Below are 72,089 nucleotides of genomic sequence, written 5' to 3' on the forward strand. Positions count from 1 at the left end.
TTCATGTGTGTATATACATGTACATGTGTAAGTACATACATTCATACATATATGTAGTGTGTATATACAATGTATATATATGTGTGTGTATACATATATATATATATATATCGCATCTTTGGTTCTCCTTAAAAATCAGTTTTCTGAGTTCAAAGGTAAATAGTATCAACAATTTTGACAGCAGTTAAGAGTAGTATATGACAGAAAATGTAATGAAGACCTTCATTGGTTTAAAGTAAAAATAAAAAAAATATATAATATACAAAAAATATAATATACAAAATATAACGTGGAAAATGCAGTAGGAATATTTCCTCAGTCTTCAAACATATTACCACACAGAAACTCTTAAGGGATCAATAACCAGAGTGTTTATGCATGCCATATGGAAATATTTCCTCTGCAGTGTGCCTGCATTGCTATTTAAGTGGAGAATAAATGTTATGTTAGCAATATTTTTATATAGCCTAGAATTTTTTTATTTTTTTCTCCATTGCATCTGGATGGCAAATAAAAGATAAAATTCAGCTAGAGAAAAAGTTATTTATATAATCTTACACAATGATATGATTTTAAATGAAACTTTTACAATTTTACTCTTGAAAGAATAAGCAGCTTTTGCTTTTTCAAAAATAATAAGTTCAGCACATAGGTAAATATGTGCTCCAACAACAAGAAAAAATATTTTATGGACTGTTATTCTATAACTTTAAGCCAATGCTGGACATAACAATGCATTTTATACACTAAAATGATAATTCAAATAGGAAAATTCAGTAACTTTGGAATTTCTAAAGCTATTGTGCTTGGATGTCTATCCAGAGGATTTTCATAATGCACCAATTTCTTTTTATGACTTTTATCTACCAAATAAGAGTAAAGATGAAAATCATCTTAACACTGTTAACTTTTCACATTATAAAGCACTACATATTATAAAGCATTCTTCTCAATCATAGAATAATTGAAAAACAGGAAATTATAGAAAGAATATTAAAATTGTACACATCCACTCACCCAGTGTTAACCATTCTTAACATTTGCCATATTTGCCTACACATGGCTTGGATATGCACTGCTCTATTTATCATGCATTATAGATACACAGTTTTACTTTGCAGCACAGCATCACTCTGTATGTATTCCAAGCCACATAACATTGTTGTTTTTTCCCATCAGTGGCACTGTAAGGAGATTCTCATGTTTACTCAGACATAAATCCCATAGTCTACTACATGGTATCCACAGCTTGTTTCCTTTCCTGACTCTAGCAGCCCTTTCGTGCTGTCTGTGACTATCACTTCTCTTAGGTAATGTTGTTGCATACTGTGCTGTAATCACACAACAAATCCTGCTCCCTCCTCCATGGGACCCTATCAGAACTGATTTCTTTGAAACTTTTGAGAAGCTTCCTTCTATACTCTAGGTAGTAGGGAAGAAAAGACCTTTATCTAAATCCCTAAAATTATGTTTTCCTTGGTGTATCATTAAACTTCTGAGGTCTGGATTTTAATGTTATGCAGATTTTTTTTTAATAGAAAAAAGGTTTTAATTATGGTTGCAACTTCTTCCCTCCATGAAATGAGAGAGTAGGGCAGGAGTTACATCTAATTGACAATTCTGTGTAGTGAGAATGGCTTGTCCTCTCACACCCTAAAAACTTTGTGACTTTCCCAAATTTATGACTTTCTGGTGCAGAAGTATACCTTTGTCAGTTCTTTACCTCCAGGGTCTAATATCATGTTTGGCATATAATACACCTTGAAAATGTGTTTTATTTGTGTGTATGTGTGTGCGTTGGGGTTGGTTAGCATTTGTGTATACATATTTGTATGTGTGTGTGTATTATTTTATTATCGATGATTGGTGGTTATTTTTTTCCTGAATAAATGTTGGTTATATTGGTTAAAAATGTAGAGAGAAATATATATCTTGTTTTAGTAAAAAGAAGCATTGACTCTTGCTAGATGTAGCACTAAATCTTTCTCCAGGTAATTTCCATATATATTAAGACACCAAGGCATTCATATTATGGAGAGAAACGGGGTTCCTATTGTTTATCTGAAGATAGAGCTATAGTACAGTGCAGGTGCAAAGCTATGCCATGATAAGAAATGTTACATAATAAGAATGTACAGCTCCTGCTCAGAGTGAATTACCATTAGTAAAATCCCTAAAGATGTTTTCAGTGATGTTGTCCCATTCATCTTCTTTGAGAGTTTAGGAAAGGGGACATTTATCGAAACCTTAGAATTTGGCCAATTTATTTCTTGGAAGATAGAATAACTACTCTTAGGAGAACTCTGTTTTACTGAAATTTCTACTTCTCCTTAATTTACTTGACTTCTTTTCTATTGAATAAATTACACTTCACAGAGATCTTGGAAATTCTTTTAATGACTTTGGGATATACAGCTGGGCTCCAACTCATTAAATAGTTCTGTCAACTTCTACCAAATAACTGTGTCTAGTCCTTGCCCAATGAGTGTTGGAAAGTTCTAGAACTACCATCCTTTTTGGGGGGTACAAGTGATATATGCTTGTTTCATCCTCAGAGCAACACCAACCAGGGATTTCCCATATTATGCCAAACCCAGCCACCAATTATTTAAAAGCAAAAAAAAAAAAAAAAAAAAAAAAAAAAAAAAAATCAAGCAATTTTCCCTAAACAGCAGACACTGGTCAACTTATTATCTACCACATTTTGAAATTTCCTAAAAGCTATCATGTAAGCATAGATACATATGTTAATGTTAGCCATGATAAATTACATAAAAGATATAATTCACATTTACAAAATATACAGCTTTCCATTAATAAATATGTATTAGATTTCTTCTATATATTTATAAGATGTCAAGTATTAATATTTCTAAGTTAAATATCACCAAAAAGAGTGTCCTAGTTAATCTTTTATGATTGTAAAAATTAAAGGCAGAAAAGATAAAAAAATGTAATAATACTAAAATTTGTCTCAAAACACACTTTAACTTTTACTCAAGTGAGTCTTGATTACTGATTTCATACTTAATAAGGATGAACAACTTTCACTTAAGCTGTTCAGTTATGTAGTGGCTACCCCTGAATCATTGGACATCCTTCTGATTTCTCATCAAGTCATCCTTTTCAATGGGAAATTGATTTTTGCCCCCTGTTATCATCCTTGAGTTATCTTGTAGGTGAACCTGAAACTCAGCTTTTTGAAGTCAATCCTGTCAAGGTTAGTGTTTTGTAAGCATTAAAGAATATATGAGCACATATTGTCATCTAACTAATAAATAGAGCATCAATGGAGAATCCTTAACTCTAGGAAACAACTGGATACAGGAAGGTCAAAAAAAGGAAGAAGTGGTCTTGCTTTGATTCTGGGCTAATGAATGAATTGGCATTAGAAAATTCTCTACTTGTATGCACCATGCCAGGATCCCTGAGATAGCAACAGTCTATACCCCCAAATGGAATGCAACACACATTTCTGTCTGCCCATATTTTGGGGGCCCCCAATCTGATGGTTGCCAAGCCAACTTCTCAGGAAACAAAAAGACAAACAAGGCAATAGCTGTCCCTGAGAGATAAAGGACGGACAGCTAATAAGCACCCTAAAGCTAATTCAAGAGTCACAGTTCAAAGATCTAATTCTTACAGATGTTTTTAACCTGATAATCTAAATTTGGAAAGAAAGTGACAATGTGAAATTTTACCTTTCTCTCTCAACCAGGCACCTCTATTCGAAATCTAGGAGGGTTGACTTTGATTAACTTTTGCTTGGGTCTGCCAGTTTTCCCAGGATCCTGTCTGCAGGCTCTGGAGTGAGTGCAATGTCCCAGCAGGTATTATCCTGGTTATGAGAAACTGTAAAGTAAGAAAAATAATTTTCCCTGTCCCCTTTATGGTGAGTGCTTGGCTGAGCTCCCTTTTTGTCTAGGACACCTTGTAAATGGATAAACCTATCTAGGTTAAACGTTCTCCACTGTGGCCACTGTAATTCAAGATTATCTTTGGTAAGATTAACCTGCTCGTTCAGGCTTTAAACGAAATTTTATTCACCTGAGGCATCGCACTGGCGCCAGTCCTGCTTAAATCCGACTAGGTCCTTCCCCCGGAACTAGCCTGGTTTCTGGTTTCTGATTTCCGGGCCGGAACCGGTCCGATCCTGGTTCTGTCCGGTTTTTAAGTCAGACCCGGGCTGGCTCTTACACTGGGTCCGATTTTTAAGGGGGACTCAATTTTTCTTGTGCCAGTTTTTGGGCCCAGTCTGGAAAAAGAAATGGTAAAAAAAAGGTCTCAAACTCCTAAGGCAAAACTGTGAAGGATCCATAAGGACTTAGCTACCCTGTCTTGAGGCAGCGAGAAAGCGGCGAGCTCCAGGGGCCCAACAGGTACGTACAGTTGGTTGTTGGATGTTCCCGGGAGCTGACGGGCCTTGTTAGGTTCCTTCTCAAGGTTACTCACAGAACTGTTGAATGATAAACTGAGGCATATTAAAATTTTTAAGTTTATTTGTGCAAAAATTGGGCAGCTTCCAATATAGCAGGTAGGAAGGAGCTCTGAGGAACTTTGCGAAATGAAAAACTTTTATAGGCAGAAGGGAGCAGGAACAAGGAGGTTACGTTAGGCACAAACAAACAAATAAACAAAAACAGCAAAAAAACCCCCAGATTGGTTATTGCAATTACTTTCCTTTGGGGGAATGGCAGGCATCTAGGAGGCAGATTATTTAAATAACACTATTTAGGTGAATCCTGATTGGTTTTAAGTTTGCTTTTCTGGGAAAGCCAGAACTGTAATTAAGTTAGGTCTCAGTTTGATGGAGTGGGACTTAGCATAAGCTGCCCCGTTTGGAGCCTGTTGTCTGGTTTTTAACACCTATATGGCTTATATACAATGTCATGCTTAAAAGAGAGTTCTTATTACAACGTGTTAGAATGTTAGTGCCTTTTTTGTATGTTTCTGACCGTAATTAGTATATTTTTTTCTTTTAAATAAGTGTATTGTTTTGTGAGAATATGAAAAAGATCCACCTATATTTTTCTGTAAGACTAGTAGAATTTTCTCTGCATCCTGTATTGATGTATCTGTCTTTTCGCTATCTGTTTGGAATACATATTTTTCAGATTTCCTATTTAACTGGTTCATCTCTGAATATTCTATTGGATTCATCTATTTGTATATTATAGTGTTTCTCAAATTGTGTTTTTTTTTTTTTTATTAGAGAAGATGTCGCCTTAGCCAACATGATTAGAAATAGTATTTTCTCGATAATAATTTAAGAAGTGCCTGGGTGACTCGGTTGAGCATCGGTCACACTCTTGATTTCAGCTCAGGTCATGATCCCAGGGTCACGGGATCTAGCTAGATGACAGGCTCTGTGCTGAGCATGGAGCTGCTTAATATTCTCCTTCTCTCTCCATACTGCCCCATTCCCCTATTCACACTCTCTCTAAAAACAAAACAAAAAACCAAAAAACAACAACCAAAAAACTGGTTACATCAATCATAAAAAATATACAGAATCCTAATTATTTTAATTTAAAAGATATGAATGCACATTTATTTGCAGTCTGTTGAATGAGATCTTAGGCTTTTTCTTTGACTATGGTTTTATTAATTTTGTGTCATTGGTTTTGCATTAATGATGCTTATATCTTTCTTTGAAATAGGGCATAACCTTTTCTCATCCACAGAGTTGAAAAGATTTTTTTCTAGCAATTTACATTTATTATGTTTTTCTAAAACATTTAGTTTTCATGGCAATACTTTTCTTTTTGAACACACATTTCATGGGTTTACATAATATGTAATTAAACTAGGTAATTATTTAGCATCAATAGGCATAAACAGTTCTGAGTTTTTAGTTTTAAATACAAGTCATTGGCTGTGCCTTTAGTATTCAGACAGCATCAGATGGTATGTTTGGTGGTGAAAGAATTCCTTAAATGGGTAGATTATTTAAGAAAGGATATTTGTACTTGTGTTACAATCGTCTGGGACTCTTGTTATAATAAAATGGCATATTTCCATGCTGTAGTCCTGACCTAGAAAATCAGAATTTTTAATGTTTGACCCACAGGAAAATTTCAGACTTAACATGAATTCTAGGTGATTCTTCTGCATTATTCTTTATTTATACCAAGCTAATTTATGTAATCTTTTTATATTTTAATATTCTGCAGGGCTCCTCCCTCAATTTTCTTTTCTTGATGTTTTTGGCTAGTTCTGTATATTTGTTTTAACAGATCAAAGTTAAAATTTTACTTTCAAATTATTTTGTTTCTAGTCATAACTGCTTTAATAGATTAATTTGGAGACAATTAACATCTTTACAATGTAGAATTTTAGTTTCCACAAACAAGTAATGAGTTTCTATTTATTTAAGGCTTTTAAGTATGAGTCATTAGGGTTTTAAAGTTTTCTTTGTATAAACCCTACACAATTCTTGTTAAGTTTCTTCCTAAATGTTTTATCTTCTTTTGTTATCCCTATTGGAAACAAGATCTATTTATCCATTAAATATTCTAATTCACTTTGGTTTATATATTGAAACCTTTCACTTTTATATTTTGATTTTGTTATCCATCTCCTGATTTATATTTTGTCCCATTGTAATATATGTTTCAGTGTGTTGTGTTGTGTTTTCCAAATATTTAGTCATATCTACTACAAAGAATAATTGTTTTGGTTTTTCCTTCTCACTATGTTTCTTTCTTAAAAAAATTTTTTTTAATGTCTATTTATTTTTGAGAGCGAGAGAGAGAGAGAGAGACAGAGACAGAGACAGAACATGAGCAGGGGAGGAACAGAGAGAGTGGGAGGCACAGAATCCGAAGCACGCTCCAGGCTCTGAGCTGTCAGCACAGAGCCCGACGCGGGGCTCGAACTCGCGAACCATGAGGTCATGACCTGAACCTAAGTGGGACGCTTAACTGAGCCACCCAGGCACCCCTCACTATGTTTATTTCTTGTTTCTCATTTTAACTGACTTCTAGAATGGTACTCTGCTGTTCTGCAATATGGAACTAGGTCGCCACAGGGACCTTGTTTACTCCTCCTGTCTCTGGCACATGGCTATGACTCTTATCAGTCCCAATTAATCATGCTGGGATCTTACAGAGCTGCACCATTTTCTTCTTGAATATTCTTCCCTGAAGTATGGAAGGTTATATCCTCCCTCAATTGCTTCACAGAGCTTCATGTTTAGCAGACATTTTTCTTAGTTTGTGTTTTGAGTTTGGAGTGGTTTATCTTATTTAATTGAAGATGCTGTATTTTTTATTTTTGTTGAGTTTTGTATAGAGTATAATTACTTTTATCTACTTAATTGTCACAGGAAATATTCTCCATAAATTTTTTAAAGATATATGAAAAATATATTGTTTGGATTTTAATTTTTTTCTTTTAACATAAATTTACACAGTCAAATATGTAGAATTTTTCTTGGTTTATCAATGTCACAGAAGGTTGCAGAATGTAGTTAATTGCTAAAGCTGGACATGGAAACAGGAATTCGTCATGCTAGTCTCACTGCTTTTTGTGTTTATAAATTTTCAAAATAAAAAAATGTAGTTCTCTACTTTGAGATCTGTCAGATCTTTACCAAACATTTTCTCCTCTTATTTTATTTTCAGTTAATTCTTTCATTAATTTGAATTAATCTTATTGTATATTGTTATGTGAGTATATATTTTCCCCCTCAAAGAAGTTTACCAATAATCTCAGCATTATATATTGAATAAACTTCACACACTCTCTGTCATTTTCCCCCAACAGATTTATGATGCTACTTTCATTGTTGTCTAACATCATCATGAAGGTCTGTTCCTGGAAATTTAATTTCATTCCATTTACCTATTTTTCTTTCAATTCTTACATAATCTATTTATAGCTTTTGCAGTTTTAATTATTTTTCATAACAAATTTCCCTCCTTTTCTTTTTATAAGTTTTCTTTAATCTTTTAATCCATTCACACTTCTTGATAAACTTTGGAACCATTTTGTCAGTTCTAAAAACAACCACTTTGGGATATGATTAAATAGCATTAAACCTACTTAATATTTTGAGAAAACTCTTAAAAGTCTTCTCTTCTCAGCTAGATGCAAGGTGTGGTTTTCCAGTTACTCCAGTCTTGGTTTTAGATGCTTAGTGAAATTTTATAGCTTTTTTTTCCATATATGTCCAGCATATTTCTTCTTAAATTTACTTTTTATGTATTTTTATACTTTTTATTAGCATTGCAAATTATAGATAAGATAGATATAGGTATAGATATAGATATATTTATAATTACAATTTCTACTTCTTGGTTTTTCTTGGATTATACAGCACCAATGACTTTTTTTTAAATGTTTATTCATTTATTGAGACAGAGTGGGGGGGAGCATTAGCAGGGGAAGGGCAGAGAGAGAGACGGAGAGAGAAAGAATCCCAAGCAGGCTCTGTGCTGCGAGTGTAGAGCCTGATGCAGGGCTTGAACTCATGAACCCTGGGATCATGAGCTGAGCCAAAATCAAGAGTCAGATGCTTAACTGACTGAGCCACCCAGGTGCCCCACACCCAATGATTTTTGTAAGCTTCTTTAGTGTATAGCTCTCTATTGATTCTTTTATCAATTTTCCTTTTGTTTCTAGAAGATTATTTTTTATTTCTTGCATTTACTGGAAGGATAGTCATTTTCAAGGAATAATTGACTTTTAATTTCTTCTTGATATTATTCATTGGGGAAGGGTCCCAGAATAGAATTATATTACAATGATGATACTGGGTAAACTTTTGCTACCTGTTTTAATGGACGTTTCTCTAGTGTTCTGCTGTTAATTATGAGGCTGTAGGTTGATTTCATGTTAACAAAATAATTTTAAACTTTTGCTTGCTAAGATGTTTGTTTATTGTTTTGAAATTTAAATATTTCAACTCTGTCTCATGTCAAAATGTATCTTATTTATAATTTCTTACTTTCTCATCAATTTATATTTATTTTATCATTCTTAATTTTATATCTTTATATTTACCCTTTATCTTGATTAGACTTATTAGAAATCTGACTATTAATGCTCTTTTAACAGAAAAAAAATCTGGTTGTTAGATTCACTATTCTGCTTTTTTTTTTTTTAAGTTTATTTATTTATTTTGAGAGAAGGAGAGAGAGAGAGAGAACGTACACAAGTGGGGGAGAGACAGAGAGAGAGGGAAAGAGAATCCTAAGCAGGCTCTGCACTGGCAGCACAGAGCCCAATGCAGGGCTCCATCTCACAAACTGTGAGATTGTGACCTGAGCCAAAACCAAGAGTCAGATGCTTAACCGACTGAGACACCCAGGTGCCCCTCTGTTACTCATGTTTAATTTAGTAATATTTGCATTTATCTTTCTTATTTCCTTTTGTATTCCTTACACTTTTTTATGATCCTCTTTCCAACTTTTTGAGTTGAGCATTTTGATATTTGCTTTCATTTTCATTTACTTTTAGTATGATTTTGGCCACAAACTAAACACTTTGATAGTTAGCTTATCGGTTACCAAGAATTAGCCAAGAATTAAAGATAACCTGTCAAGTATTAATTTATTTAAGAAATCTTTATTTGGACTCTAATATAAGATTTTTCTCTTGAATATTATCATTAACATACATCTAGTATTGAGTTCTCTGTCCAACTACTAGAGGACACTCTGTCCTTCCATACCTATAGTTAGAAAGACTAATTATTGCTGTGATAACACTGTATATTGATCAACTGCAGACTGGTATGATTTTTCAGCACAGAAATTTTTTTTCGCCATTCAGGGATTAGAAAGTCAGCCATGCAGCTTTGCTTCAGGCTCTAGGTCAAGATCTGCCCTGCTTATAACTGTACACTATCACTTTTACTCAAATTCAGCTGGTCAAAGCAGGTTATATGGCAAGCCCAAATGGGGTGGATAATTATTCTCTCTCCACAGGAAAATGATGGCAAGAGCAGGGAATGAAGAAAGAATTGTGAGACAGTAATATAGTTGACCTCAAGCATTATGATGGAACAAATGCTTTACTTTCCTGATCTATTTTTAAACAGCAGAGGTAAAGACCAAGAAGGCTAAGCTTAGAGGTTAGCAAAGAATCCAGTGAGGCACCTGCTTATTATAGAATTAAGGACTACAGTAATTCTTACTATAATGTGGTTTAGTAGGGAAAGAGAGTTAATAAGGAATTCATTCCAGAACCCTAGCTAAAGTACCCAGACTAAATGTTAGTTTATAAACTCAGGTGTGGAAGAAATATCACATTTCTTTATTTCCTTATATTAAACTGTGTTAGACTCAGTCCCTATGCTACTTTGGGATTTACATCACAATCATAGTCTATGTTTTCCTTATCTCCTCACTGAAGATTATAAGAAACTTGGGAAATTTATGTGGTTCCCAGAAAGTATTGCAAGGGTCTTTACCAAGCCATCAGAATTACTCCAGATAGTCTTATTATTCCACAAGGAAAGAGTCAGAAGGAAAATACAACAAAAGGTTAACAATAGTTACATGTAGGGTGGGGGTGCACAGATGGAAGATGAGATTGGAGGGAGGGAGGGGACATATTTTTCTTTTCTATGTATTTCTTTTCTATGTTTATGTGTAGTTTTTTAAAATCATTTTTCTATTCTCAATATTTTTCAAGTAAAAAACAAAGATAAATATTGCACTACTTTCATAACATTGTTATGAAGATTAACTAAATAATACACGTAAAGGGTTTAGCACAGTGTCTGCCTCATAATAAACTCCTTAACCCACTGTGTGGGATTTTCCTACTGTTAACATGGTTATATCAGACACTGTATTTCCTAGAGTATCCTTCCTTGTGTTCTACCAGATTAGAATTGTCTAAAAGTGAAGTTGCATGATATTTGAGAGGCAGAAGTGAAGCAACAACTATGCTCTGAAGATCATTGTGGGTTAGAGATTAGGAGGGATTGATGTACTTGGGTGGACAGGATCCATTTTGTCCTTGCTCATGCCTATTCCATGTCTAGAATCTCTTCAACTCTCCACCACCCTCCTAATGCAGAGCAGTGAGACTCACTACAGCATGCTTGATTATGAACTCACAGAGGTAGTGGCCATAGAAAGGGAATCAGTTAGGAAAGAATGGGACACTGAAAATTGAGTTAAGGATTTATAACAGATTCCAATGAAATGAGTTGCCTTGAACCCAAAAAGACTCTTAAGCTTTCTTCTCTAGAAAAAGTAGCCATTCCTCCCTAGTCTGAAGTGTTTATTTTTCCTTTCCTTGGAAAACTAAAATGGCCTGTTATAGTTGTCTTGTAGGAGATTGTTGATCCTTTTAAATATCTACCTCTACCACCTGTCATTGCTTCTAGACCTATGATGGTGCTCAAGTTCTGGCAGGCTCCTGGGGGTCAGACACAAAATGTGAACAATGAGGAGGTGCCATAAATACCAAAAGACTTGCTAGATTCTGCCAATTTACATCAACAAAACTTGAGGAATATGTGTGAAAATGGAAGGAATGTTCTATTTAATTTGGCATAAGTTGATATGAGTGCACTAAGCAGAGATTCTGGATTCAGTGTGTTAGCTTGAGTATCTGGGAGTGACTTTACGAGTTTGTTTTGTTTATTGACTGATGTCTGGACCCAAAATTGGACTATACTGCAGTGTACCTAAAATACCAGAATTTCCTTGGAATAATGTAGAAGAAGGTATCAGAAGGCCCAGAGAGATCAGAGTGCTACAGTGGATTTATAGAAGATATGCTCACCAACTTCTTAAATGTGTCTCTTGGGAAGGTCAGGTGGACCTCCATTCTCCAAGATTTTGAGAAATATATAGATGAAGGAAGCACTGACATCCTGGATATCCCTTGGCATTTTGTATGTAACTATTGATCTGGCTCATGCTACTTTCTCTACACCTGTTAGGAAAGGACGGTAGAAGTTTACTTTCAGTTGTCAAGGACATTAAATATTTTCACTGTCCTACCTCAGGACTATTTCAATTATTTAGCCCTCTGTCATAATCTAGTGCACAGGGACCTTGATTGTTTCTCTATTCAACCATATATTACTTTGGTCCACTGAATTGATGATATTTTGTTTGAACCTGGTAGGCAGGAAGTAGCAACTATTCTATATATCTTGGTAAGACAAATATGTGACAGTAAAGTGGGAAATAAATCTCATAGGAATCCAGGGACCTTCAGCCTTATTGAAGTTTTTAGAGGTCCAGTGGTTTAGGGCATGTCAAAATATCCCATTAAAGATAAAGGACAGATGTTGCATCTAGCCCTTGGTACCACTAAGAAAGAGGTACAATGCATACAATGTTTATTAATTTTTAAATTTGCCATTATATCAATAGAATTTCTTCATATTCCTGAAGAGTATGATAGAAATGCTACATTATATAGATGTACTACAATTACTTAATGACTTGTGCTATGAATTACTTATGCTGTTTTTGCCTATTATAAAAATAATTGAATGCAAATATAAGTATTAAATTCAAATCAGTTGTCATCTTTCAGAATCAGTTTTCACTAGGCCAGGTAACCCCTACATAAATTCTCAGATTGTCATATGTTTCATTTCCCTTCTTGCCTTTTGCTTTTCTAAGTTTGGTAGGACATTCTAATTCTAAATCTTAGGGAGATTTTTCATCTGTTATTGCTAAAAGTAAAAATGCTAATAATATTTTATTTCAAAAGTATATTCTAAAAAATATACAGAATTTTTATTGATGTCAATAATTTGATATGGAACATTGTGCAATGTGACTTAATTATCATTCCAGATCAAAGTCAAATAAAGCATGAAACACTTTTATACTTTATCATCTTTGTGTATCTTTTATGTATTCAGGATAGTGGGATAATAAGCGTTCCTAAATTAGTGATAGAATAAATGCTTTGGTTTATTATAGCAACATTATCAAGTAATACTAGAGCTTAATTACCCATTTCCTAAAATCATTGTATTTTCTGCTGATAGCTGCTTGGCATAGAGCAAAAAATTCTTCCTGTCTTTGAAAAGAAATCAAAGGATTCACATCAGGCATCTAAAACTTGAGAACCTGCAGTGAGAGAATCATATAAACTTAATAAGAAAATATCCTCTGACAAGTAGGATTTCACCCACACAATTGAATGATCATGACAAGCTGTGATCAATAATATCAAATGTCCCTGGGACTGTTTCTTATCCATTGTTATATTTCTGAAAAATGATTTATAGTTCTGAATACAGTGACTTCAAAGCAGATTTGAGGGTCTTGATGAAGAAACAGGAGATGGACTTACTTATATCTCTAGGGCATTAATACCTAAATATAATCCATATAGAATTTTGCATTAGTGTGGACATCAATGTGTATTTAATTAGAAGATACTAGATAGATGATAAATATAGATTTTCTGTAATTGTTATTCACTTAACGCATGCTACAAATTTATAGTGGAAAAGAATAGAAGAAAAAAACCTTAGAATCTGAAATATGCTAGTTTTGTAAACTATGTACCTTCAGTGTTAATGTTAAAAAAAATCATTGGCATAAGGTAAACTAACATCACTACCTGTAAAAAATATTAAACTACAGTAATATTAATGGTAACTATTAGCTCTATAAGTAGAGAAGAGTAGGGAAAATACACTCAAAATATGTAGTATCATAATAAAATACATTAAGGCACATCAAGATTTCAGTCACCAAGATATTGGTTTCACATGGAGTCATAATTAACTCATATTTGTCTCTTCTGTACAGAAGTTCATAAACAAGAGGAGTTTTCATTCACAACTCCTCTTCTGCCAAATTCCAAATGAAATGAAACCAAAGCAAGCACACTACAAAATTTGATTCAAAGGAAACCTCAGACACTGAAGCCATTAAGCACACATTTCCTAAGTAAAAAATGAGTTGTCTGCATGCTGTCTTGACACGGTCTGCAAAGTCTCCCTGAATAAAATAGCAGCTCAGCAGATTGTCAGAGAGCTCCTGAGATAAACAAAAACCAAATCAAACTCCCCTCTTCCTGTCTTTCCACCATTTCAGCTTCATCTTGACAGAAGAAAAATGCTTCTCCACTTTCAAAGAAAGATCCTCAAATATCGCCACACAGCATATGGGCATTGCCTTTGATTTGGAATAGGTTTTCAAAACCTGGGAAGTAATGCACTGACTGTATGCAAAAGATGCCTGACTAATGAATCATTTAGGAGTTTAAGAATTAATTACTTTTATTAGATTTATTAACCCCTGGCAATTAAAATTCAAATTTCAGAAAAGACTTCAGGGTAATTGTAGTTGTTAAGAATAAAGAGTCTGGAATTGAACAGTTGGGTTTAAATACTATGCATACTTGGCTTCTCTGGGTCTCATTTTCTTTATCTTCAGTGGGAATAATGATAATCTTTACCTCACATAATTGTCTTGAGTTAAATTAGTTAATATTTTTTTTAGAACAACATTTCATGTCATGTAGTGAATTTTATGTGTGCTACCTTCAACATGGTGATTATTATAATATTACTATTATAGTTTTGCTTTTTTAAAAATTCCTGGGTATTTTCAGTAACCTGTATCTCCTGCCACTGTATAGCTATCTGAGGATCATTAGCTATGTTCTATCATTAACATAGTTTATAAACCTCTTTCTAGATTTCTAGGCCTATGATAAACAATGTGTATATTCACAGAGATGAGATGGGATGGAAAGTGAGCAGCAGTTGGTGCCCCTAGCTTTTAGAAAGTCCTAGAAATAAAAACTCTGTGCTTCTGTTTTTTTTAATATGAAATTTATTGTCAAATTGGTTTCCATACAACACCCAGTGCTCATCCCAACAGGTGCCCTCCTCAATGCCCATCACCCACCCTCCCCTCCCTCCCACCCCGCAATGTGCTTCTGTTTTGTAAGACTATTTACTTACAGGAAAAACTGTGAAGTTGGAAGATTGTTTCAGATTTTCTTCTGTGGTGGCTGCTCCTTGCTATCCCCCTGAAACCAAGGTTTGAAAGATGCTCCTGTCTTCTTAGAGCCTGTTATGGTAGGTTCAGCGTCTTGACATCAGGGTCCTGCGTCTTGACACATGCTCTGCATCTTTCTCTTGTTCTTCAATTCATTTGCTACTGTATCATCCCCAGTGGAACAAGTGCCCAAGTACCATGTCTCTCAGAATGTTGCCTTCTCTTAGAGAATGCTGGATTATAATGTGTTCATGCAAAAAATGAATCCTAACTGGAACATTAGCTGATATTTTACCATTCCCAAATATTGACTCAAACTCTCTCCTTCTGTTCCTTTAACACATAAATCACACATATTCACTAATTTTTTAAAATACTCATTTTGCATGAATTAGAAGACCCATCATGGTTCATATGTAATTTTTTTAATGTTTATTTATTTTTGAGAGAGAGAGAGAGAGAGAGAGAGAGAGAGAGAGAACACGAGAGGGGGAGGGACAGAGAAAGAGGAATACAAAGAATCCATGAAGCAGACTCCACCCTCTGTGCTGACGCGGGGCTTGGACTCATGTACCATATCACGACCTGAGCTGAAGTCAGACCCTTAACTGGCTGAACCACCCAGGCGCCCCTTGTCATGGTTCATATGTAGAAGATAATGCTTTATCATATGCCCTTTGCATAAATATCTGAGGTCAGCTTAGATGTTACGTGGATTATTTTATTACTTGTTGAACCTATAAGTTTATTGTCTGTTGCAGGAATGGGAGAGGCATGGCCCATTCTTACATATTTTAAGATGAAGTTGTCTTAACTGGATCAGCATTTCCCAATTCATGATTGGTGGTCCTTGAGAAGACCAATGATAAAAAGAGGATATTGTTGCCAAATTGAGAAACACAGCCTACTCCCCAGTACTTTGAGAGATTCATAATGCACATTATCATATTAAAGGTCATGAGAATTTCCATGGAAAAGAAGAATATATAATTTTACTTTAATCTACGCTTCCATTGTACTTTGTAGAGTATCCACTAACATATTATGGAACAAGTGTTCCTTGGAATATCCTTTGGAAAAGACTGTTTCAGATGAGAAGTAGTGGAGTATATTCAGATGAGTTAAATGATTGTATTTAAAGAAGAACTTGCTATAAGTGAAAAACAGACATGAAACTAGAGTTATGCTTACTTTACAAATTGTTTAAAAATATTTGAGCTAACCATTTATCAGACTTTCCTTCTTCTAATTTGCACTCTTGACTCTATAAGTAGGCAGATTTTGATTTTAATAAGTGATAAGTGAGAGTGAATTAAGATCCACACACCAAGAGAATGGCAAATGGCTCATGGCATAGCCTCTATGTCACTAACTGCATGAAGTGAGAAAATTAGGTTGTCTTATTCCGTGGATTGTACAGTAGCTCATGCTGTGCTGGGAATTAGGCTAAATTAAATCTAGATCACAAAAAGCTTTATATGCTATTAGCAAAACTGTAGTTATCAATCCTTTCTCTAATGAGAAGTCAGAATAATGGAAACTGAACTGGACTAATGTATCTCCAATTCTTAGTGCTATTGGTGAACACAGAAGCAGACAGTCTACAATGACTATTTTTATTGTTTAGCAACTCTGCCAATTGTGCATTATGGTGGGAAAAAATGGGCTTCTATTAAATGCTTTAGCTCCCCGTTAGAGGCTGGAAGGATGTTAATTTACCTTCTTTTTTATGCAGGGTCACAATTACTCTGAATCTGAATCAAGTAGAAATAAGTTGTCCCCACATACCAATACCTACTGGAAAACTCCTCATGCTTCCCGTCATTCCCCTCCCAGAATATTTAAGGGCACCACATGCTTAAATGGAATAACCTAATCATACCAACTGAACATGTTTTTACATTTCCCCAAGTAATCATTTCCTAGTGTTTCCAAGTCTCCTAATGTCAGAAGTGCCAGGTAGAATTGTGCCTCTAATGTCTTCTCTAATTTGCTCACCTTGGAATGCTCATCTTTCTCACTGTTAGTCTAAATGACTAATTTGTAGCAAATTAGTCTGGTGTTAAGATTCATCCCAGACCCCCACGAGTTGAAGTCATATTTTCTTTTCTTGCTCCTGAATATATTCTCAGGGCATAAGAGAGAGACTAGAAAATAGAAATGTATTGGTTGAGGGGCTTTCAACTAAACCTCACTCATTTTCTTTTTTCTGTTTGCTATCTTTGTTAAAAAGTGAGCATTTGAATATTGAAACTTTGAGAAATTTATGGTGAGGTTAAAAAGAGGGATGTAGTGCACCTGATGGGTGTAGTGAGTGTGTAGGAACAGGGAGGCCAATGAAGAGGAAATTTCCTCAGTTATAAATGTGCTTTGAGGAGCTTTTCCAGCATATGACAAATATCTGATTGAAGTTGATAGTTAAAACAAACAAAAATAGCAGTGAGTTAGGATAAACTGGGAAGAGAATCCTTGTCTACATATTGTGGGGAAAAAAACAGATAGTAAAATAAAACAGACACAAGTGGATACAAGAATAAAGTAAGTACAAATGACAAATGAGAATGGAATAGATGTAGCAATGAGGAGTACCAATAGGGAAGGTTGAAAATATACTCAAATTTTTTGGACATTAAAAATGTTTAAAAGGTATTTGTGAGTTGGTAGTTTTTAGAGTTTTGAGGAACACCATTTCATTTGAAGTTTAAAAGTAATTGAGATGAAGGATATATCCATGTGTAAGACCTATAAGGTAAGGGATTATTATCCAAGATCTAGAAATTCATATAAACTTGCTGTATTACCTTGAAATAACCAGTTAACACCTGAACATATTTCTTCTAAGATAAAGCAGGTTAATGATAAAATATCATCCCCTTCTCTTTATTTTTTAATGTTTTTATTCATGCTTGAGAGACAGAGAGAGAGCACAAGTCGGGGAGGGTCAGAGAGAGAGGGAGAGCAGAATCTGAAGCAGGCTCCAGGCTCTGAGCTGTCAGCACAGAGCCTGATGCAGGTCTTGAACTCACAGACCATGAGATCATGACCTGAGCTGAAGTTGGATGCTCAATTGACTGAGCCAACCAGATGCCCCATCATCCCTTTCCCTTTAAAAAGCACTTTGACTTTAAAAGCCCTCATTTAATGTCAAGTCATTTTTTAAAGCTTCCAAGCAACACAGAGGGATGAGAAGTGTTTAGAGGTGTGTATCCTTTCCCAAGTAGTAAGATGGGTAAACTGAGTGACAGAACTTTAAGAACAAATAAAATTAGTCCAACCAAATTAAGATCAAAATGGAAAGACACATTCAGGAGAAATTGCCAAAGAAACACTTGGAATTAAAGGGCTGAAGAAAGGGGCCAAGAAATCAGTAATAGATAACTTTGAGCCAATGCACGCCAGATGGGAACCATACGGCATGTTATATTTACAGATATTTTCTTGAGAAAGAACTAGATCTGTAATATTCTGAATCACTTATTTTCCTTAATGCTATTACATCTGTCATATCAAGTAGTTATAGGAACGAGAATGATGATTGACTTCCAATTCCTATAGGTAATGGTAGTTGCCTAAATTAAAATTTCTAAAACCAAAACCAAAAACAAAACACAAATTTCTCCAAAACAATGTATGCCAAAGAGAATAGCAAATAAAGTTACCCACAGTTGATATCTAAGACATGATTAAAACTCCAAGACTATTAGAAATTTCAAATTATCTATAGGTAGTAAAATAAACATACAAATTCAATGGATTTATTCTCAGAGCACACAACCATGTAGGAGTCAGTCAAAGATTGAGCAGAAAGTAGGAAAAGTAGATAGGGACCTAAAAGTGATAAAACACTGTTAAAATCACACACAGCAAGAGAGTAAACACCCTGAGTAGAGAAATACAGAGAATGTGTCAGGGACCTTGTTGATCATAGTTCTGGCTAGTGGAGGATAAAAAAGGAAAAGAAATAGAAGTATACAGAACCAATGGAGGAAGTTTTGGAAACGCATCTGCTCTGGGGTAGAGTGGGGAGACTTGGAGTATGGAAGCATTCCTTGGGGTCTTGTTGGTGAAAGAAAAGAAGGAAGCAAGCAGTGGGAGTTGAAGATCCTACAGAAATAAAAAGACCTACAAAATAAGAAAAAATACTAGTCATTCTGTCTCTCAGTACCTGCCAAAATAAATGGCACTGTTAATTAAAGAAACTTCAGTATAATAATAGAGGGTGATGATCTTGAACTAAAAATTCTAGTAAACAACCCAAACTTTCAACATTGGCCCAGATAAACCTATTACTTTTGTATATGAAAATATGAGATGAACAGAACTGAACAAAACAGAAAAATGCATACAACATCCACACAAAGCTACTATAAAAAGAAAATTGAAAATAAAAATGGTTCTGGCTGCCATAATAAAATAAATACCATAGGCTGGTGACCGAAACGACAGAAATTTGTTTATCACAGTTCTGGAAACTGGAAATTTGAGGTCAGTATGCCAGCATGGTCAAGGACGGGTGGGGCTCTTTTCCTGGCTTGCAGGTGGCCACCTTCTTGTGTGTGCTCACATGGCCTTCCCTTGGTTCATGTTTATGGAAAATAAGGGGGAAATATCTCTTTTTCCTCTTATAAGGCCACCAGCCCTATTGGATTAGGACCCTACTTTTATGAACTCATTTAACCTTAATTACCTCCTGAAAGCCCTATCTCTAAATACAGCCACTTTGGAGATTAGACATCAACACATGAGTTTTGGGGAGATGCTATTCAGTCCCTAGTAAGTGGAAATTGTTTTAGATGCTGCATGATCTTTCCCTGAAACCAACAATGACGCAGAAGGAGTCAGTAACATAGCACTCAATGTTAACTATATAGCCTAAGGAAGTGTGTGCAGGTATGGACAAGCAGTTCACATTAGAAATACAAAATTTTGAAATAGAAGTGGACAAAAAACAGGAAGATATGAAATGAGAGTCAATTAGAAATAAATAGAAGAAAAAGGTAAAATCATCTTAGAATAAAAACAAAAGAGAAATCATCTCAGAATAATTTATTAAAAGCCTAAGGAAAAATTGAACATTTTATAAGGTTTAATGAGGGATTAAATGAAAATTGAACACTAAATACATTTAATTGTAGCTTTATGAATAAAAGATGGGGACAAGGATGGAAGAAACATGAAATTACAAAGTAGAGATAAGGTAATCAAAAATGGGAAAAGGGTGAAATAAAAAATTGAATAAGCTTATTGCTTGTCACATAAGTATTAGGGGTATAATTACATTTGAGAAATCAAATAGTTGAAGCCTCAGTAAGGAAACAAAGTTATAATAAAAACATTTAAAAAATTTATTTTAGAAATTTGGTAAGAGAATAAATCTTAAAGGTTCTTATCACAAGAACAAAATTTGTAATTATGGATGGTGATGGATAGTAACTAGTCTTATGGTGATCAGTTCACTGTATACAAAAATATGGGATTATGTTATATAAGTGAAATTACTATGTTATATGCCAGTGATACCTCGATTTAAAAAAGCATTCACATAAAGACAGCCACTAAGGATAAAAATACAAACCTTTCTATACATCATAGGAGATACAAAAGAAGAGCAAAATAGACTACTGCCTAGAGACAAAAAAAATATGAACATTACATAATACACAGTAAATATAATAACATATTAAGAAGTTATGTAAATGGTCTTAAGTCACTTATTAAAAGAAAGATTTTTCAGAATAGCTCATTATGAAAATCCAACTAAACATAAGAGATGCCTGCAACAAGTGACTGAGAAAAATTGCAATGAAAAAAATTGATAAAATTTCATCAGACAAATGCAAACAATGAGAAAGTAGAGGTTTTAATCCTTACATTGGAAAAGTAGGTATCAGGTCAAAAGCCATAAAATAGTGACAGAGAAAGGAACTTAATAGGGTTGAAGGCCAAAATTCACAAAGAAGATACAACAGTAGTGAATATGTATCAAGTAAAACAGCATTTGCCTTTGAAAACATATATAGAATTATTTATAGAAGAAAACAGCATGCAAAATAACAAATATAGAATGTTTTTTTATAAAACAAGGGGAGATATGTGCATGCGTGTCTGTGTATATGTATATACTTATTATTTTTTAAGTCTCTGAAAGGAAAGAATAAAAGGGAAACTATAATGAATATGTGAGAACTCATTAGAAGGCATAATAGAAAGGAAATTTATCTTGTATATGTTTATATATAATATATTTAATGTATTTGCATATTTTATGTGTAATATGTATTTATATATTTTGTATATTTTAACTTCAAAATCTGTAATGATTTACATTTTTAAAAATTGAAGTAAAATAAATAAGGGGGAAAGAAAAATTATATAATTAATTAGGGGCAGATACAAATAAAGCCAAGTGTGTATCAAGCGATAAAATAGCCATATAGGAAAGGGAGTTATTCAAGGAACTTTCGAATGGGGTTCTCTGAATATCCTTTATGAGTTATAGATGTGGGTAAAGAAAGAATTAAAAAAACAAAAACAAAAACCTGTATTTCATTTGGTAGGTTTGCTCCTAGTGACATTGGTTCAATAGTTCTGAAATTATTTTGTGTCATGAAGGGTAAAACAGATGGGTAAATATATTGATGTTGTTGGGAAACAGGGTAAAATTGTGAGAAATATAGGTAAAATCCACAGATAAGGAGAAACCTTGTAAATTATAAATATATGTATCTTTCTTATCACCATCCATGGAACTGAACCAGAATCAAAGACAAGTCATTGGCAATGAAACATCTAGAAAACCAAACCCAGGTATTGGTTTCTAAACAATATTTCACATTAAAATAAACAAAGGTTCTATGGAGAAATGGGTGAATCTAGGTTTCCTACCAGGAAAATGGTAATGTGAACCCAGAATATTTTGATGTACCAAAAAGCTATAAATCAATACTATTTTGCTGAGAAAATAACATGGGAACAAAATTCTGTTTACATTAAAGTAGGAGCAGGCTAGATGGACCTCACATGGCTAAACTTGGGACAATTTTAATATCAAATATGATGGCATTAATGCATTATTAAAAATTGATTTTTAAAAAATCCATGTACTTTTGGTAATCAAAAAGGAACAAAATATTTTAAGATCTTTTACAAATAAATTGTGCTAACTCTGTATTAATCAGAGTTGAAAAATAAGATATGTCTCACTTTTTTTAAGATTAAAATTTTGGAGGGGTGCATGGGTGGCTCAGTCAGTTAAACCCAAGATCTGGCTCTTGATTGCAGCTCAGGTCATAATCTCACAGTTTGTGGGATTGAACCCCACGTTGGACTCTGCACTAACAGCACAGAGCCTGGTTGGGATTCTCTCTCTACCCCTGTCTCTTCCCTTCCCCTGTCCACACTCACTCTCTCTGAAAATGAATAAATAAATTTTAAAAGAAAAAGATTAAAGTTTTGGAAAACTCAAATTTGGTCAGTCATTTATTTACTATCAAAACTAACAATGAATGTTTAGAATGTGTTTTCAGCCCTGCCCTAACCACTTTTACATGTTTTATCTTATTTGATTCTCTTAATGCCCCTGAGCAGTTAGTTTTATTTTATAGATGGCAGCATTTATTTGGAGAGTTAAAATATATATATATATATATATATATATATATATATATATACACACACACACACACACACACACACATATATACATACATATATATATTAGCCCAGGGTCATGAGAAAGAGCCAAGATTTTAACACAGGTCAATGTATCTCTGAAGTTTACATTACTGTTCTTTGACCTGTCATTTGTCCCACTTAATAGTTTTAAAGGACTAAGTCACCAACCCATTTGGTTATCCCAATATTCTGTGATCTATTCAAATTGTGGACTATTTATTACCTTTGTTTACAAGTGAAGACATTGAGGTTTACAAATGTTAAATATCTTGATCTAATTCATAGCATAGCCAGAACTTGGATTTAAGCATTTTTAATCCTACTCAATTTTTTTTTCATAGTAGAATGCTGCCAAGAAGCTACTATCTGGGGAAGTCTTGAAAAACTTAAAAAATTAAATCTTTCCTGATGTATAAAGGTTGCTTTTACATGGGTTTTCAGGAAGAAATACCAAAACATTTTTAGAGACTATAAATGGTCCCCAAAAGATTATCACATACATTTGAATTCCCAGAACCTGTGAGTATGTTAGGTTGCATGACAAAGGGCAATTGAAGTTGAAGATGGAATTAAGATTGTTAATCAGCTGCTATTAAAATAGATTTTTCTAGTAAGTCCAATGAAATCACAAGGATCCTTAAAAATGGAAAAGGGAGAGGACGCCTGGGTGGCTCAGTCGGTTAAGTGGCCGACTTCGGCTCAGGTCATGATCTCGCAGTCTGTGAGTTCGAGCCCCGCGTCAGGCTCTGTGCTGACAGCTCAGAGCCTGGAGCCTGTTTCAGATTCTGTGTCTCCCTCTCTCTGACCCTCCCCCGTTCATGCTCTGTCTCAAAAATAAATAAACGTTAAAAAAAATTTAAAAAAAAAGTGGAAAAGGGAGAGACATCTGGGTGGCTCAGTTGGTTAAGCATCTGACTCTTGATTTAAGCTTAAGGTTCGTGAGTTCAAGCCCCAAGTCGGGCTCCATGCTGACAGTGTGGACCTTGCTTGGGATTCTCCCTGTCTCTCCCATTCTCTCTGCCCCTCTCCTGTGTGCGTGCTCTCTCTCTCTCAAAATAAATAAACTTAAAAAAGGTAAAAAAATGGAAGAGGGAGACATAAGAGTCAGAGACTGATATAAGATGATGAAAGCGGGGTCTAGGTGAGAAGGATTTGCTGGCTTTTAAGATGTGCAAAAGGGGCCATGAGTCAGGGAATATGGGTCTTTAGATGCTAGAAAAGACAAGGAAAGAGATTGTTCTCCAGAGCTTTAAGAAGGATTCTCCCAACACCTTGATTTTAGTTAGGGAGATCCTGCATTAGTGTTCAAAACCTCTAGAATTTTAAGGTAATAAATTGATGTTGGTTTTAGCCACTAAGTTTGTAGTAATTTGTTACAGCAGCAATAGAAAACTGATACCGAGACAAAAGATTTGAACAGGAAGAAAGTAAGCTAATAAATAATAGTGGGTTATTTTTGAGTCAGTCCTCATGAGATGGAAATGGATGGATATACTGATACCATCAATTTTGAGAAGGCTAGAAAGTTATAATGTGTTTGAGGTTAGAAGTTACGATATCTGACTAGGGAATTATAAAACATATCTAGGCTAGGGAGGATCATAACTCTTCCTCGGTTTCAATAACTTTCTCATTTGCTCTCTCATCTTTGGAAAAGAATCAAAGTCTTTGTAAAGAGGTGTTATTGTGTTGAGAAAAGAACATGGGAACAAAATTCTGTTTAAATTAAAATGAACTGAGAGAAATTTTTAAAAAGTGCATAGAAGAGCAAGGGGCTTTGTCTGATCTCACCATTTCTTCTCAGCCTCTCTGACCTGCTATGCCTACCAGGTCAAAGAAGACTGTTTAGCATTTTCTTTTGTGAATCAGTTTGAAAGAGAGTAAGAACAAATGCATGCTGGGTCCAAAATTTCAGTAAATCTTTTTAGGGAAATTTCAGAGGTCTATGCACAGAGAAATGGAGAAATTTTAAGATCATTCCTTTGCAGACTGTCAGATAAGATTACATTAGGCTGACCTGCATGGTTTCAGCGTAACTGAAGAGAATTGCTTGAAAATGAGTAGGTGATTGATTCAAGTCTCTCATTTCACTTTCATGTTACATCCTTCAACATATATATTTTCCTTCTGTACTGTAAAATCTTTCTGTTAAGGGGCTATAGGTCTGCAGAAAATTGACATTTTGGATACAATCATTTTTAATACTGACATAGTGGTCATAATGTATTTCATTTTCCATTTGGAAATATATATCAAGGGTTAGTTTCTCTAAAGTTGGAAAAATTACAGTATTTTAGCCATGCTTACATCTAGATATTATTCTCTTTTGGAAAGCTCTTAGACTACGAAACTCTAATTATGGCAATGACTGAATCTATAATGAGGCAGTATTGCCATAATGTGGATCCAACAAAGACATTAAGGCAAATGAAACATTTAGCCCATCATTATCATGGAAAAAGAACAACTGCTCCAAACCGGGCAGGATGGCCCAGAAAACGGTTTGATTTGCCAAATAGACGAGATCATAGTGGATAGTTATGAATTTTCACTTATTGCATTTATATAAATCAGGCCATGTTGTGGATGATCTTGATGTTCTATTGAGAAGTTTCATCGTAAGCATATAGTAGTAACAAACCATCTAGTATATGTGCTTTTATTTGGAGGAGGCTGGGTGACACAGCAAAGCCATAAGAGATTTACTTTATAGCATTTGCACATTATAGCCCACACACCACGGTCAACAATTTTTTCTAACTAATTTATATGAAACTGCAACTCAGGTAATACACTTTGTGGTTTCACCGGAACAAAATGAATCAACCAGAACAAAAATGAATTTTAACTTCATGAGAAGGATATGTATGAGTAAAAAAAATACTCCTTAGCAGGCTGGGAAATGGATTATTTTGTGCTGTAGCAGTCTTGATTTACAAACTCTCTGAAGTTATACAAACATGTTTTCTCTAGTTTTGTCGTGTGTGTGTGTGTGTGTGTGTGTGTGTGTGAGTGACAGAGAGAGAGAGAGAGAGCGAAAGTGAGCACACACTATAGCAGCAAAGGACTTCTGGGTGTAATTGATCAGAAACCCAAAAACATGAGCTATGCTTGGGGCCTCCTAGAAAACTAAATGCTAGTTTCTTGGTATAACTGAGAATGTTGGGGCTTTTATTTGCTTCCTAACTTGTGATCTGAATAGGGCTACAGTGAAGCTTTAGTGACTCTTCATCTCAGGTGAGTTTAGTTAACTTATGTTCAATGTCATATTCTTAAATCATTACATATATATAGCTTCATCACATATATGGCTAAGTTCTCTGGGGGACTCCTTCTGCTCGCCCAAGGTTGATTTCCTCATCATTGTTCTACATCACATTTCTCTCACATTTTGACTTTGCTTCAATAATTATCCTCTTGCTTCTAGTTAGCATATAGATAGGCTCAAACTAATCCCATCTTTAAAAAGCAAAATAAAGTCAAAACTTTCACTGAACCCTATCATCTTTTATGGACACTTTTTTCCTTCCTTTCAGAGTTCTATGTTATACCTAGGCCTCACACTCAAATCTCTGCACAGACTAGGCTTTTGATGGAAATGAGAAAAGTGGAGCCTTGGGGAGACCAAAGAAGGTTGCAGGGTGTGTGTTCATCAGCTTCTGCTGGGGCTCATTCCTTCCCTGCAAAAATGCAGATCTAGATACCAGAGGGTATCTAGTTTCTCATTTTTCCAAAAGGACCTGGAAATATGATCTAAAATGTCTTTTTTTTTTTTTTTGAGGAGGAGAGCACATGAATAGGGGAGGGACATGGAGAGAGAATCCAAGCAGGCCCCTCTCTGTCAGCCCAGAGCCCAATGTGAGGCTTGAACTCACAAACTTCGAGATAATGATCTGAGCTGAAATCAAGAGTCAGAAGCTTAACCAACTGAGCCACCCAGGGGCCCCTAATCTAAAATGTCTTCAGTGCTACATGTTACTGACTAATAAAACCCAGCCCAAATCAAAACAAAACACATTGCAGGTCTGTTAAAATTTCCCCTGGGTTGAATTCAGCTCATCACTTGCTAGTTTGGGCTAGTTTGCAGTCTTTGGAATATTCTTATTGTCCTCACTTTCTCTCTTCTCACTAATTCTTCAAACTGTTTTAATATAGCATTACATAAATTAAACTGTAAATAAAACTCAACATAAATAAAACTGCTCCTACTAAACTCATTTGTGATCTCCTAAATACCAAACTCAATGATCGCCTCTCTGAAGCATTTGATATTCAGGATCACTCCTTCTTCCAGGTGCTTCTTACCGACGTACCTGTCACTTCTCAGTGACTTCCTCATTGAAAGTGCTTTCATATTTTCCTTTGCAGACTCCTTTTCTTCTACATTTTCTTAAATACAAATGTCATTAAAATTTCCATAGTCTTCCATTTTATTATTAATATTATTGTACATTAATTAATGTATATGCAATCTCTTCTGAGTGGTGTCATCTGATTTCTTCACTTCAACTTCTACCTGTGTAATAGTCACTTTTAAATGTGTATTTCCAGCTCATATCTCTTTTCTTGGTTTCTAAATTCATACCTAAATGTTTATTAGGCATCTATAGTTAGCCTTTCCTAAAACTTCTCTTGCTTAATTAAAGACATTTTTTCTCTTCTAAATTTTGGGTGAACAGCCATCTGTTTTTTCCCAGGACTAAGGAATTTCCCAGAATGGAGGACTTTCAGTGTGAGAATACTGGTATAGTCCCAGACCAAACAAATGAACAAGCAATGATTGGTCACCCCACCTTTTTCCCACCTTGTTTCTTTTCTCTCTTTTTAATATTGGTTTATATAACTACCAAAAAGTCAGTTCCTAAAACAGGAAAACTTAGAATCATTCTAGATCTGAATTCCCAAAATGTGGTCCTTAGAACCTCTGTGCTGCTAATTAAAAGTGAAGATTTGAAACACAACTCCTGTCTTATACCAATTGAAACAAAATATCTGAGGATGGGTCATTTGGACTTGCATTTTAACAAGTTTCCCAAGAAATGATTAAAGTCATTTAGGTTTTAAAATCCCTGTTATTGACCCTTTCCTCTCTTGTTCTGCTTCACACAATCAATAGGCAAAACCATTTCCCTTATTGTCTCTTTTTTTTCCCTCATTCTTACAAGTGCCTCTTAGATGGGGCTGTCATCATTTTAATATTATGTTAGAGTAATTGTCTCCTAGATGATTGCCCTGATTCTAGTTAACTCTTTTTGAAAGCATCCTCTACAATACTATTACAATGAATATTATAAAATGCAAATCTGGGGACGCCTGGGTGGCTCAGTCGGTTAAGTGTCCAACTTCCGCTCAGGTCATGATCTCATGGTTCATGAATTTGGGCCTCGCATCAGTCTCTGTGCTGATAGTTCCGACAGAGCCCGGAGCCTGCTTCAGACTGTTTGTCTGCCTCTCTGTCTAACCCTCCTCAGTTCATGCTCTGTACCTCTCTCTCTCAAAAATAGACATTAAAAGAAATTAAAATGCATGGGGCGCCTGGGTGGCTCGGTCGGTTAAGCATCCGACTTCGGCTCAGGTCATGATCTCACGGCCCGTGAGTTCAAGCCCCGCGTCAGGCTCTGTGCTGACAGCTCAGAGCCTGGAGCCTGTTTCAGATTCTGTGTCTCCCTCTCTCTCTGCTCCTCCCCTGTTCATGCTCTGTCTCTCTCTGTCTCAATAAATAAACGTTAAAAAAAAAATTAAAAAAAAAATTAAAATGCAAATCTGAAACCTACTCATAATCTTTCAGTTGTTTCCTATCTCCTATAGTTACAATTAATAATAATAATGACAATGATAATAATAATAATAATTATTATTATTTGCATGGTATTTGAACATGTTTGGGAGCTAGTTTCTCATCTATATCCTTCACAGTGCCCTTAAACATTCCTGTGTATTGTTGGGTACCACTATCAATTTATGAGCTTTGGGTGGAATTGAATGGAATTGGCTCTACCTGAGACCAGGCATGGCCAATCAAATAATAACTTTCTGAAAGCAACATGACTGGAAAGCCATGTCACATCGTCCAAATAAGTCTGGTCTTACTAAAGCCAATTGCTGAATACTGCATGCATGAATGAAAGCAAAAGAGGCATTCTTTTCTCGTGGTCTTGAGCCTGGAATGTGGACTTCGACACAATGAACTTTTTACCTAAGAATGAAACCAACATAGAGGAGAGAAAAGTCAAAAGATGGCTCCTGATGACATCCTTCAAGTTCTTGGGTCAATCCTGATTTGTGCAGTGATTCACTTAATATCTCTTAGCTCCAAATCCATACTTCTAAATTTAGGGGACTGGGACTTGGCCAACTAACTTCACAGACTCTCTTGATAGCCAACTTCCCATTGGGTTCTCCTAGTGGGAGGTGCTACAGTCAAAGGGAAAGAAACAGAGGGACTTCCCTTCTGGTCACAGCTCCTGACAGTGTGGCTCCAAAAAACTGAAGACAATTACAGCTCTAGCCTCTAATTTATTTATTTTTATAATAGATTTTTTGTATCATGGTAAAATATGCTTAACACAAAATGTGATAAAATGTACCATTTTAACTATTTTCAATTGTATCATTTCAAAAGGCTTTAAAAAAAGCAATATAGGCATATCTTATTTTTATTGTTTTTTTTTTTGTATCTTTGTTTTGTGCTTCACACATACAGTTTTTTTTTTTTAATAAATTGAATGTTTGTGGTATTAAGTGAGTGTATTAGTGCCTTTTTCCTAACAGTATTTGTTCACTTCATGTTTCTGTGTCACATTTTGGTAATTCTTTAAAAAAATTTTTTTTAATATTTATTTAATTTTGAGAGGGAGAGAGAGAGAAGCAGAGAGAGGGAGACACAGAATCTGAAGCAGGCTCCAGGCTCTGAGCTGTTAGCACAGAGTCTGACGCAGGGCTCGAACTCACGAACCGTGAGATCATGACCTGAGCTGAAGTTGGACGCTTAACCAACTGAGCCACCCAGGCGCCCCACATTTTGGTAATTCTTGAAGTATTTAAAACATTTCATTATTATTACATTTTTTATGGGATCTGTGATCAGTGATCTTTTATTTTATTATTTTAATTGTTGTAGGGTGCCACAAACCATACCCATATAAGATAGTGAACTTATTCTATAAATGTGATGTGTTCTGATTTCTCCACCATTTGGCCATTCCTCCATCTCTCTCCCTCTCCTTGGGCCTCCCTAGTCCCTAAAACACAACAATACTGAAATTAGGCAATTAATAACCCTACATGGCCTCTATGTCTTCAAGTGAAAGAAGTGTCACATATCTCTCACTTTAAATCAAAAGCTAGAAGATTAAGCGTAGTGAGGAAAGCATGTTGAAAGTTGAGACAGGCTAAAAACTAGGCCTCTTGCACCAAATAGTGAATTAGCTAAGTTGTGAATACAAAGTAAAGATTCTTGAAGGAAATCAAAGGTGCTATTCCAGTGAACACACAAATGATTAGAAAACACAGCTTTTTTTTTTTTTTTTTTTCATTGCTCATTGTGGATATGGAAAGAAAAAGTTTTAGTGGTGTGGACTGAAGATCAAACCAGACAACCCAAAGCCTGAGGACACAAGATATTTAGGTTAGCTTATTAACATCCCCTTGTGCTTCTACCATCAGAGTAACCAATTTCCTGGAAGTAAATGCTTTCTATTTAAAATGGCCTCCGTTTTTATGTCTGGACCTTGGCTGGTCAAGGAGCTAACTCTCTTTTTCTTTGCTTAAGCCAATTTGGGTTATGTTTCTTGTCTCTTGTGATCAAAAAAGTGTTAAATAATATGCTTTTCTCTCTGCCTAGAATGTTCTTTCATTGCCTATGTGGAAAACTGTCAACAATTCTTTGAGGTTCAGTTAAAGCATTATGTTTTCTGCAACTCTCTAACTATGCCCATCCCTTGGCATCACACCAATGACATTGTACCCTTTCAGCCAGAGCTATGTACTTCTTTCTCTTTCTTCTTAGAAAGTCTTCTGAATATTGAGTTTTCTTATTGTATGAGAGTGCATAAGACATTAAATGAATTTTATAATAATTTATAGATATCTGTTTATATTTGAAATCTCTTAATGCTTTATTTGCTTATTTATTTTTTTAAATGTTTATTTATTTTGAGGGAGAGAGAGAGAAAGTGCAAGCATGAGCAGGGGAGGGGTAAAGAGAGAGAGGGAGAGAGAATCCAAGCAGGCTCCATGCTGTCAGTGCAGAGCCCATTGCGGGGCTCAGACTCACAAACCATAAGATCACGACCTAAGCCGCAATCAAGAGACAGATGCTTAACTAACTGAGCCACCCAGGCGCCCCTATTTATTTATTTTTTTAAAGTTTGCTTACTTATTGTGAGAGAGAGAACATGAACAGGAAAGGAACAGAGAAGGAGAGAGAGAGATGAAGAGAGAATCCCAAGCAGGCTCTGCACTGTCAGCATGAAGCCCGATACGGGGCTTGAACTCATGAACCATGAGATAATGACTTGAGCTGAAATCAAGAGTCAGATGCCTAGCTGACTGAGCCACCCAGGCATCCCTTTAATGCTTTAAGTTGTTGTGATTTTAAAAGGGCCTGTGGCACTAAAGCATTTGTATATTTTACTTAGTATAGATATGGTTCACATGAACATATATTTTACAAATCATATTACACTCATTGCTTAGTTGAAAAAATGTTTCTAGTATGTTTTTTTCAATGAAAAAAGTGCAGTGTCTGAAACTGCACTGATACTGAAAAATTTTTTTTTTCACACTTACAAAGTTTTTGTGTGTTATCAAAGGATAGAATTTTGCCCTTTGGTATATTGCAGCTTATTTTATTGTCTGGAGGATTTCTGCTAAATTCAATCAAGAGAGCATATGTTTCATGATTTGACTCCCTTGGATTTAAACCATATTCTAGATTTTTATGCATCATTTTAATTTCTACTATATATCAAAAGAACCCAAAACTATTTCTAGGTTTTCCATTTATAATTCGCTCTGAAAAAAATCCATTGAAAGTAGATTCTATATCCATATGAGCTCTCAACTACTCTGATATCTCTAGGTTTGCTTTTAAAGTTACCAAAAATAATAGAATGCATTTTATCCTACATTTTGAATGTAGGATAGTGCCATTTTATTAAAAGCTTTAGTGCTATTTTATTAAAAGCCTGATAATAATGGTCTTTTACAGCTCAAGGAAACCTTCTGAAGGATCTATTGATAAAGGTATGTCAAATGAGATGTTTGCTTCTTCTTTTTTTTTATTGCAAAATTGTGTAATGATAGTCAGTGAGATTATATATCAGTATAAGATCTCTTGAATTTTTTAAACATAAACCAAATTTGGAATAAAGATCCCCAAATCTTGTTGGTGTTTCAGTGACACTGAGGTTCTCTCGAAATGTCTTAGGGTTGCCCTCTGCAGAGATTCTCAAGGACTGTATCACTATGTTTTATCTCTATAGAGGAAATCCACTGAAGTTGTTGCTGATGTACCTGTATGTCTGTAATGTACCTGTACATTAATTAATTAATCCATTAATTCATTATTTCACTTTCTGAGTGCCAATCATATGCCACAAACATAGGCACTGATGGTAGAGACAATGAAGAGAGAATTGTTTTGTAGTCTGGAAGTGCAAGGAGAGTGGTATACACAGAGTAGTTGGGGAGATTTGTATCAAAGCAACCCAGCTTTGTTTCTGGGGAAAAAGGGAGGACAGGGTACATAAGAAAGCATGAGTACCAGGTGACTATATCTCAGACTATTTAAACATTTTTCCCAGCCAGATACTTGCCCGGCCAGGAATGAATGAGGAGGGAAAATTTCACACTACGGAAAATAAATTGATATATAGAAAAGAATTCGGAAAACCAGAGCAGTGCATCCTGTTAATCCTAATATGATCTGATTACTCTGAAGACCCATGGTTCTTCATTACAGAAAATCATCATGAATACTGCTGCCCCTTGCTAGGTGTGCTTCTGCTGGGGACTATGTCACCTGGTAATAGTCAACCACAGTCACTGGAGTCTCCTCTGTCCCATCAACATAAGCTTGTTACTGTAAATAATTTGACATCACCAGATTTCACAGTTCTGCTGAAACTACCACCATTGCCATCTATTAAAAAGCATAAAATGCTCTTTTTGGAGCTTTTAGTCCATATTTGATAGGAATAGAATTTACTAACATCATTATATTATATTATCTGGAGCCAGCTTCATTTGGAAACCTCATGTCATTTCAGTGCAGTCTCATTTTGTTATTAGTGTGGGAATAATACAGTAGCATGCCATAGTGTATGATTTCTACACTTTTACATTTCATAGTGCAATAAAACTAAAAAAAGTGGAGATATGCAGGCTTAATAATGTATAATTTTAGCTAAAAAGACATGAGAAACATCTACCATCTACACTAACTACTGCTTTAAAATTATATATATATATAAAGTATATATTAAATAATATATATATAATGTTTAAATAACCACTGAATTTGAAAAATATGAATGTAGTTCACTTTGAAAAACTCCATGATTATACAATCTTCTTAATTTTTCTACAGTTTAGAGAAGGTTTTTATACCACTGAGTACTGTGGGCCAGTAGGCCTGGGTTTGAGAACAAGTGATGTAAGGGTTAGGGAATGGCCTTGAAGTTGGACATGAGTTTATGTCTAAGTTATGCCATTTTTCTAGTTGTGTGAAGTTGGTTAATGTATTTAACTTCCCTGAACCTGTCTCTTTACCTGTATGTAAGGCATAATTGTCTGCTTTGCTCTCATCACAAGGTTGTTGGAAGTATTTAAAAAGCTAATGCGTGTGAAAAAAAAAATTAAACAATAAATGTTATAAAATATAATTCTAAAAAATTCTATTGAGGACCCTGAAGGAATTACAAATATTCCTCTCCTCCCAATGTGAAGAAAGAAGAAAGAAAGGGAGTTAAAAATTACTTACTGCCTTTTAGATTCCAGAAACAGATATAACTGCCTTTCATTTCTTTTATTCCTCACAACAAAGCTAAACATTACATATTTTAATAAACATCTCACAACTGGAAAAAAAATCATGAAGCTCAAAGAGTTACCCAATTTGCCCCAATCACATAGTTGATGAAAGGTGAAATTAGGAATTCAGTCCAAAACATGTTCAATTTTCACTATTTCATGCTCCTCTGCAAGAGAAAAAGCAGCATACTCTGTGTTGTCAAAAAGCATAATCATTCTTTTTAGCTCTTAAAAGTATGAAATGTTAATTTTGGGGTTAGCTTATAACAGAGGCCACAGTCAAGGACAAATTCTGTCAGTGTAGTTTATCCTTTAGGCATTAAATTCCTGGATTACATTCAGGAACCTTCTCCTTTATTATAATTAACTGCCAAATTAACTTTCATGATGAATAATTTAACACAATTATTCAGATGTACTTCAGGAAGATTCTTACAAAGAAAATTAGGCAATACCATGACATTTAAAATAAAGTTTCCGCAACTTCTTTTTGGGGGCTAAAACAAAGTAATAATACAGTCTTAGAAACTAATCATATAATTTTTGAACTCAGGAATCATTTCTAAAATGACACTCTGTATTATCAAGTATAAGAATGGCATATGAGGGGTGCCTGGATGGCTCAGTTGGTTAAGCATCCAACTTCGGCTCTGGTCATGATTTCGCAGTTCATGAGTTCAAGCCCCACATCAGGCTCTCTGCTGACAGCCGTGAGCCTGGATGAGCCTGCTTCAGATTCTGTGTCTCCCTCTCTACCCCTCACCCACTCACACTCTGTCTCTGTCTCTCTCTCAAAAATAAATAAACATAAAAAAATTTAAAAAAAAGAATGGCATATGAAACTAATTATTGAATTAAGTGCATCCATGTGCTATTTTGTGTTTCTAATAATAAAGACAATATATTTAGGGTCAGGTTCATACAGTCTTAGAATATATTCAAATGATTTTCTCACTTTCCCAATATATAGATTTACATTATGAGAGAATATACCTTGTTCCTATACATTTAAGATATAAAATGACTTACTTACAAATCAATTGTGTTAGTGTCCTATGAGTCTTTAAAGTTAGAGATACATTTGGTGGAGCTCAGACTTTCAAGACTGTTTATATTCAGACTGTTTATATTCATGCTATGTTAAAGCAGGACAAAATAAAACGTGTTTGGAAGTTGAGAGTGGAAAACAGGTCTCTGGATTCACCCACACACAAAAAATTGTGTGTGTGTTTTTTTGTGTACCTCCCGTATTTATCATAATTAGAGAAAATTCTTATTGCTTTTACATCCATTTTTTTAGTACCTAGTATTATAAGTGGTACAGAGTGAACACTAGGTAATTGTCCATATCTCAAAAGTATCTTGGTATTTGGCACCATAGAAAAATACTTTTCTGTGTCTAACTGAAGTTTCCATTTTGTAAGACTTCAGCTTTTACAAAAGTCAGGTTTAAGGAATTGAAAAAAAAAAAGGTATTATCAGTGAAGTGGTGACTTACCAATGTTTAAGTTTCTTTGCTCTGGGCAATCCTTGTACGTGGCTTTAAAGAAGAGAACAATCAGATGTGTATTAGATATGAAACTAGTCCTATTAGATATCTCCTGTGGCCTCTGGAATATCACTGGTACTATTAGGCTGAGGCACACTCTCCGTATAAATTGTTGGGATGTAAAAATAGCAAATGTCAATGTGCTCCTTTTCTTTCGTTTCTTAACCTTCATGTGTTGATTCTGAAAAATCATTACTAAGCTATATTTGCTACCTTAGTTTCTCGGAAACCTAGACAGAGGATCTAGAGATAAGTAGCAAGCAATTTCATTCTTTACTTCCCACTGCGTTTTGCTATTGCAGCTGAAATGGTATGTGACCTCTGTATTGCCTAGTCACAGCAGGGTAGCTTTAAAGGACTAGGAATTTGGCTGGAGTTAACACTTCAACCCTTGAACATTCAGGTTATTATTTATATAAGACCAAGTATACACAACTGTTATTGGCTGAGCATAGACTGATTTTCCCCCTTTGCCTTTTTTTTTCTTCAGTTCAGATAAAATTTACTCTTTGTGCAAGAATGCTATCTTAAAGTAGCCTTGCCTCAATTTATCCATTTTCTTCTGGAAAAAATTTCTTTTTGGCTATACCATCAAGTCAGAACACTTTGTTATTTCTATTAGATGTCCTTGGCTTATATTTTATGGGATCCTGGAGGATGAGAAGTATGTATTCCTTGTTACTAATATCCACAGAATTTTTATTATACTTTGTACTTTTTAGGTACTTGAAAAATATTGGAAAGTAAGTTATTTGGTTTATATATAGGTCTCTGTATTTACATGAGTCCTGAATATCACCTTTTTTTTTCAAACAATATTTACATATTACTATGGTGAATAAAAACAATAGCTACTACTAGTTCTTGATCATTTTCTTTATGTCAAGCACTGTATTTGTGCACATGCATCACATGGAAATCTTGTTAAATTGCAGATTATGATTTAGGACACCGGGGACAAATCTTAGATTTTTTTTGGTTTTTTTTTGGGTATTTTTTCACAAGTACCTATGTGGTCCTGATATTGCTTGTCAAGGACCACACAACAGCCATATAAATAGTAGGTACTCATTTTCTCATTTTTCAGATGAGTAAATTAAAACTTAGATAGATGAAGTAACTTGCCCAGTGTTGTACAATTAGAATTTAGCAGAGCTGTTCTCAAAACAATTTGTGTTTATTGTGAAAACTAATCCTTAAGCCAGTGCTTCTAAATCTTAGCTGTAGGAAAGAACCTGTTTTTCTCCTCCCAAACTATTACCATTCAAAGATTTTGTGAAGTACAGTATAAATGAATTACTAGAGAAATGAGATGCAAGCTTGTATGTTTTATTTTTAGATTCAACAGATGTAAAATTACACAAAGTTACTATAAAAATTTCTAAACAATTACTCCCAATTTCCATGTTTTTCCATAGCAGATCAGTAATAATTCTAAGACCAGCAGTGGTCCGTGAGGGCACTTTGAATAGCATTGCTCTAAACTACTATGACATTCAGGAGAGCAGAATTTTTTTTAAAGCAATCTCTACAACCAACATGGGGCTTGAACTCACAGCGCCAAGATCAAGAGGCACATGTTCTGCTGACTGACCCACCCGGGTGCCCCAGGAAAGCAGGATTTTTAAATGTACTTGTCAACTCAATGGAAATTACAATGGTAGTTTTTTAAATAAAAAAGTATTAGTTTCTTTACATTTAATAAATACATTTTGTTTAAAAAAAAAAGGAAAAGGAAGAAAGAAAATACCAAGAAGAAAAACTGAAACTAAAACATAATTCTTACAGATGGGTCTTAGAATATAAGAAGACTTTTGCTCAAGTAAGCAAAAATGAATTGATTTTTTTTTTAAATTTTAGAGATAGAGTATGTGAGTGGGGGAGAGGGACAGAGGGAAGGAGGGGGCAAGAGCAAGAGCGAGAAAGAGAGAGAGTCTTAAACAGGCTCCACACTCAGTGTGGATCTTGGGATCATGACCTGAGCCGAAATCAAGAGTCAGATGCTCAACTCACTGAGCCACCCAGGTGCCTCTGTATGGATCTTTTTATCTTGTCCCTAGTTATTTAGAGAAAGTTATATTTTTTTCCAGAAGTATTGCTATTTATTTCTTAATTCAATTGCATTTTTATACCTTCTAGTTTCTCTGTGAATGTTTAGTGGCATTAGGCATCTCATCCTTGGCTCTAAGTGTAGAGTCAGGCAGAGGTTATGGCAATATTTTTATATCATTTCATAAGAAAACTAACACTTTGTGTTATTTAATCTATTTTAAACATTCTCCCTTCTTCAGCAATCTGAGAAGAAAACACAAGATAAAGCAGCACTACTTGTGAACACATTATCCTTTTCATCGATCAGTATGGAGAATGTCTGGTGTTTCTCCTTTTATTTCATTAATCTGGAGTGTTTGCATATTTTTTTTCAGAAGAGAATCTGCCAGTTTCAGAATTATATTACTCCAGAATCATTTAAAATCAATCTCCTTTTTAGGGTAGATGATTAGCCTTAGTTCCTTCATGGTGTTTGAGCTTCTGTTGAAATCCTAAGATTTTCTGTTGTGACTATTGATCTAGCATCTAAGATCCAATATTTTGTGTTTGACATAATGTTAATATTTTTGTCTACCTGCTAACTATAGTCAAATTCCAGTGCTAAGCAACTTAAAGCTTTGTTCCTTTGTTCATATTGTTTAACTTTTTCCTTACTGGGTAAAAATTATAGTATCATTGCTCTAAATCTATAAAAAGTAGCATAGGAATTAAAAATCCTCCAGCATTTGCAGTAGTATTGTCTAGGAAATAAATATGTAATAAGTTGACTAATACCTGAGATTGTACCAGGATAACCTAAGGAAATCTATACATCAAATATGAAGACAGAGTTACTTAATTTTCTTCAAGTCTTTCCTTTCAGGAGTCAACCTCACACAGCAAACCCAGATAGACCTGGTTTGTACATTGGTTCTGTTGCTGGAAGCTCCCTGGAATTTAAACAGATTTATTTATTTATTTATTTATTTATTTATTTATTTATTTGCTCTCAACGATAAAATAGTACTAATAATATATCCACCTCATAGTTGCTTGATATGACCCAAGATAGTATATGGAAGGAACCTAGAATGTTGTAAGATGTTCAATAATGTTCCTTTCTTTCCTTTAAATTTTATTTTTGAGATGAATATGTGTGGAGGGGCCACATAGACAGTTTTATATTCAGGAACAATTTCTGTGAAGTAATAATTTTCTGCAAGACTAATTCTTTATTGTTTTTGTGGTGGGATATTTTATACCTATGTCTATATCAATATTTCTGTATCTATTCCTGCATCTATATCTGTATTCAACTCCATGTTTCACTGTGTATCTTTATTCATCATGTATATCTATATATCTGATATATTTGTATCTGTCTATCATCATCTATCAATCCACCTACATTTTGATTATTTTTCTATCTGTACTGAGAAGGTAATATTTACTCATATTCCAGACCAAATGTGTGAAGAAAATGTAATTTTTTGCTTCTATAACAGATGTAATCTTCCTCTCTCCATTTAACCCCACGGGGTGTTACATTGTAAGGAGAACTTTAAACATGTCAATTAACAGTGCCACTGTTTTTTTTTTTCTAGTTAAAATAGTGTTCTGTGGATGCCTCGATCTCCTTTAGGCAAATGTCTGGCTGTTCATATTTTCTCCCCCAATAATCTGCTTCTATGCAAGTTGACATCTGGGTACAGAGGGGGCCTGTACCATTTGGAGTGGTTGGGAAAAAAGGGTGTTGTTTCCTGAATCCCCCATGTCTGTTGTGAGTAGCTGGTATTCTCTGGCTTTTTTTGAGTGGTGGGTGGCAGTTATGGCCAAAACTTGTGTTTCTGTCTATGTTTCCCTCACTTACTATAAGCTGTGATCCCTCTTAGAATCTTCTTGTTCCTTTACTGGGGTACATGGGAACCTCTCAATCATTTACATGCCTTATAGACCACAAGGAGCCAGGGTACTGAATAGACTCCTTTTTCAGATAACTTTTTATGCCAGAGTTCTACTAGTCATATACCATGATGGACCTAAAATTGAGTTGGTCGCTAGTTTCTTCTAAAGGCCTTTAGTTTCTCCAGATATGCTAACAGTGGTCCCACTGTTTTTTGGCCATTCCCAAAAATAATTGGGTAGGAATACCACCCTTGTGCAGCTTAGTCATGAGCAGTAGAAAAAATTAGAACCCTGAAATTTACTTTTATCCTACTTTCATCTCTCTTATCCTCCTATAGTCCTATTGAGGGAGAGGAAGAAAGGGACCAATTCTGTATTTCCTCTCCCTTTCTAACCCAACTCCCTTAATGTCATATCCCCTACTTCCTTTCATGGACTCAGGGAGGAAGGGGTATCATTATTGGGATTTGATATGTATTACAAATTATTCCAAGAATATTGGGATGGATGTCCATAAGGCCACAAATCTCCTTTGAAAGGGAAAAGTTATAACTGAGACTAAATTTATATAACCCACTTGATATGACTTCAGAACATTTAATGACCTAGGATTTGGTTATAAGTAAACACATCACCATAATGGAGTTTATCTATAAATATTACTTTAATCTTCTGGCAAGCATTATGACCTATAGCTCTTCTCAGTTAATGTGTCCTTTTCATCCATGAGTTTGTCAGTATTGTAATGTAACCTCCAACTGCCTACAACTATTGTATCACTTTCAGCCTAAAAAATTAAACCAGTGCTATTGATGTATTTTTCTCCAAGATTTCTTAAATGGAGACTTTCCATGATTGAAGCAGATTAATACCTTATCACAGTGATGAGACTAAGTTCAGACTGCCATTTCATTTATGTAACATGTTGGGGTAGATGTACTGTATGTATCATCCTGGATATTTAGTATGCATGCATATTTTTTCCAAAGGCATGAAAAACATTGTCATAGTTATTTATTTCACTTATTCAATAAAATATCTGTTGAATATTACTAAAAACAAAGCAATGAAATGTGGTTGCATAGATAAATAAAAAAATTTCCCGGGATATTTGGGTGGCTCATTCGGTTAGGCATCAATCTCTTGATTTTGGCTCGGGTCATGATCTCATAGTTCGTGAGATGGAGCCCCGCATTGGGCTCTGAGGTGAAAGCTTGGATCCTGCTTGGGATTCTCTCTCTGCCCTTCTGTCTTTGCCCCTCCCTTGTTTGTATTCTCTCTCTCTCTCTCAAAAATAAATAAACATAAAAAAAAAAAAAAGAAAAACATTTCCCTACCCTTCTCTTGGACATACAGCCAATCAAGATAATTAAGTATGTAAACAAATTATTTAATAGGATGTCTTTTTTTTAAATATACCTTTAATATACTTACCAGTTTCTTTAAAGTCCCTGTCTAATAACCCCAACAAGTGATTTGTATCTGCCTTAATTGGACATTTCTTTTCTTGATAATGGGTTAACATTTTCTTACATCTTGTAATTTTTATTGTATGCTTGACACTGTGGGGTAAAAGTATAATAGATACTGAAGTGAATAAAATTTACTTATGGAAAAAGGAATGCCTCTCCTTTGGTTTCTAGTTTGGGGAGTGGATGAATCAATACACTATGTAGGTAAGCTGTATTTAGGTTTTGTTTCACTTTAGTTACATTTAGTTAACCATTTGGTTCAAATATTTTGGGAGCAGATTTAGGATTTTCCCTTCAGCAGAGCTTGGAGTCTGGTCACTGAATCAAGTGATTATTGCCACCTAGGAAACTTTCTGCAGCATGGAAGTCCCCTCTCTGTCTTATTGACAAGTTCCAAACTTTGGAGGACATCTAAAAGTTCAGAGTGCCTGGCAGGCATTTCTCTCAGATCTGCTCAGGTTTTAGCCTTCAGATGGCTGCTGAAGTGTACTCAATGAAGGCTGAGTGCTTTGTGAGGGATTTCTGTGAACTCTTCTGCCTTGCTCTCAGTTTTTAGTGAGCTGTAATAAACATAAGAGTTAACAGAGTTATCATGGCAGAGTGCTGATGGGCTGGTAAGACCTTAGTGTGTGACACATGAGCTGGCTATTAAAAGATAAACAGGATTCAGACTGAGAGAAGTAGTAATAGAAGGACCCTAATCCATATGCTTTAACATTTAGGTTGATATTGATAGATCTACTTTACCTTATAACATCACCAGGAAAACTGATCCTTAGCTTGTGTGCTTTTCTTTTATTTGCTTTATATTTTATAGGCAAAATTGTATCATCAGGTATATACTGTCTCTTTTGTATATTATTTCCTGACAAAATTTAATTTTTGACTGACACACAAAAATACACGTTTTAACCAATACATTCTTTATTTAAAAAAATTATTTAAAAATTTTTTTAATGTTTATTTTTTATTTTTGACAGAGAGAGAGAGAGAGAGACAGACAGAGCATGAGTGGGGGAGGGGCAGAGAGAGAGGGAGACACAGAATCTGAAGCAGGCTCCAGACTCTGAGCTGTCCGCACAGAGCCCTACGCAGGGCTCGAACTCAAAGTTGGCAAGATCATGACCTGAGCCAAAGTCGGACGCTCAACCGACTAAGCCACCCAGGCACCCCCAATACCGTCTTTCTAATTGCATTTTATTTAGACTCATTGAGATTATCATTGTGTTTTGATAGGAATAGTTGCCCAGAAATAATTGTAGGTAATATTTAAGAGATACTTAACTATATTTAAAGGCTGGTGTAAATGCTTTATAGGAATTATCTCTTTTAGGACAACCCTTTGGATGCGGAACTAATATTATGGTCATCTTATGGATAAGAACATTAAGAATTACAGCACTTATATGACTTATTCAAGGTGATATGGTTAGCACTTGGTGGAGCCGGAGCCCAGTTTATTTGACCCTGCAGTCAGAGATGTTAATCGCTGAGTTCTTCTCCGTTTTGCCAGTAGAAAGAGATGAAATCAGCAAGTCCTGATACTCCTGTGGAGTATCTCTGCTGTGATCTAATAATGAAGATGGCACTGCTTATAGAAAATTAAAGATTTGAACTGAAGTATTACAATCTTGCTATCAATCTTGCTTATTCTATGTTATCTCTAGGTAGGTATTTATATAATGTTTGTAAAAAATGATACTTAACTTGCCTCATTTTCTGTTGTTTTTCATTTACCTGTGTAGCACTAAGTAATCTATTTTAATCATCTAATTATGTACTTTAAGTATGAAAGAACATTCAGAGTCCCATCCTCAAGATTACTTTTTCAAAATACTCAACATATTTAATTAAAAGACTTGGTTAAGAAATATGGAAATGTGGGGTGCCTGTGTGGTTCATTTGGTTAAGTGTCTGACTCTTGATCTCAGCTCAGGTCTTGATCTCAGGGTTGTGAGTTCAAGCCCCACATTGGGCTCCACACTGAGTGTGGAGCCTACTTAAAAAAAAAATGAAAATTTTTCCACAAAATAAGATTTATAAAAATATTTTTCTTTAATTTACAAACATTAATTTTACTTATTAAACATCCATGGTAAGCTGTAAAGTAAAATAACAATCAACACGTAGTTTATATTTTCCTAAGTCATAAGTTGGAATGGCAAATATTAGAGAAATTATAGAAGAATAGAACCTGTTTTTGTGTATGTTTGGTATGACATTTAGCATTCTATTATTGATTTTTTATAGGCTTCCATGTGTGTCTACTTGCATACTTTCTTCATATGTAATATTTTGAACCCTACACATGTATTTAAGTCAGAGTTATTTTTTATTTTATTTTTTTTAATTTTTTTTAACATTTATTTATTTTTGAGACAGAGAGAGAGCATGAACGGGGGAGGGGCAGAGAGAGAGGGAGACACAGAATCGGAAGCAGGCTCCAGGCTCTGAGCCATCAGCCCAGAGCCCGACGCGGGGCTTGAACTCATGGACCGTGATGGTGACCTGAGCTGAAGTCGGACGCTTAACCAACTGAGCCACCCAGGCGCCCCCAGAGTTATTTTTTAAAATGTTAATCAGATCATGTCACTTTCCCATTTTCAGCATTTTAATAGTTTCTCATCATCAGTATGAGATTTGAAGTCTTTACTATCACTTGCAAGGTCTTACATCAGCTGGCTTCTCTGACCTTATTTCTGACCCCTTTCATCCTGACTCATTCTTCTCCAGCCACCTAGTTTACTTGCTGCTCCTTCAACATGGTAAGAAAGATTCAACATGAGGAAATTACAGATTTTCTTCCATTTTTATGGAATGTTTATGTCCCAGATAATCACATAGTTTGCAGCCTGACTTCCTTCTTGTCTTCCTTCTTGCCTAAATACCATCTCCTCTGTGGAACCTTTCATGATTATCTAAAGTAGTACCCCTCTTTACCCTGTCTTTACATACTGTTCCTACAGTGCTGGGACCCATGCTTTTACCACAAGTCTTAGCTCTCTGGAAATTCCATTGGCTAGGATACTCCTTCCATCCTGAAATCAAACTTCCCTATATATCAGAGGAGCCTGGTCATTCACTGGGAAGAGTTCTCAGATTCATTTTTAGCAATTGCTCAGAGTTCAGTGCTTACTGTCTAACTTCTTTTTCTGTTGGGATGGGAGCTGAGGGAGTAATACAATGTATTGGAAATGGAGAAGATTTTTACTTCAACCTGAGAAAGGCTACAAGTTAACAAGCCTGAGGTGAATACAGTAGAGTTCAAGAAAACCTACCAAAACTAAGAGATAACAGCAAAGCATGTATCAAGACCAGAGTCAAAGATATAAACATAAAAATTAAGGGGACGCCTGAGTGGCTCAGTTGGTTAAGTGTCTGACTTCGGCTCAGTCCATGATCTTGTGGTCCATGACTTGGAGCCCTGTGTCGGGCTCTGTGTTGACAGCTCAGAGACTGGAGCCTGCTTCAGATTCTGTGTCACCCTCTCTCCTTGCCCCTTCCCTGCTCACACTCTTTCTCTCTCTCCCAGAAATTAAATATATATATATATATATATATATATGTATATATATATATATATATATATATATATATATATATATTTATTTATTTATTTAAAATAATTTTTTAAAAAATAAAAGTTAGGTAGATAAGGGGGAGAGCAGAATAATTGAAAGTTAATTGAGTGGAATCTGGAGAAAATGCCTAGAGATTCATGCTAGTTTACTGACATAGGTATGTATTAGTTATGATGTGATGGACCCCAAGACAAAAAGTGCCAGGAGTATGTATTATCAGGTACAGGGTTAGGTGTTTAAAATATTTTCGTCACAATGATGTTGAACAGTTTACAGATGCAGGAAGTATAATAGAAAATCATAAGCAGTTCTATCTTATTGCAGTGCTGTGGACATGATGTTATGCTCCATGGGTGAGGTATGATTTGAGTTGGGCCTTGAGTGTTGGGTAATAGTTGTAGGCAAGAGTAGGCAGTGAGATGGGAACAGATGTACACAGGCCATGAAAGAATATCATGAAAAGTTCAAAGGTAGGGACTTGGGGGATATGTTAGAGGAATAAAAAAGGGCTTTTTATCCTATCTTATTAATGTCAGATTAAATTCAATATGTGTAAAATTAAACAGATCTTAGCTATATTTTGGACTATATCCTAGGGCATATGTAAAGGTTGATATCAGCTACAAAACCTGAATACCAACCTCTGTCAATTACTGAATTACCAAGAGGAACAAAAATTGCAAAGTTTTTCTGATGATAATCACTAATTCAGTAAGCACTTGGGTGCAGTTTATTTGGACAAACATTTATTGAGCTCTAATGTGATAGGTAGTGTATTCAATGATGGGCTTATGAAGATAAGTAAGATGTAGTCCCTCAAGGGGCACAATAGTGGGAGAGACAGATTGGTAGATAATTAAAATACAGCTTTCTACATGTACAGTGCGTACTCACCAATATTGAGATTTCCCTTACATCTGTAATTATTATTCAAACCAATAAGGAATTGATTGTTAAAGAGAAGTACTTCTGATTTCTAGATTTTTTGTTTTTGTATTTGAGCAAGAACATGTACATTTTTTGTTTATATTATACATATATTTAGACTTTAAAAATGATTTACAGATATCAAGGGATATTTTATGAATTGGACAGTAAACATTTTTTAGGTCAGAAAGAAATAAAGGCGATCATAATAGAATATGCTGTTAGTTATAAATAAGGATTTCATTGGCTGGACCCCTATCTTTTATCCTATGTCATCATATCCAGTGAAAACTCAGAACTTCACAGGCTTTCTCTCACACATCTCTTGGAAGCATAGTGATTTATTGTTTGTTGTTGTTCCTGGTTGATGCCAGGGTGTTTACCTGCCATCTCATGTGTGTTTGAGTTAGCATTAGATGGACGACTGGATGCAAACATAAGTATCCTACAGGTCAGTGTTTGTAAGTTGCATTAAAATCAGAAAAAACAACAGTAGTTTGCCTTTTTGGAAGACCTTTATATATGAGCATAACCAATATTTTTAGAAACCTCTCAATTGAACAAATTAATACTTCTATATACAAGTAGGAATTTGATCCTAGAAACAACAATAATGAAAATCAAATTGGTGCCTGATAGATTGAACATAGCAGTAGTAAGGATGGGATGCCTAGTCCTTTAAGTCAATGAGGAATAGGATACAGGTGTAGTCATGACTTAGATTCCATAGGAGAAACCACAAAACAGATTTTTACAATTTCTGTCACTGAGGGTTTTATCTTCATACCTGTGTAAACCATCAGAGATTATGCAGCTCATACTTTCTTCGTAGAGTAAATCATTACTTGCCACATTTACTGCTGTACTTTCCTGAAGTCCAGCTTGATGGACTATAAAAATGAGAATGATTTACTCTCAATATATTTCTATTGAAGCAATAATCATTGCAAGCCATGAACATACACAGGCTGTTTTCCTTCTGGGTGAGCATATCTCAAACCAGCTCAAGAAAGAGAAAGTTTAGGAATGTAGGTAAGATGGGTGAAGCCACTCAACAGATGTTGAGTGAGTGTAATGTGTTCATGCCATACTAGGTGCTATACGTGCTGGTAAGGAAGAATTAGGTGGCAATTTAAAAAAGTGTCAGGGGGAGACTAATAGTGTTGAAAGTTTGAAGAGGACAAGATGGAGGACAAACCATGTATCTTAAGATGTTTGGTTTCAATTATCCGGAAGACCATACTCAAAGCAGGAAGATACATGTTTGAGGGTAGAGAGACCGCTAGGCTTCAAGTCAGGACCTAGAGGCTAATTTTGTTTTGGCATTAATTTGCATTTTCAATTTAGGCAATGGGCTTTAAAGAATTAAATTTCAGTTTTGTCCTCTGTACAGTGGTCTACTTTATGTATGAGTTGTTTCAGGTCTGACTCTGTGATCCATGAATTCTTTCTCTAGTTCCACTGAGGAAAGAACAAGAGAAACAGGATTTAGATAATAAAACATAGGAAGTTAGAAATAAAGACACAATAGCTGGTGATGAGAGAGACTCAATATCAGGAAATGCTTTTAAGAGAAGTCAAGATGCCACTGTTTCAGCAGATAAGTGATAATGTTTGGCTTTCTAGGCTGCTCAAATCACTGGCTGAAAGCAGTAGGGACAGATGATTTCCATGGGCTTCTTCAGCCTTCTGAATCACTTCCTAGATTGCCAGCTTTGAAGTGTCAAAGAGAAACAAAGGTGGATTTTGTTCAAGATGGCAAGACAGATTTTATTCAGATTATTGCAGTGGGGGAGAGGCACTTCAGTATAAACAGCTCAAATCCACTGAAACAAAAGGTAGGAAGCTTGTTTAAATGCTGGGGGATGCTAAAGGAAATGTCCTGGGCAGGAGCTGTGTGGGGGATGTTAGGGTAGGGGCGGTTGGTCAGTGTGCTCAGGCCTTGTGTCTGCTAAGTGGCATGTATTGAAGTTAGACTCCTACCTCCCATAGGGGCCCTAGTCTTCTTGATTACATTTCAAAGGGATGACTCCTAGGTCCTTGAGAGAGACCTTTCTGGGTTATAAAAGATATATTTTAAAGAGATAGAGGTAGGATTTACAACTGTATACTTTCTAAAGTAAATGCTCTGAGAAAAAGGAGGTCAGGGGACTGAAGTCATGTTTTGGCTGGAAGAAACAGTAAATTCTTTTGGCAACACTGAACTTTCTCAGGCAGATATTTTAAGGGGCTTGGGGTAGTCATTCTAGGGACATGACCTTGAGCTGATAGAAGCTATGCTGGAGTTTGGTCAAATGCCTTAGTGTGTGTGAGGGAAGTAGATGCAGTCATCTGTGCTGAGAATCTGTGCAGCCAGTCTGCAATTCTCAGAAGGCAAACTGTAAAATTATACTTACTGTTGGCTTTCTGGGTAAAGATGTTTTCCCTCAATGTTGTTCTGAAGCTCCCTCATTGGAACTACAACTGTCTTCTTGTACCTTAGTTTTTACTCTTGCAGCTCACTTGGTTACTAAAATGATGGAAAATTAGGGAACAGTCTTACTCGAACTGCTCAAACACACCTTGTGTAATGCATGTCCCCACTAGATGGCACTCTAATCATAGAACTATCATTTAAAAAATCAATAATATCGACTTTATATATGAAAAATTCCACTTACTTTCTGTCTTAAAATTGTTTTCTCTTTACCACTCAAATGAAAAGCATAGCTCTCAGAACACTTGAATTTTTTATATGTAGTTTTAGAAAATTGTCAAGTTCAGTTATTTTGTTGGGCATTCAATAATTTATAAGGCCTTTTTATACACCATATAACAAGAAGCAAAATTCAATAAATACATGGGTGGTATGAAATATTAGTTTATGTTTAGTTGGTTCAGTTTGGTTGTTGTAAAGTGAATTATACACTTTTTAAACTCTACAAAGTAATGTAAAAATTTTAAGTGTTTCAAAAACATAAGGGAGGTGTGAAGGGAAATGCGATTGCTGTGAAATAAGCCAGAAAAATGGCCTTTTTGCATTCCCATTTTGACATCTCTATGTATTTGTTGCTTATAACTATGGTTATACTTAATGGAAATAAATGGGTTTTTAAGAACTTTCCATAAAAATCTCTTCTAAAAATCTCAGCTCCAAAGATAGGTAACTGTCCTCTCTCCTCTGCTTGGTCTTTCAGGAACCTGGCTTTCACTGATGAACAATGGATAATTTACATATGTATTTATACATCAATAGCAGGAAGCTTTTAAAATTAGAATGAAAGTGACCTTTCCATTTCTGGAATGACCAAATAGACCAGAAATCAAAACTAAATTTATCTGTGGTTTAGCCTAGTTGAACTAGGAGGGGAAAAAATAAGATAAGTAGATAAAGTATGCATTGCAAAAGTGATTCATTTTTCAGGAATAAAACGAAAGATTTATAGTCAAATAGCAAAGAGGCCCATATTTAGGGTTGGTTTTCAATAGCAACAAGAGTCCAAATTAAGAATAAAACAAAATAGGAAATAAATGTCAAGCAATGTACATTTTCTTTCATAAACTCAATACTTGAAAAATGACTTTCTATACACTGATAAATTTCATAAGATTTTTTTAAAATAGTATGAATACAACCTGAAGAAACATTATCTGATTTTAAAATGTAGATTTAAAAGGTAGATAACTTAGGAAAAAATATATTCTTTGTAAAAGGATTAATTTCACTTTTCTTTTTGGTGAATTATATGAAGTCATTTGAAATATGATTAAAATTAAATATGTATATAACTTATAAGAATATATTAATTGGTACTTGTATGTTTCTTACCCTCCTGGAGTAATTTATTTACTTCTCCCTCTTTGTTTTGTTAATATTTTAAATTTCTTATTAAAGTTTATAATTTCCCTGGGTAAGTCCAATGTGTGTCTTGTGGTAGATATCTGATAAATGTGTGAATAAATTGGTGAATATTGTATGAAGAGACATGAGTTTATACAGCTATGAAAGCAAATTATGAAAATTTATAATGTAGTTGAAAGAATAAACAAATTATCTTCCAAGTGGCCAAAATGGCCTTAATATTCCTTCTTTGCTTGACTGAACTTTAGACAGGTTTCTTCCTAATTGTAGGCACCTGATTTTTGTCTTAGAGCATTCTCTCTAAAAAACTTGCTATTGTAGGGGCACCTGTGTGGCTCAGTCAGTTGAGTGTCTAGCTCTTGATTTTGGCTCAGGTCATGATTCCAGGGTTCTGGCATCAAGCCCTGTGTGGGGTTCCACGGTCAGCATGGAGCCTGCTTAAGATTCTCTCACTCCTTCTGCCCCTCTCCCCCGCTCACACACACTCTCTAAATAAAAAGACAAAAACAAAAAAATAACTTGCTATTGTCAATTCTTTGTCCATCTCTTAGATATAAGTCTTCTCTCTGCCTTCAGCTGATTTTACAGCCCAAGAGTATCTTTCTTTCTCTTAGACCTGGGAGCCATCCCTTTGAAATATAATCATCAAGAAAGGTAGTACCCCTATTACTCATTCTTTGTGTGAGGCTAGGAGCCTAATTTATTTAAGTGCCAGTCAGTAAACACTGATGGACTGATCCCACTGGCCACCTCTCCCTCCACCAGCCAAATTCCTTCAGTCCAGTACCTTTCCATTAGCTTACCCCAGTGATGAAAAATTGTCTCTTTTCTTGTTGTTTCATGGAATTGAATTCACTCCCTCTACCCTATAACTGTAAACTTGAATTAAGTCTTCCTTGCTTTTTAATTTGTCTTGTGCAATTTTCTTTGAAACTAGTTTCATTTTTAAGAACCAAATGGATATTGGAACAAAAAATGTGCTATACTAGGTTACACTGGTGGTTATTTGGGCTAGTGTTATTTCCCTAATAGGAGTATTAGAGATGTTTGTATTATTTTTATGAATATCGACTTCAAATGTTTAGGATATACTGCAACCATCTATATAATTATTAATATTTTATTTTCTCTTAGAAAGAAATAAAAATTATTATAAATCACTCCAGTAAAAGTGTTAACAGAGGTCTGGTATCAGGGTTGGGAGGGGAGTATGCTTTTGTGTGGCAGGGTCATAGATGTCATTCAGGGAGGGTAAACCAGAATTAGAGGAGCATCTTTTCAGAGTTCCATGTAACATCTTAGGATATACACACTCACAGTCAATATGCTTGAAATTAATATGGGGCCCTGTTGATCCTATAATTGATCATTGAGGACCCAGACTTAGGGATTCCACATACTTGATCATGGTTTTTATGGCATTACTTGATTATCTTCTAAAAATATTTCTTTGAAACTTAAAGGGATGAGTTTAATGATACAGATTTTGATTATATACTCCTCAGATTATCCCTCAATAATCTGCAAAATCTCTGTAGAGATTATTGCAGCTCTACAATTCTAAAGGGAAGGTCAGATAACTATGTTCATAGAGTAACTGACTATGAAATTTTAATACTGGAAAGGAAGGAAGCTTCTTCTCCATTGCCCTGAACTCACTAGTCAAGATCATAATACAGTTGTGTTTTGTGTTAAGCTATCTCAACCTAATTTTGAAGTCCTGGATAGAAGTTGACCTCTTCTCCTTGATTAGTTAATTAAGTTTACACCCAACCACTTCTTTTATTGAGCTTTCATACTGGGTCTACTGTATACCCACCCTAATTGTCCCAGGGCCAGGTACCGATAATTGGGGACAGCCCCTATGTTCTTGTCCTGGGAAACTGAAATTATGCAGTTTAGCCAGTCCACTAGGAGCCTTAGAAACCTACATAACTAGAAGCCACACATAAGCTGCCTCCTACTAGTCCAGCTTGCTTATACCCTGTTCTGGCATGTGACCCCCTGTGTAGCCCTGACTGGCAGGCTTTTCTATTTTGGAGCTGTAAGTAATAGTTCTGCATTTCATCTATTCAAGTATCAGTGTGTTGTGTTCTGTCATGAAAGAATCTTTATATCTTATAAAACAAAAGTTTTATAACCTTTATAACAAAAGTCAGTAAATTCCATGCTCTCTTCTGTTGCTTCCAGACCATTGATATCACACCAGAGCTGATCCATCCCTCTTTCTTTATGACCCATGCCATCTAATCATGTCACTTTCCTTTTATTATGACTATTGTCTGTCAGCATCTGTGTTTTACTTTTACCTTATTTCAATTAATTAAACACATTTCCATAAGATATTTCATATTTCCATATTATTCCAATGTTGCACATTATTTCAGTAAGAAGCTTTAATATTAGGTCCATTATCCCTTGTTCTTAGAGTTCCTCAAACTCTACAACCACATTCAATTTCAAAAAATCAGCCACTCATGTTCATCACTCTCCTTTTGTTTTGAACAGTTTGTGGGCTATCTACACATGCAGTTCAAGATCTGCAGAAATTCCTCTCTACCTTCAATCTTACACGTTCAATTAATTTCAGTCAACACTGCTCTCTACAACATGTACATTTTTAAAAACCGAGGAGGGTGCAAAGAGACACAAGAAGCTATCCTTGTTTTTTCAATACCTTATAATCTGAAAGAAGAGATAAGGACACAAATAACATGACCAGGCGGAACTTACAACATAGTTGAGGTAAAAACCAAGAACTCAAGAGATTAAGTGTAGCCATTAGAGAAAGTATAGCATCATGCACTCACTCTTGCTTAGCTTACTTACCTTGCCTTTTTTACTTAATGCACCAACTAGCAGTTTATATTTCTCTATTTTCTTGGTCCATTACCTTTTCACTTGCCTTGCTAACAAACTGGAACCCATATATTTCAATAATGCTCTAACACATTTAATGCTATATTAATGGGTGGGCTGGGGATAAGTTGCCTGAGATATCAATTTATAAAGATCTTTAATGTATCATTGGAATGCCGAAGTACTATTGGAAATGTAAGGAGATGGAGAAAAAGTTGTAGATAATAGAAATTCTCTCAGGGAGCATATTATACTTGGCTGAAGGAATATTTGGTAAGCCCTTTGAATTTGTTTTTGCTTGAATAAATAAATGGTGGCCATTCTGAAAAGGAGCATTGTTCCAGGAGCTATAGCCTTTCATTTTTCTTAGTGGGAGATGTAAGTTGGGGACTTGAGCTTCACTAATTTCTTGAAACAACAAAAGTAGTTATTCTCTTAATTCTTCCTTTTCTCAATATGGCAATCAGCCTTTTGTTTCTGAACATAGATTGAAAAAAGATTGAAAAAATAATCTGCCTGCAGCTTTCCTTGGGAGCTCAAATGCTGCATTCCAGTCCTGATCACGTAAAACTTCCTATCTCTTTGACCTTCAGTCATGCTTGCTCTGCCATTCCTCAGACTGAGCAATAGGTACTAAATTATTGAATCAGAGATAAAATGAATCACTAGATGAAACTCTTTGGAAGCAAGTTAACTTTGGGGAGGACTATAAACATGAAAAAATAATCTGGTTATATGAAAAGTAAATTTTTTATTAAAGTATACACATAGGATACATCTATGTATCTATGTATCTATCTCTATCTAAACTGATCTAATTGAATTCAGGTTGTATGTCTGTCCAGGTCTCCCAATGCCAACTTAATGATTTTAAATTTATAGCTTTCCAATTTACTCTGAGCCTTATCAAAGTATTTCTATATAAACTCATGTGCTACCAGAACTGATTATATTGAAGTATCCCTAATATACATTTCAGCTCTAAACCTCTCTTGTTTAATGGAAGAAATATTTATTTATAATTTGTCTTGTTCCATGTAGAATTAAGCCCATACATTTCTGTTGATTATTCACATGACCTATAATGGAAATGTAACAATAGATGGGTATATCCATAAATAGGTAGTAAGCTTAAGTCAATATTTTATCATATAGGCAGCCAGCAATTTCAGTGATTACATTTCCTGTATCAACCTGACCAGGAGTGCACAAAGTGATTATTAAGGGATTTAATTTATTTATTTATTTTACATAAAAATGAAAATTGCCAAATTTGAAGGAAAAAAAATTACCTACAAGTATTATGGAATGCTTTTAGGTATTAGAATTTACAATACCTTTTATGTTGTGGTCGTTAGTGCAACTAAATTAGCATAGAATAGCATACAAAATTCCTTTATTCAAACTTTGATCCAATCCACCTGCATTAAAATTAACTTAATTTGTTGAAATGAAGATTCCTGACCACAGGCATAAAAATCAGAATATCTTGGATACAGTCCATTAACAGAACCAGAGTATTTTAATAAGCTTCTTAGATAATTTTTATGCATGTTAAAGTTCAAGAACTGGTGCCTTAGAGATAATTTATACTCAGAAAATGCAATAAGATTGTGGGCATACAAAGCACAGGCCAAAGATTTAAGACTCTTCAGGAACTCAGAGGAGATTTCTATCAAAATAAACAACTTCATTGAAATAATAGCATGACATAAGAAAATAATAAACCAGGAAATAAAATAGGAGTAAGAAAACAAACACGTAGGCACAATGCATATTTTTATGCTGATTTGTACTCAAATAAAAAGTTGTATTTTCCTGTAGTATATTCTGAAACCTCCCTCTTAGAAAGATGAGGCTCATCAAGGTGGACACCTAAATTGAGTTACAGAGATGCTTTTTTGGCTGCTGATCTACTATCTTGAAAGATCTTTGTTGATGCATTGTTATGTAATGATTTTACAAATGTAAAACTTTCTTTAATCTGTAACTTCTAAAAGAAAGGAGATCACACAGAAGCTGTCAGAATACTGTCAGAAGCTATATATTTCTCAGATATCAGAGTTTATAAAAGTCCCAAGAGGGAGAGGGAATAACATTTATATTTCCCATTTTAGAATACCTTTCACTTGAGGGGTACCTAGGTAGTTCAGTAGGTTAAGTGTCCAACTTTGTCTCAGGTCATGATCTCATTGTTTGTGAGTTCAAGCTCCATATCAGGCTCTGTGCTGTCAGTGCAGAGCCTGCTTCAGATTCTCTGTCTTCCTCTCTCTCTGCCACGCCTCTCAAAAATAAATAAAACATTAAAAAAAGTTAAAATTTATTAAAAAATACCTTTCACTTGAGAAATTCATATACTGTAAAACCTTGGATTGTGAGTAACTTGTTCTGCAAGTATTCCTCAAGACAAGCAAACATTTCTAATAAATTTTAACTTGATAAATAAGCTATGTCTTATAAAACAAGTAGTACGTGACACCGAATGTCATATGATCACAACTGAACCAATGGTTCTTCTCTTTGTCTCTCACTGTGGGATTGTGGGTAATCATCTCCCATGCTCGGATGCTCAGTTTCAGGCTGCGGTGTTTGGCAGAAATCAGTGATTTTTCAGGTGCCCACAACTGGCACTAGTGTGTTTATTTTTCATCACTTCCAAGTGCCTATGGACAGTCCTTTGCTTTTCCATACAAGAGTACGCTTAGGAATGCTTTGTTTCATTCTAGGTCAGACTGCCTGCAGATACAGACCCTTTCCTCTGCTGCCTTATTTCCAGTTACATTAAATACAGTATATGACAAGAGTTTATTTAATATTGTAGTCAACATCCGTGTGAGCATATACAATGGCCCCATGCAGAAAAACGCTGAAAAGAAAGATAATAAGAAGTAGATGATTACGGTGGAAGAAGGAAATTGTTGAGAAGTATGAATGAGGTATGTGAATGGCTGAAATTACAAGATTTTATAAGAAATCTATGTCTGCATCTCATCTCAGAGGAGGTAGAGAAAAAGGTGGAGGAATCCCTCACTTCAGATGAGATTAGGGAGATGTGTAAAATGTGGGAAACAGTACAAAATTTTTTAGAAAAGCACCACATGAATAAGGCTGTAGCAGCGTGGGCAATGAACCTGTTTAATGACAATGCAATGTCACATTTCTGCAGAATCCTCAAAAGAAGGGAAAAGTGTCATTGGATAGATTTCTTGTTAAAGTTGCAGGAAAATGAAAAGATTCCATTGAGCCAATAGATAGCAGTGATTCTATTAGTGATAGTGAAAGTCGTCCCCCACAATAACACTCTTTTTTCATCTCCCTTGCACCAGCCAAGAAGGTTTTCAAAAGTAAGTGTAGGCTAATTTGTTTATTTTTCTTTATATTTTGTATTTTCTTTATTATTTTGTGTTTATATTAGAGTATCGTAATAATTTTTATATGAATATTTTCGGGTTGTGCAACAAATCATCTGAGTTTCCATTATTTCTTTTGGGAAATTTACTTTGATATATAAGTGCTTTTGATTATAAGCATGTTTCCGGAAGGGATTATGCTTGCAAACCAAGGTTTTACTATACTTGACTAAAGTTAATGGTGAACTGATCATTATATTGTAAATGCTTGCTTCACTGGGTAAAGATTTATTGTTGCTGCCCAATACTAAAAAGGAGTATTTCGTAGACAGTCTTAGAAAAACACACTTTGTATATAGAGGTGTTAAAGCTTGATGGTATGGAAGTGTTTTGATGATCATGAGCAAATTGTTTAGTGTCATTTGTCACATTTTGCCCATTTTTGAATGGAGATAATAGTGGTTACTGTATCGGATTACTGGGAGGCTATATTGAGTTAACAAATGGAAAATGGTTAGAATAGTGCTTACCAATGGCAAATAATCAATGAATGGTAATTTATTTATCTACAAGAATATTTAAATGTTTACAATGTCCAGAGGTACCTGAGTTGCTCAGTTGGTTAAGCATCTGACTGTTGATTTCAGCTCAGGTCACGATCTCACAGTTTGTGAGATCGAGCCCCACACTGGGCTCTGTACTGACAGTGCAGAACCTGTGTGGGATTCTCTCTCTCCCTATTTCTCTACGCCTCCCCTGCTCACCTGTGCACATGCACTTTCTTTCTCTCTCTTTCCAAATAAATAAATAAACTCTAAAAAAAAAAATGTTTACAACATCCAGAAGTTTCCTGTCCTGACATACTTTTTAGAGATTCTGCTCCTAACAGTCAAAATCTTTTTCTTAAAAAGAAAACAAAAACAAATAGCATTGTAAGTTTAGAAGATATATTCATGAAACTACTGAAATAACAAAAAAATCAAGAATTTCTGTGGCTTAGCACAAATATTATTTTTTACTTATGCCAAATGCAAATGCTTCTGGTTGGTGAATGGCCTCTGAGAGTCCACTACCAATTTTCTTGAGAGCCTTTGCCCTGAAATTGCATAAATCATTGCTACTCATGTTTTTTTTGGTGAAATCTAATCATGTGGCTACACTTCTATGAAAGGAAAAGTGGAAAATATAGTCTACGCTTAGGTTCTGCCACCCCGTGAAATGGGAAGCCCCAATTTTTGGTGGACAGCTAGGCATCTTTCACACAGCTCCCACTTACACCAGATGTTTGAATCAATGGTTCTTCTGCATTTCAAGTGACATGGTGATTCATGGTTATTGCGATTTGGCTATGTCTACACAGAAAAATGACTTTTTTTTTTTTTTCCCCCGGGAATCTTTTGTATGTGGTCAAACAGCTGGCTCTTTTGAGAGCAATTTGTGAATAATTAATCCTTTTTTGGAAAGCAGGCTTGATGAATAGTGGAGAAAATAAATGGATGTATATATTTCATTAGGACAGGAACCAGAAAGAGCAAAGGAGAGAAGGAAAAACATTTAAGGCTTATTGACTGGCCTCTCAGTGTGTCTGAGACTGAATTATTTCCTCTCATTTGTGATAAAACTGTACCCCTCCAAATTTGTCCTTGTAATCAGTGCATTTCATATAGCTCATGTCTGGAGACAGAATAAGTCTGTGGCTTTGATATAGGCATACTAATTTACAATCTCTTCTGGTAGCCTAAAATCCTGAACAACATTCTTCTTTATCTCTGAGTACCCTAGAAATAGGTAGAATGATTCAAATTCTGTACCATATAAGTAGATTTATTTTTAGAACTAATTCCACTAAAACAAATTCATTTGGTTTTGATTTGACAGAGGAACCAACTTCTTCTAAACCAAAAATTGCTTTTTCTAGTTTCATTTCTGGTGTATTTCCCCAACCCAGACTCTATATAGCCCACTTTGATCCACATAGTCGTGTCTTAGTAGTCTTTGTCCATCTCTTATATGTGTGCGTGGAGTTATTTCATGAAGTCTTATTCGTGAAGGGCAGGACACCACTATATACCAGGAAGAGTCTGGACATGCTCAAATCTTTCTCATCTGAAGATACTCTCTTCCCTTGTTTTCTAGGTATTACTGAGCTACTGCCCACCTGTGCTGGACTGTATCCATCCCTTGCATTTACTTGGCCAATTGACTCTCAAATGCCTTTTATCTCTAGCAGCACAATATACAACACAGCCCATGCAGCCTAAGTAGTACATAATCATGCATTCTAGTGATAGCTCAGAAAGACAATAATATCAACAACTATAAAAAGTTACTGTGACATTACCAATTTTCTCGTCAGTAAAATCAGACCAGTAGCATCTATCAAATGTGGCTTTTGACAAAAATAAGGAGAAATGAATGTGAGGTGGCTAGCCCAGTGTGACACTAAGGTCTCATTTAAAAATTATTATTGTTACTATAAATGTTACTGTAATTAATTTTAATCTCTTGAGTGCTTTTTGTCCCATCTGTTGTAGCTCTTCCCCCGAGTTCATTCACAAAGCTTCAGCTCTTAGTCATGTGTCACTAGCTCCCAAACCTGCACCATTGTAGCCCTGGCATTTCTCATGAGGCTCAGGCCTGCATTCCCATCTGCCTCGATCTACCTAGTGAACTCCAGTGAGATTTTCTGGAGGTATCCCTACACCCCATACCAAATTTCTTTTCTCCTTTAATTCTTATTATAAAATTTTTTAAAACATTTATTCATTTTTGAAAGGCAGAGAGAGACAGACCGTGAATGAGGGAGAGGCAGAGAGAGAGGGAGACAGAATCTGAAGTAGGTTCCAGGGTCCGAGCCCTCAGCACAGAGCCCAATGCGGGGCTCAAACTCACAGACAGCGAGATCATGACCTGAGCTGAAGTCGGCTGCCCAACCGACTGAGCCACCCAGGCGCCCCTCCTTTAATTCTTATTATAATGCTGTTTGTAGTGTACCATTATTTTCCCAAGTTATAGGTGAGGAAACACTGAAACGGGAATCAAGCCCAGCAAAACACCCACACTCTCCAGGAACTTAAAATTGCTCTTCCTCCTTGATGCCAAGTAATTTTACCTCTTCCTCATATTTTTTTCCATCATCATACTTTGTGATTTGGGGTTACAAATACCACCTAAGATTTTTTTTTTTCAATGATGGAATTTCAATTTCTGTCCTAGGTCTTTGATTTTTGGTGATATTTGAGAGGAGAAGGGGTAGATATTTTTATATTATACCATCAAGAATCTGGAAGTCCCATGGCTGAACGTTCAAAAGTATAGTTACAGGTATTGAGGGCAACTAGGATGGTGAGAAAATTTGAACAGGGAAGCCAGAAGGGAGAATTGAGTCAAGATTTAAGAAGAGGCATTTCTCAAAGTAGATTTTAAAAGGCTGTGTACAATGGAAAGACAGGGGAGAAGTAGAGAAAGTGTAGACTTTGGTGTCACACTGACCTAGGTTAAAACTCCAGCTGCCATAGTCCTTTGTGATATGTAGTAAGTTATTTTATATCAGAGCCTTGGTTCAGTAAAGGTTAGTTTCCATTCTTTCTATCCTCCACTTCAAAATTACATATGCTTAATACCTTGGCTATGGCCATTTAACTGTATTATGGGTACAATCATCTGCACCTGCACATAATTAAGGTTCTTGCTGCAAGTTATTTAGCTGGTGATAGAGGTTGCTTAGTAGATTAGTTGTTCTTAAATGTTCTTCAGACCACCTGCTGGATTTTATGGGTTGAATGGGGGGTGGTGATTTGAATTTTGATACATTTATGCACAGTTTCCACACATAGACTATGATTAGTTACATTCATTTAATAGGCACTTAGCAAATGCCCTTGTGAAAGTGAGAAAATATGGGCGATTGCTCAGTGTATTTCAAACCTTGTAAGAGCATTGGCAATGCTAATGAATAATTAATCAACTAATTGTTGCCCCGTTCAGTGTTCTCCATTTGGAAGTGAGATGAGTTACTTTATACATGGTGATAGACATTTAAAATCCGATTTCAGTTTAGGAGTAGAGATGTGAATTGTTTTTGTTGTACAGTTTAAGGGCAGGGATTGCTTGTGTAGAACCTCTGACCTCTAAAAATCACCTGTTCTCTCTTTTGCTTTATACTCTTTGCCTTTCTTATTATGTATGTATCTCTATTGGATCTTTATGAATTTTGAATGTATTGATTTTATACTTTTGTCTCAATGTATATACTTAGCATCTTTATGTTAAAATGTTATCATTTAGTAAAATGAAACAAAAAATCCAATAATCTTTAGCATTCCTGGTATTTTTATTTTGTCTAAAACCAGCCCAGGCTTATTCTTTGGTAAGCTTTTCTATCTGTCACATTTCTCTTTGCAGATTTAAGCTTTGGAGTTTATTTCTTTTTAAATTTCCAGATTGCTTAGGCATGATACCCTTTTTGATGAACTTGTACAGGAGATTTGGGTGGGATAACATCTGCAACACAAATCTGGATCTATCCAAGTGAAACCAATTTAAACGTACTAAATTGCTGGAGCATTCCAGGGGCCCTGATTAAAAGCTCCTCCAGTCCAGGAGTTGAATAATCTCACTGCCACTTCAGGACATTGGATGTTTTATGTTATCTCTAGTGGTGTTCTTTCAGATTAAACATAATCCTATTAAGCAATGCTGCTGGCTTTTGGGGCTATATACTCTTGGCAACGGTATGTTCTGCTGTTATTTGGGACTGTGTTTCTTAATTCTTCATCTTGGATAGCTGTCACATTCTAGCAATAAGCTTACATGCAGTAGACGGTTGGATTCTTCATTAGTAGGACTGATTAAATTGTCATAAAATATCTATGACCCAAATGTCCTCAGGCCACATCACACTTAAACCTAAATGTCTTTAGTTCGATGTCCAGTCTACTGAAAAAGGACATATCCCCCCCCCCACCCCCCTTCAGTCACTACAAAGTTCCTGAGGAGTCCCAAAGTGGTGTCCTACATGTACTGACTAATCAGTTCTCTGTCGTGTTTGGCTTATGACGAGTATAGACTTTATCTTGCCAACTTGATGTGTTACCACTGATAAAGTTAAGTGAGATGGAAATCTTCCCACATGATCACATCTGTTTTGGTATTTCTTCAATAGAAGTAAAGATCTTGGTCACTGTTGCTCTCAATTCAGCCAGAATTATAATTGTGATACAGTGTCAGACCTGGTCCTGGGAGTTTGCATATACGAACTCACTCTTTATGAAAATTCTATGAGGAAGGTATTATAATTACTCATATTTTGATGTTGGGAAGATTTGAGGCACAGAACAGTTAGGTAGTTAACTTAAGGTTACACAAAGTCAAATGGATTTAATTTTTTTTTTTTAAATTTTTTTTTTTTCCAACGTTTTTTATTTATTTTTGGGACAGAGAGAGACAGAGCATGAACGGGGGAGGGGCAGAGAGAGAGAGGGAGACACAGAATCGGAAACAGACTCCAGGCTCCGAGCCATCAGCCCAGAGCCTGACGCGGGGCTCGAACTCACGGACCGCAAGATCGTGACCTGGCTGAAGTCGGACGCTTAACCGACTGCGCCACCCAGGCGCCCCAATTTAATTTGTACCCAAGCCAGCTACTTGCCAACTTTGTGGCCTAGAGACTGTTTTGTAATCTCTCTCAGCCAAAATTGTCCTCAGCTGTAAAGTGTAATTATCAGGAGTACTTATCTCCTTTAGTTGTTGTGAAGATTAAATGAGATAATTTATGTCAAGTGCATCCTGAATTATAGCTATTGTTGGCTACTGTTATTATTTTTTGTTAAAATGAACCTAAATTGAATTTTAGAAAAATCTCTTCTTCCAAATCATTATATTTAGTGGATGAACTTTCTTCAAATTTATAAAAGTAAATACAAAGGAACTTCTAATTCTTTCTGAAGTTTTTTTGTTTTGTTTTGTTTAGTGGCTTAATGTTTCTTACTTTGAGAAGTGAAGTCAAGGTTGAAAGCTCAGAACTTGCTGGCACAGTGCTTATCATCCATCTCAACTCCAAATAAAGAGCTGCTCAGGGGCGCCTGGGTGGTTCAGTCGGTTAAGCGTCCGACTTCAGCTCAGGTCACGATCTCGCGGTCCGTGAGTTCGAGCCCTGCGTCGGGCTCTGGGCTGATGGCTCAGAGCCTGGAGCCTGCTTCCCATTCTGTGTCTCCCTCTCTCTCTGCCCCTCCCCCGTTCATGCTCTGTCTCTGTCTGTCTCAAAAATAAATAAACGTTAAAAAAAAATTAAAAAAAAAAAAAAAAAAAGAGCTGCCCAGTCAGAGGGCAGTCAACTTGTTATACTTAACATTTGTAATAAGTGCTTTCTGTGTGCCTGAATCTGTGGTAAATGCTTACAGGTGTTATTTCTTTGAATCCTTATGACAACTGTATGTAACAGATGTTATTATTATCCCTGTTTTATAGAAAAGAAACAGAGGCATATGAAACTTAAATAATTTGCCCCAAAGTTGCCCAGTTGTTGAATGATGGGGCCAGGATTCGAATCCAGACACTCTGAGCCTGGATGCTGCTCTTAACCAGTACTTGTCCCCACATTCTGTGTTATAAGACATTGCAGAAATGTTCTACTGGCTAAAATTAATTTTGTGTCCTGACACTATATTTATGTATTCAACAATAATCTGATTTTATTGTCGTGCTGCCTATTTTCTTCCCTCAAATTACTATCATTCTAGATAATAATTATCTATATATGAATGCCAGAATATCCTAGGGTATCACAATCATTGTTTGGTGTGTTGAAAGTTTTTTTGTAACTAAAAATACTTAAAGTATGGGCATTAATGCTTTTCTTTTAGTAAATTTAAAAGGATTTAAGGCTGATTGTTTAACAATATCATTGTCACTGGCTTGAATTCTTATATGTTTCCTTAAGTTGATGAGAGAAGGGTAAATAAACACTCTTGTGAATTTTGTATAACTGTGCATATAATTGTGGGGATATGTCTATCACATTATCGTCTGTCATGCATATCAGAAAAAGAAGGGGCTTGAACTGGTAATATAGAATGACTGCTTTAAAGAGAGTTAGAAACTGACATGTCACTTTTAGTTTGTATTCTATTTCTGCATATTGAAGACAACAAGATAATCTTAAGATATTTAATTCACTTGTTAAAATCACTGATCTTAATAAAAGTGATTTATTACTGAAATCATGGACATATATTGAAAATGTATAGCATTGGCAGGGAAATTAGCTATTGAAAGGTCAAAACATTCTGAAAAGTAAAATATTTTAGTGGTCTTTTAATAATAGTTAATCCTGAGATGAAAAGGAAAGAAATAATAAAATGAAAGAGTAAAATGCTTATGAAAATAAATTTACCAATTAAAAAATAAGGGTTTTTTTTTTCAGATAAAGAAATAGAAACACTATCTTTGTCTGTAGGGTAATTTTTCATAAATATAACCAAATATCTTTACTTTAAACAATAAAACACAAAACAAACAAAATTTGAAGCAGCAAATTTTAATGGAAATAGCACTGGGCTTGAGAAGTGATAGGATTCTTAGATCTGGCTTTCTACATGGTGTCTGATGGGTCATTAAGGTCATTAAATCAGTCTGGGCCCTTTTTTTTTTTTTTTTTTTTTTTTTTTTTTTTTTTAAATGTTTATTCATCTTTTAGAATGGGGATGCAGGCTCCAAGCTCTGAGTTGTCAGTGCAGAGCCCTATGCGGGGCTCAAGGCCATGAACCGCAAGATCATGACCTGAGCCAAAGTTGGCCACTTAACAGACTCAGTTTCCCAGGAACCCCTGTTTTTTTTTTTTTTTTTTAATTTGTAAAATGAACAGATAGGGTGATAATTTTAATGTTCTTGTTATTCATCATTATAGGCTTTATTATTCTAAATTGGGGATAAGCCTTATTAAGGAAAAACTTATTTTTAAGAACTTTGTTTTGATTAGTATACTATTGGGGAAAGGTTTAAAGAGGTCTTATTGTGGAGAAAATCTTACTGCAAGCTATCCCATAGTCTTGAGTATCACTGTACCTTTAGCATTATTAGAAACTCCATTTTATTATTTTCTGTTGATAACTATCATGAGCTTGACAATATTATATAACACTATATTAAATAGTCCATCTGACACACATTAAGTGCATACACATCAAGATTATCAGATATTTTTCTGTCTTACAAATAGGTTGGCAAGTAGAGATGTAGATGTTCATTCGTAGAGATGAACGATGTTCATTCATAATCACTCATATCTGTTCATCCACAAAATTTTATATTTAAAAGTGCCACAGGCTCATAGTCCTGTCTTGTGATCGCATCCACAAATATGCTTTGGAATTAGTTTTTGTGGTTTAATTTTTCATACTGTTGACATTCTGTTTCTGAGATTCTCATGGGAGCTTCTTATTGTTGGCCTGGTAAAAAATCTATTTCCACTTGCTGCAACCAGTTTTAATTTTCATGGCTCTACTAAAAAATATATGAAACTAAAGATGTTAAACCTATATGTCTTCACTGAATTTATATTTGGTAATTTGAAGTTTAGGAGAGTTCTGTCAGTGCAACCAAGAATTAATTTTGTGCTATAAACCAATTTACATCCCTTCCACTGGCTGTTCTTTGAGTTCTACCATTTAAATGATTTGGAGGTTAATAATTTCACTGAAACAATGTAACCAAGGGAAGTGTGAAAGGAAGTCTTCAAGACTCTAGGTGCTTTTGATGTTCTTTTCATATGTGAGTTACTTAAAGAGTCTTTGAAAATGCAATTTTTAGGAGATATTTTTTAGAGTATGCTGGTCATTGCCTAAGTCAGATGATGAAGAAGAGCAAAGAATAGCAATAATTTGCATGTTTTTGGTTTATTCTCTGTCAGGAAGAGAATTATTAGATATTCATTGCTGGAGAGTCTCAACAGAAAAATGAGAAAAAAATAATTACTGACTTGTGCAATAGTAAGGGCTCAAGGTATGAAACATATAGAATAAAGATGAAGGATGGAATTGCCCATTCGAATAAAAAAATGAGATAAAGATTGGAAACAAAATAGAAGTCATTAAAGACTGATAATGATATTATTCTTTAATGTTTTATAAACATCTTCATAGCCTTGTTTATACTGGGTCCACACAATCCTGTGAAACTAAACTCAAAGTGTTATTTCATTTTTAAAATTAAGAAATTTGATGCCTAGGGAATTTAGATGATTTATCCAAGTTCACACACTTTCAGTGTGGCATATACACTACTAGAATTGATGCTTTTCTCTCCCCTTTGTAAGTCTTGCCTTACGTGATCTAGTCTTTTGTGTTTTCAAATATTTGGAAACTGATATTAAAATACTACTTTAGCTATTCAGAACCTATAGGAATGAGTTTATCTAGATAATTAATTATACTATTCTATATAAGCTGGAAGGATAATTTGTTGCGTTACCTTTTAATTTTCACGTGAAAATAGTGTAAATAAAATTTTTAAAGCTTTTTTAGTAATGGGTAGTTATCATTATGTATTAGTTATTGTAGTGCTGTAACGATATGTGAACATATTGAGATATTGGACTAAATGAACCACAAATGTAAAACAACCTAGGTGCTTAAATTACGTTAATGACTGATATAACACTATCCTTCAATTTTTAAAGGTCACACCTGCAAAACACTTGAATAGTTGATAATTCAGTATAAAACACATCCAACTAGCATTTGCTTATACTTGCGTTTTCCCATTTGTGGCAATTGTCCATTTTCCTTTCAAAAATAACAATCTAATGTTTCTTGAACATGTTATTTCTCGCAAGAGGAATTTTAGGATAACTGCCTAGATGCTACTCTTTGTCCATTATTTCATGCTTTGTATCTCTTGAGCAAAATTTCTAGACAGAATGCAGAAAGACAGAATAGAAGCTTCTTGTTTACACTTCATGGGATGTGTACCAGCTCCAAGAAATGGACTAGTGCTACACTGTCAGTCTTTGCTCCAGGAGAGATGAAACTCTGGGGTCAGCTTGATCCACAGAAATAGTATTCTGTTGTATACTGTCAGTGAGGAGGATTTCAGGAAGTTGCACAGAATTGTTGGGTGGACATTGTGTGTAGTTGTGGTGTATGGTAACAAGAAGAGATGCAGGATCATCTTTGAAAGGAATCTGAAGTTGAACATAGTTCTTGGTCAAATTGTATTGTCAAAAGATGAGTGCTCTTGCTTTGAATATTTGAGTGAACCTTATTGAAAAACCAGAGATAATGAAAATGAGACAGAATAGGAGAAGCGGGAGGGGAAAATCTGGAGAGGCATACACAGCTATGTTTATGTTTGTGAGTGGTAATCTTGTGCTTTTGTGAGTTGTGCTAGTCAGATCTTAAAAAATAAATGGTTCAGACAGAAGGACATGCTGAAGGTGTCCTGAAGGACAGGTATTTTATAATTATAATTTAAATGTGTGGATATATCACGATGCCCTTTTCTACTCATGTCAGAAATTTAGTTAATAGCTGAGTTCCTTATTCTCAGTATAGCTCTGTCTTCAGGAAAATATTCCAATAATTTGTTTTTTGTTGGTCAAGAATCTCATTTGTTTGTTTGTTTTTTTTTTTAATTTCTTTTTATTTGTTTGTTTTAACTTAGTTAAGTACTATACATAGATAAGACCAGAATCTCTGTTTCAGAGATGTCAATATGCTCTAGCCCTTTTTGGAAGTAGATTAGTGATCTTTTGTTAAATACTGGAGGACATACTTATTCTAAAAATTCTATTCACTCACTGTGGATCAAACTTGCATCATCTTTGAAATGAAGACAGTAAAATTTAGAAAGGAAAGATAAATATAAGTTGCATGATTAGTGTCCTGGACAACCTTAAGAGACATGCTCTAATTTCATCCAAAAATGTTTCAGTTGTGTTCATAAGACAAGATTCAATATGGCAACTCATTTCATAGCAGACCTTTGACATCTGTGCTCTAGTTGTGATTTATATGTGTGCCTATTAAAAGTGATGTTTTCTTTCAAATTTCCATTAGCTAGTAAGTGTGACAATTCCCTAAAAGAAAGATTAGTAAGTATGAACTCTTAGGGTTTTTAATTGCTGATATTCTAGGAGCAGGCTGTTGTTGGTATGTATGCTTATGATTTCTGGGTTTGCATTCCCAGGCTCTGACTCCAATAGCTGGATAATGGTGGGAGCAACTGCATCAATTTCTCATTTTCTGTGTCCTCATAGAAAGGGAAATGATTTGGCCAAGGTGTCTGCAACAGTCCTAACATACTGAAAGCTTTTTCTTCTGTGCCTCCTTGTTGACACAGTAATTCTCTCTGTGCTTTTTATCCATCCAAATGGAAATGAAATCTACTGTTCTCTTAAAAGAGAATATTTAGGGCAATAATTTCAGTAATTAAAACTCATATATACTTAAAAATGTTAATCCTTAGAATAAAAAGAAGCAATAATTGAATTTAATGATCACATAATAAAATTGATTTTTGACAACTTTTAAATGTATTTAGCAATCTTTACTTTTCTACTTTTAAATTTCTTACTATAAAGAAAAAAATACATGTATGTCTGGATTTCAGTGGTAAAAATATTTCTAGTTTCTTTTCCACTTCTCATCCAACACTAAAATTAGATTTATTATCTTCAAAAATATTTTTTTAAAGTCTGATATTCCATGAAATTTCCCAGTCTCTCAGATGATGTATTGTTTTACCAAAAACTTCTAACAAGGACATATCAGAATGGCATCAGCTGTCTGAAAGAGTCTCAACTAATATGAATATTAACATCACTTTTAATAAATATACTAAATGTTTTTGTCTTTGAGGCTGAGCCAGAATAACTATTTTTGGAAAGAATTCAAAAGACAGTTTTAATACTGGCACAAGACATATCACTTACTCCATTTAAAATGTATGGTAACAAGAAAGCAGATTGTCATAATATTAGTCAAATCTCAGAGGGAAATAACTCTTTTAATTATAGATTTTACATCACTATTTTATGGGTTTTAGTTGTCATGCTGCAGATTAAGAGTAGGCAAACACTATGAAACATAATATTTGATGATTTGAATTTGAATTTTAATGCATTTAAAAGGCTGTGCAAAAGTGTTTTGCATCAAAAATGGCAGTGTAATAGATTGAGTACATAGGCTAGCCACATAGCATGAAGTAGTAAATGCTAATATTATCACATTGTATTTAACATTGACTCATGCTAACATTGTTGGTTGTGCTCAGAGCCCTGAGGAAAATGAACTCTTATTCTTGATTTCCTCTTAACTACATTTGGAAGTTGAAATATAATTTAAACAGTAGATGGTCTATTATTTGCCTAAGAGTGCCATAGGGTGAATAAAAGTAGTATAGGTACACTAGAAATTAAATTATATAGTATATATTAATTTTGTTTTACTGTTAGATATTACTTAATCCCAAAGAGCACTTAATTGGTATGATAAAACAGTATGGAGATAAATTTAAAGTGAATGATTGGGGGCACATGGGTGACTCAGTTGGTTGGGCATCCGACATCGGCTCAGGTCATGATCTCACACCTTTGTGAGTTCGAGCCCTAAGTCGGGCTCTGTGCTGACAGCTCAGAGTGTGCAGCCTGCTTGGGATTCTGTGTCTCCCTCTCTCTCTGCCCCTCTCCTGTTTGCATTCTGTCTTTCTCTAAAAGATAAATAAACACAAAAAAAATTAAAAACAAAGTGAATGATTAGATAAGGAATGGGAAGAAATAAACATTTTATTAAAGACTATCTTTGGTTAATGTACAAGCAGCACAGGTAGGACAGGTTATTGATCTATCTGCAAAGAATGGAGATATTTATCTCCAAATGAATATATTTGTTTTGTTTTGTTGTAATTTTCCCTAGACTGTAAGATTTAGGAGGTCAGGTACTGTATGTGCCTTCTTCAGTAAGGGTGTACAGAGGTCACTCAAACATAATTACATTTACTTTTGTCATATTATAATCTTGTAAAATCAACAAACAAGGAGCCAGATATTTTTACCATTATCACTCCAGTCACTGTCATTAGGATCATGAGATTAAGAAAAAAAAAAGTCTTACAAGGCTGAGGCATAGACTCTATCTTGTTAGTCATTCTTGACCTTAAGGATTTTTCTTTCATAGTGGGAATATGAGGCAGAGATATGATCAAACAGACAATATTCAAACCCATTACATAACAATCAGAGATAAAAGCTCACAGTGTAAACCAAATATAAGGGTAAATTTTGGACATAATGTAGAAAGAAAATCTTTTTTTTTTTAAGAAAACTCTTCCTGGTAAATATTTATACAGGAGTTATGTAAAATTTAGATTCTACTGAATGATTAAAAAAAATACCCAGCATTCACTTGAGTGAAATATTGGAAAAAATGGAAGAACAGCTGATTGTTGTGTAAATTGGAGAAAATATGTATCGCCTAGTTATGTGATTTATATAAAGAAAATTGGGACCGACTCTGGTCTCCACAGTTCAAAACAAGTAAACACTGTATTACACAGAGAGATCAGAAAGCTGATCTCTCTTTCTCAGGGCTACTCATTTTAATGCTGTCGTTTCACTTAATAACAATCATGGCGAAGAATAATTTCAATCTATTCCAGTCTGGGTATTACAATGTTAAAAGAAACTACACTATTAGGGAAACCATGTGGGCTTGATGGGAATATAACCATGGAAATTCTAGGTTTCATAATATGATACTAGTTATTATGGATTTCAGAATTACATATGTATCCATATGGGTACATTAAAATGATATATTTGATTGTAATTCCCAATACAGAGCTCATACATCAGCTCTTGGCCATCATAGGACATTATTGAAGTGAATTAGACCCTCCGAGTTACTATGTAAATGACTGTCATGGCAGTACTACAGAGATAATGCCTGGTATAATTTCAGTATTGCAATAGACCATTTCAGTGACTTTTCTTCCACCAACTAGATATGCCACAAAAGCTCAGATGCTAACATTGTTAGAAATGAGTTTGAAATAAGATGCAGCAAAGAACAATAAGCATGCTTCAAAGGTGGTTGCACTTACAAAGTGAAACTAAATATTAATGTCAATAAATTGATGTAATAGAAATTGCAGTGTTTTGTGGTTCCTTTCCGTTTCATTGCAAACATTAAGGGGAAAAGTGTTCCTAGAAAATCAAAATATCCTGAAAACACTTTGGAAATGGCATGATTTTATCTATTACTGGAAGATTACAACTTTAGTAGAGAATAAAGTATCCTTCATAAGAAGTGAGATGGTATCTTACAGGGTGTTTAACATCTTTAAAAGGAAAAATAATTTAAGTACTTCACTTCTATTTTCCCATTGACCTGGTTTTTATTACAAACTACTTTTGGCACCTGATTTAGCCATTTGTGAAATTGCTAAGTGGTGACCTTGGAACAGAAATTCTAACATTCTTTTAAGTGTTTAACTGTAATTCTAGCCCCCAACTCAATATGCCTAACGTCTTCATTGCTACTGAAACAGCAAAAATACAAGAAACTGTACAGATCATTAGTACTATTTCAATTGTCCTTAGCTTTCCAGAAGACATCAAATTCTTCATGAATTTCCAGAGTTCCAGAGAAAATATGTTAATAGAATATTAGCATAAGGGGAGCAGGCTGATCCTTTTGTCAGTCATTAAATTATGTCTTCTTGAGTTTTAGTGATACAGTATAACATGTTTTATGACTGTTTTCTGAAGACAAAATAATGAGTGGTTAAAATAAAGGCAAGTCTTGGAGAGGAGTTGGTGTGACAGTGTCTCTGGCATGTGTCCGAAGATCAGGAACAAAGAAGAAGTGATTAAATTCTCTTCCTGCCACCTTGTTTTGGGGGTGGCTTATTAGTTCCTAGGGCTGGCATAACAACTTATTAAGTTGGCCTAAAATACAGAAATTTATTCTGTCATGGGTCTAGAGGCCAGAAGTCTGGAATCAAAATGTTGGCAAGACTGGTCCATTCTAGAAGCTCTGGGGAAGAATCTGTTGCATGTCTATTTCTGTTGTTTGCTGGCAATCCATTTTATTCCTTGAAATCTGAATGTATCCCTTCAACCGTCACTTCCAGTTTCTGCCTGTTTTCACATGGTGTTCTGCCTACATGCCTTTCTGTGTCTCCAAAAGACCTTCTTATAAGGATATCAGTCATTGAATTTGGGACCCATCTCAATCCAGTATAAACTCATCTTGACTAATTACATCTTCAAAAATCCTTTTCACAATGAGGTCTCACTCTGAGGTTCCTGGTGGACATGAACTTTGGGGAACATTATTCAACCCTGTACAGAGAAGGGTAGCTTTAAGTTAAATCTGTCTTGCTTCAATGGAGTTTTGAGTTAGACATTATTAGTGTTCATCAATGTCACCAGTTCTCCTTACCTTTTTGAAGTTATGGAGAACACTTCATGGCCCCTTTGCATGGTGGGACTATATAACTGGTCCTTCTCAATAGCCTGTGAATGGGACTGATAGGAATTACTGTGAGGCTTAACTACTTAGGAACTGGTATTGTGGTTTCCATGCTCACCTATTCTGGTGAAGTCTGAAACCGGAAGTTGTGAAGGAAATGCCACAACATCAAGGTTGCCTGGATAGCAGACTTTAAGTGAGAAAGAAACTTTATGTTTTATTATGCCACTGGGATTTTGGTGGTATTTGTTATCAAAGCAACAAATCCGAGTAATCTAAATTCTTCAACTTCCAAAGCATCTTTGAATATAAGTATATGGATCACAAATTAACCAGTATTCTGAAATTGAAGCATAAACTGTCTTAACTCAAAGGTTGTTTTTTTTTTTTTTAATGTTAGACATTTAAGTTTCTCCTTTCCTAGAAAAGGCAATTCCATTCATAATTATTTGTGGAATCCATTTATACTGAGAACTATCTACTCATATATATTTAGAAAATGTTTGATTTATGTTACCATTGACACTGCAATATGGGCAAATAAAGCTAAAGATTGGTGCTGAACTCTTAAAAAACCTATTTGTGCTAAGAGAGTTATGACATATATTTGTGTCATTTAACTATTATAAAATTCCCAGTGGTACCACATTGGCAGGAAATAAGACTTTTAAAAATGCTGTTTCTGTATCAAACAAAAATTTGTTGAGCTGTGCTTTAAATGCCAGAACTTAGCTTCAAAGGAAAAGCTTTTATTATTGAAAATAAAAATTGTAATCCATAGATACTCTTACATTGGTTGCAAAGAATGCTGTGACATTTCAGACATATGTTCAACTTCCAACTCCATAATGAGTTTATTTTGAGTCTATTTATATACAGTTCATTTGAAGGGCAAAAACGAGAAGTTATAAACAAATGGCAGGGGTCCAAAACTGATGTCAATTAAGCAATGATTTTATGTGTAATACAACCCCCTGCTGGGATGTCTGAAGCTCTTTCTAGAAGGGTACATAAAAACTTAGTGCTAAAAGACAATGGAAAAAAGGAATATAAAATGGAAAGAATGCATTACTCCCCAACAAGATTGGACTAGAAAATGCTTCAGAGTTTGAAGGGCAGTTCATTGACCCGAATATGCTGATCTATGGAAGAAAGAAACCTCACTCAGCATAGGATAGTCTGGACTGGGTACCCTCTACAAAGCTGTCTGGTTAAATGACTTTCTTACTGTGTAACAAGGCAGAATCTCAAGGGTGACCCTCTGCTCTCAAAAGTGTTCTTTATCTCAAAGGTCCCTCAGAAAATGCCTGTGTGCTTACTGTCATGGGTGACCTGAAAAGGATCAAAGTCTCCTAGAGGACTTGAAACCAATCTGGTCTCTTGATATTTCTCAAAATAAAGATGACCTTGAACTCAGCAAGAGTTGCATTGCCCTTAACATAATTCCAGCT

General features: G+C 35.1%; 1 long non-coding RNA gene across 1 annotated transcript; it reads left to right on the forward strand.

Annotated features, from left to right (window-relative positions):
* Window positions 1-4,164: 4,164 nt before the first annotated feature.
* On the forward strand, window positions 4,165-48,788 carry LOC109265260 (uncharacterized). The gene is made up of 3 exons (XR_002079079.2): window positions 4,165-4,379; window positions 31,831-31,865; window positions 48,295-48,788. It is a non-coding gene; the product is annotated as an uncharacterized LOC109265260 (long non-coding RNA).
* Window positions 48,789-72,089: the final 23,301 nt, after the last annotated feature.

The sequence above is a fragment of the Panthera pardus genome, unplaced genomic scaffold, assembly GCF_024362965.1.
Source record: "Panthera pardus isolate Hobbes unplaced genomic scaffold, ASM2436296v1 HiC_scaffold_6, whole genome shotgun sequence".
NCBI classification, from domain to species: Eukaryota; Metazoa; Chordata; class Mammalia; order Carnivora; family Felidae; genus Panthera; species Panthera pardus.